General features: G+C 45.6%; 8 protein-coding genes and 1 pseudogene across 9 annotated transcripts in view; 5 read left to right on the top strand and 4 right to left on the bottom strand.

Moving 5' to 3' along the window:
* The window catches only part of LOC133919649 (nuclear matrix constituent protein 1a-like), a 6,528-nt gene extending 6,382 nt beyond the window's left edge, over positions 1-146 (top strand). The window contains exon 9 of the mRNA XM_062364104.1: positions 1-146. This exon is cut by the window's left edge and continues 373 nt beyond it. The gene's annotated coding sequence lies outside the window, so the exon portion shown is untranslated.
* Positions 147-5,684: 5,538 nt separating this feature from the next.
* LOC133919648 (uncharacterized) lies at positions 5,685-14,330 on the top strand. The gene is made up of 15 exons (XM_062364102.1): positions 5,685-5,890; positions 6,233-6,391; positions 6,902-6,968; positions 7,061-7,168; positions 7,372-7,456; positions 7,914-7,968; positions 8,323-8,718; positions 9,340-9,399; positions 10,159-10,257; positions 10,337-10,447; positions 11,047-11,118; positions 11,221-11,337; positions 12,061-12,210; positions 12,814-12,914; positions 13,789-14,330. Exons 1-15 carry the CDS (start codon positions 5,786-5,788, stop codon positions 14,114-14,116), a joined length of 2,013 nt encoding a protein of 670 aa, XP_062220086.1. The 5' UTR covers positions 5,685-5,785; the 3' UTR covers positions 14,117-14,330.
* Positions 14,331-20,065: 5,735 nt separating this feature from the next.
* Positions 20,066-22,412, bottom strand: LOC133917680 (protein MIZU-KUSSEI 1-like). The gene is made up of 2 exons (XM_062361554.1): positions 20,619-22,412; positions 20,066-20,538 (listed from the first exon to the last, which is right to left on the bottom strand). Exons 1-2 carry the CDS (start codon positions 21,121-21,123, stop codon positions 20,225-20,227), a joined length of 819 nt encoding a protein of 272 aa, XP_062217538.1. The 5' UTR covers positions 21,124-22,412; the 3' UTR covers positions 20,066-20,224.
* Positions 22,413-25,129: 2,717 nt separating this feature from the next.
* LOC133917679 (uncharacterized) lies at positions 25,130-25,728 on the bottom strand. The gene has a single exon (XM_062361553.1). It carries the CDS (start codon positions 25,548-25,550, stop codon positions 25,194-25,196), a length of 357 nt encoding a protein of 118 aa, XP_062217537.1. The 5' UTR covers positions 25,551-25,728; the 3' UTR covers positions 25,130-25,193.
* Positions 25,729-31,978: 6,250 nt separating this feature from the next.
* Positions 31,979-32,525, top strand: LOC133918057 (uncharacterized). Its single transcript, XM_062361823.1, has one exon. It carries the CDS (start codon positions 32,031-32,033, stop codon positions 32,523-32,525), a length of 495 nt encoding a protein of 164 aa, XP_062217807.1. The 5' UTR covers positions 31,979-32,030.
* Positions 32,526-35,583: 3,058 nt separating this feature from the next.
* LOC133919647 (histidinol-phosphate aminotransferase, chloroplastic-like) lies at positions 35,584-38,819 on the top strand. The gene is made up of 9 exons (XM_062364101.1): positions 35,584-35,933; positions 36,174-36,257; positions 36,547-36,701; positions 36,795-36,892; positions 37,050-37,158; positions 37,258-37,415; positions 37,804-37,946; positions 38,038-38,178; positions 38,425-38,819. Exons 1-9 carry the CDS (start codon positions 35,700-35,702, stop codon positions 38,557-38,559), a joined length of 1,257 nt encoding a protein of 418 aa, XP_062220085.1. The 5' UTR covers positions 35,584-35,699; the 3' UTR covers positions 38,560-38,819.
* Positions 38,820-39,099: 280 nt separating this feature from the next.
* LOC133918056 (formate dehydrogenase 2, mitochondrial-like) lies at positions 39,100-41,818 on the bottom strand (annotated as a pseudogene).
* A 4,002-nt stretch (positions 41,819-45,820) lies between these two features.
* LOC133919646 (uncharacterized) lies at positions 45,821-47,715 on the top strand. The gene is made up of 2 exons (XM_062364100.1): positions 45,821-46,632; positions 47,142-47,715. Exons 1-2 carry the CDS (start codon positions 46,026-46,028, stop codon positions 47,477-47,479), a joined length of 945 nt encoding a protein of 314 aa, XP_062220084.1. The 5' UTR covers positions 45,821-46,025; the 3' UTR covers positions 47,480-47,715.
* LOC133919644 (RNA exonuclease 4-like) lies at positions 47,668-50,064 on the bottom strand. 2 transcript variants are annotated; one of them, XM_062364098.1, is made up of 7 exons: positions 49,861-50,064; positions 49,333-49,484; positions 49,094-49,230; positions 48,766-48,935; positions 48,424-48,633; positions 48,204-48,284; positions 47,668-48,113 (listed from the first exon to the last, which is right to left on the bottom strand). In XM_062364098.1, exons 1-7 carry the CDS (start codon positions 49,893-49,895, stop codon positions 47,885-47,887), a joined length of 1,014 nt encoding a protein of 337 aa, XP_062220082.1. In that variant the 5' UTR covers positions 49,896-50,064; the 3' UTR covers positions 47,668-47,884. The 2 variants fall into 2 exon arrangements, with proteins under 2 accessions (XP_062220082.1, XP_062220083.1); XM_062364099.1 differs by having other exon boundaries at positions 49,100-49,230; positions 49,861-50,061.
* Positions 50,065-69,576: the final 19,512 nt, after the last annotated feature.

Genomic DNA, 69,576 nt, shown 5'->3' with positions numbered 1-69,576 from the left:
TAGCTTGATGACGCTCACAGAAGTAGCTGATGAGATGTACGACGGCAATGATGCCTGTAACACCGGTAGCTTGGTTTGTAATTGTTGTTTCTTTTGCCAGGTTCGGATTACTTCGTTGACCTTACAAAGTGTTGTGGCTTTTGTCATCATGGGAAATATTTTCCCTGTTCTGATTGTCTTGCATATTTATGTGCCGTAAGAAGTCAATAAGAAAAATGTCAGAATGCAAGGAGCATCTGCTTCCTGCTGTGGCTTTCTGTTGAAAGGTACCATCCTTTTGTGGAGGGGTTCGTTATGGGCTTGAAGCCTTTGGTCCACCGCTTTGAAATTTATGCTGGGGACTAGTACAGTTGCATAGAATTTTCTTCTATCCCTGAGTCCTGCCTAGTGTTTTTATCCGGAGGTAGTTTGATGTTTGAGTATGGGCGATGTCTGGCACTTCCGAACCGACTCCTCTGACTTAAAGAAAAGTAAAGTCTTTGGTAAATAGTGCCAACGACTTTGCTCCTCTTTTCTACGGTTGGATCGGAAATAGACTTTGCTCCCTTTTTCGACCGTTGGATAGGAATAGAATGTCCAGGTTAGCACTACATCGTTACTACAATATGAGTGTACATGAAGTTTAGTGCATTATTTTCATGAACAGTGTCGTGCTGCAGTAGTGTATTGCAACTTACTGTTTTCTCTCTCACAAAACACTATTCCTTCAGTGTTTATCCGTGACTTTTCTTCTAAAAGGCAGAGGAGGCGGTTCTATGAGCTAGTTTTAGAAAATCTGAAAAGCTAGTTTCTATGAAAATAGAATAAAATTGAGAAGCTGATTGAGATGATTTTTTTATTTTTTATATGCTACAAAACTAAAAATTTATTATAAAAATAAATAGAAAAAACTATGAAAAAAAACTTAAAAGCTAAAAGTATCCGTCTAACAAACAGATCCGTACTAGCGACTCAGGACCAAACCACCTTTTCGTTTCTATTTGTTTCTGGTGGATGCGCATATGTACTTTTAGTTGTCACCTGTATCACTACCAGGACATCAACAACATATGTAATCACTTGGAAGTAATTTTAACACGTGTAATATAAGTGACCCTAAATCTTCCCACTTATTACTATTATTATTATGAGATCCAGTTCGTACTTCAAACGTGTTTGAAACTAGAAAAGCGCTTTTATAGGGGTGAAAACATCGCGTGATGTGGGATACAATACGGAACATGCAATATCAAGCCTATTCATTTCTAACAAGATGTCTAGGAGACATTAAATAAAAATGTCAAACTTAATATGAAAATTTCATGTCATGATACCGCGATCGGGATCCTCTGCAGTTGCAACTAGCAACTAGCAACTGCAGAGGGCTACAGTAAAATGTATTAGAATCCCTTCTCAGCCATCGAATAAAAAATCAACAGATCAGATACTACAGTAACTAATAAACAGTAGAAATCATCGTTACAGTATTTTACCTACTCACTGTTCATCTACTCGCAGTTTACTGTTTCAGCTGCTACAGTAAATACATTGTCTACTCCACCGCAGAGGATCCCTGTTCGTGATACCGATACAAACAAGTCAAAAGTGACCTTGAGATTCGGACCTAGAGTGTGAGAATCCTAAAGGCCAATATTAGATGTCTTGTACCTAAGAAGAATTTCCTATTATAAACAGAGATAAGAGTATTTATAGTCCATTCTTAATCATATGTAGACTTTTACCAATAAAACCCCTTATATGGAAGCATGTTATAGGGGTATAGTGGTTATTTGTTTACCTAACTCTAAATGTGACTGCAAGTTTGCCATGGTATATGACCCTTTGTTGGGTCCTATCGAGGAGAGATGAAAGGATCGAACGGTCTAAAAGGGGTAAATTGGACAATTAAAATTTCTACTGAAATCTAAAACAAATAGCAACCTTAGCCTAGAAGAAAAGAAATACGACTACACGATTAAGCTAAAAGAAGTTAACAAAACAAGCAAGTAAAGATACTAAGAAAATTCAGAATTGAAAGCTTACAAGAATGTAGATGTTTAAATTAAATTGTGGAATAGTAAAGAGATAGATAAGAGAACACCGAATTTTTTCTAAGGTACCAAAGAGTTGGTACTCCTCCTTAGTCCTTGTTAGAGCATCCACTAAGGATATCGCTCCCCCTTAAGTCACCAAGACTCAAGTGCTCTCTCATTATTGTCACTTCTCTATCTTCGGATTAGCGAAATCAAACCAAGTACATAGCTCGTCCCGGGGCTTCCACAAGAACTCCAAGAGCTCACCGAGACACCTCCAATCATCAAAGACCGGATAGGTGTTGTCAACCACCAAGAGTAATAAACTAATAGCTTCACTTGATCAAGATCGAGCCTAGACTATAGCTAGATGCACACTTGCTACTCTCCCAGTACTAATGAGTCCGTAATCTTCAATTAGGGACTTAGAAATCAACTCAAGTGCTCTCTCTTGTTTTTTAATGACACACAGTGTATGAACTGCTCTGGGTCGCAAAAGAGCCAAATAAAACCAAGTGGAGGGGTATTTATAGGTTAGAGATTCAAATTTTAACCGTTGCCTAATCACCCACTTTTTATGTTAACACTAGATGATTTGGTGAGTATCTCCTTACTTACACGGACAATCCGGTGAGTACAAATTTCAATCCCCACTGTGCCAACTGTCATTAGCCGTTACTGCTGAGAAATAGTCTGGTGTTATCGTTCGACGAGCACACACTTAGCATCAGATCATCCTATGAGTACAACATAGCAAAACTGCATTTTTGCAACATTCTCTAAAAAATATGCTCCGATGAGGATTTCATTGCCATCACCAAACTATCCGATGAGTTGAACTTCTTCTTCCCTCGAAAACTTCTCTACAGGAAATCCTCCAGTGTACATATTTGTTCATCATCAGACTATCTGGTGAGTAGAACTCATTCACACAATCTGAAACAACCCTCTTTGAAAATATTGCTCCAGTGATGAGAGTCTAGTATACACATCATGATCACCAGACCATCTGATGAACTGAAACTCATACTTCATCACTTGCAATCGCCTTTGGAATAAATAGTCTAATGATTTCATCATTGCATCACCGAATAATTTGGTGAGTTTAACTTAATTTGGACACGTGTCACCCAGAAAAGCACTCGATGATTCCACAACTTTAATCATCGAACCATCCTGTGTATGAAATGTGTTTTCTGACTTAATAACCAAACATGATTCAGCAAGAACAAGCTTCACAAGACCGGATCATCCGATGAACTAAAAAGACTCTGAGCTCGTCCAATTCCAACTTTCTTGAGCTCCAGCTTCTTGACATCTCAACCGTGGGCTTCTCTGAGCTACCTAGTGCTAGAATTTTATAAGTGTGCATCAAACTAAGTCTAGACTCACTAGGTCAAGCTACTACTCTTAGCTCCTCTTTATAGTACGGTCAAAAGACTAAGAAAATAAACTTATACTACTCTAAGTGTTTTTCATCTCCTTTGTGACACTTAAAACTAGAAAATCCTTAATGTTGACACATATGTCCTTTGATCGTCCATATAATCGCTTTAGGGACCAAACATACCCAATTATCATTGTGAACTAAATTTTTGATTCCCTTCAAAAGAAATTGTTAGTCACAATGATACGGTTGTCATTAATCACCAAAATACTTATCATTTATCTAGGGGTCTAGATGCTACAAGAGGCTTCAAAGTAATCTTTGTTGGTTTGATGCAGATATTTAGCCGTGTCCTTTGAAGAATCCAATTTCTTTTTGCAGAAATATGCGATGTCGGGTAGGATCTTCACACCAGATTCGAGGGCTTCATGCCTCTCCTTCGAGTCTTGTCCTCAGCTTTAACGAAGTATTAGGGATGTCAGTTGGTACCATTGGGTTAGGTCCCTGTGGGTTTTAGACCCGACGGACGACGGTGTTGGATTTAGGTGAAAAAATGGCCTCGCGGGCCGTCGGGTTAGGGCCCCGACTCGAACCGGGTCCGAGTCCGGGTTCAGTTTTCCACTCGCAGGGCACCCGAAGCCTGAAAATCCCGACCACCCTTATCCACTCATCTGGCCCTCTTGCCTTATCCACTCACATGGCGCCTTATTCTCCACACCCAACTCATCTGGCTGAAGCATTGAGCAGATCTCGTCGCCGTGTCGCCATCCATGCTGTCGTGCTCGCATCACTGCCTCCATCTCGTCCTCATCCTCGTGGCGCTAGTTAGACGCATGACAATGCTCCTCTGTGCCATCGCGGGCGCGTATGTCGCACACTTGCTGGTCCTCGTCGTGGTCGTGCTCTGGTGCAACCCCTACATCCCCGACCGCCTCCTCCTCAGCGGCGGGTTCTTGCTCGCGTCAAGCTCCACCGCGCCGCCTCCGTGTCCCTCAACTCCCGCTTCCTCCTCGACCCCTCCATCCACACCACCGCCATCACCATCGCAGACGCTGACATCCTCCCTGATTGGCTTCTTTTCGCATTCGCTGCCTGGCAAGCGGCTCGCTCGGGCTCCCTCTTTGGTTTCTTCCCGAGGTCGCACCACCTCGACCTCACTCGCGGGCGGTGGGCGTACACGGCGGCACAACCAGGAGCCGCGAGCGGTGCATGTGGGCGTGAGAGGGTGCAATCATGGGTGGCGACGGGAGTGGCGACGGCGGGGGCTTCCATCCTAGTTTCTTCCTTCCTGGCTCCAGTGCCCTCCCCAACACTCGTGCTGCCCTCCCTAGCAAGCCCCGCCGCATGGCCACGCTGCCCTCCCCAGCACCCTCCGCTGCACGTGCCTTCTGCGCTGTCGGGTTTTGGGTCCCCATCGACACTAGGGGCGGGGATATTTTTGTGCCTGGTATTGATTTCGGGGCCAGATCGAGTTTGAATAATCGAGTTTCAGGTCAGATGTGGGCAACCAAAACCCGATAGAAACAGACCCGTTGCCACCCTAATAAAATATAGTCCCCCAGCGGTTCATATTCTTGTAAAATGTTCGATAACTCATTAAAATATGAGTTTATAAAGTAGATGCGTGTTTGATCGTTATTGTTAAATACAACATATGATTATATAGCACAGACTAGATGGTTGACAATGTGCTATGCGTCAGATTATTGGTGTTCGCCTTTGGTTCCCATGTGTCCGTACGGAATCTGTTTCTCTAATAATCAGTATTCACATTGACAGATATTCCTATCTGATTTTGTATCCGAAGGAAAATACAGTTTAAGATAGTATAACAACAGATATAATATCAGCAAGTTAATTTTTAAATATTTACCCTCACTTATTATCCGCAACAGGTAAGAATTAGCACACACAGGTGGGATGGACAGGGCGTCTGTGGCCGGCGTGGTGGGTGGGAGGTGATGGCAAGTGCAGTGATACCATTAAATAATTTAGATTCACATGTCGCATGTTTGAAGTAAGTATACGAGAGAAACAGACATTGGTATAACTATTTTATACATATTTCTCTCTACCTATTAAGTTTAATGTTATGCCTGCATTTAGATCCAATGGTAAAAAATATATTTTAAATATGCACCAATTAAGATTTTTACCTACGGATATGCGGATAAATTGTGCCATTGCCATCCTTAGTTTAAGATATAGTTTCACCTTGCAACTTGATGGGAAAGAAATTACCGTCTCATTAAAACACTCCCGCACATCAAAACAATCACGCCATTACGTCTTCTTCACCCTCAAAATATTCCATCAGCGTGCCCTTGCTTCCACCAGAGTTTGTTGGGATTGAGCAAAACCCGAGACCGCACCTCTCCGCGTGGCGATGCGTGGAGCAGCAGCTGCCGAGGCAGGCTCCCCGCGCTCGCCGGAGCTCTACGATCTCTCGGACGACTCCGACTACGCTGCCGCCGCCGCCTCCAACCACACGGTACTTGCCTGCCCATCCGACCGCTCCGCTCCCGATCAATTCGATGCATCCATCGTTCCTTTCGTTTGCTTCCGAGCGCGATTTGGGGACGGTGCCAGCGAACTCTTAGGTTACGCCGCTGGGATTGCTTTGCTCTTATTTTTTTGGGGAAGTGCTTTTGTTCCACGCCAATCGTTGCAGCAGTTGCCCCGTTCTCTGTCTGTCTCTACACAATTGGATTGGAGTGGTTAGTAGTTAGAAAATTTCTGGAAATTTGTTGATTCTGTTGGGGGTGCATGTTGTGGCGATGGCCAGCCTATGTTTCCCCTTTGGATCGAGCTGATACTTGTTTGGTGATCAAAGGCGATGCAGAGCGATTCGGTGGACAGAGGCTCGGACGAGACGCCGAGGGTGGACGTTGTTTACGAGAAGGAGCGTGTGACCATCCACCCGACGCAGTATGGCTCCGGCCGGATCAGTGGGAAGCTGCGCCTCTTTCTGCAGCGGGGATCCTTGTTCCTGGTGAGGGAATCCAACATATCTCCCTAAGTGGCTGGCGTTTATAGCATAAATGGTTCATTCGTATTTCTACATATGTATTTAGAGAATTGGAGTAATTTGCTGGAACATAGCGAATAACAACACTAGCAAATACTCTAGTAGAGTTCATATGATAGCTAGCATGTATTCCCTACACAACCTTCTATGAGGACTCAACCTGGGGCCTTCACGATTTTGCTAGGATGGCGAATAGTGTTACTAAATGGACTGCATGCTGTTTGGCTTATATTATATTTTGGTTAACATTACCTGTGCTAATGATTAGTAGCATGCTACTATTTCTGTTTAGTGTTTTCGTTTATATTTTCAGCAGTATATGTGATATTGGACTGGGAGAATCAAAATTTTGTGAACCTAGAGGATTGGTACTACGGTGCTACCTGGATGTGAATTTGGCGATGATTCCTGTCATTATCTAGTTGCTCATTTCCCCCTTTCTTTTGTTGATGTTTTGGTCAATATTTATGACAGAGTTGGGAGCCGAATGAAGGAGTCGATTCTTTGTCAAGCAGTTCAGTCAGTATGGAAATAGAAAAATGTATGGAAATCTAGTTTGTTTTGTAACTTTTGTTAATCATACTGGTATTTGGCAGTTGAAGCACAACAGTGATAATGCCTGATCCTATGCAGATAGAAATCTGTACACTATTAAGGCCTTGTCTTTAAGTGATGTACGCTTCATCCGTAGGCACACCCCAACATTTGGATCGGATTACATAATTATTGTTCTCTCATCAGGTGAGATGCTTTTCTATTTGTTTGTTCTTTCATACTGTTAGCTTGAAACTCCACATTATTTGCCTATTGGTGATGGTCTGATTAGCTACCCATAATAGCATTTCTGCATCTTCCATCTAGATAAAACTACTAACTACGTGGTGACGAAAAATTGGAAGAAAAGGGTATCACGTTCATTTCTCTTATCTGTTTACCTTTTGCAGGTCTGGCTTTTCCTCCATTCTATTTCTACAATGGTGGAATTCGTGAATTGTTTGCAACACTAAAGCAACACGTCTTCATTATCAGGTTTGCTTTTTTGGTTCAATGGTTCTAAACACTTGATCATGGTGGTTCAGTGTTTCATTTATTAATGCTTAAAATTTTGGTTCTAGCAAATGGAAAATGACATTATTTGGACTAAAATAACTGAGATTTTCTTTACGAGCGAATCATCAAGTATATAAATGACTACAAGTTGTCAATGGGGGTTTTGGATAGGATAACATCGTGATACCGTGTGAACCTATACTCTAGGAGATAACTACAACTGTTGACTTTGCAGCCCATGTAGGAGAGTTTATTTAATTTTGAATCTCTAGCATCAACTCTGCCCATTGAAAGGTAATTAAGTAGTGAAACATCGAAGCTTTCAGCCATAATGACCAATAGTCCTGAATGCAAATACTCTTTAACTTGTTCGTGCAATGTTTGTGGAAGACTTTTTCCTTGCATATTTGTTTCAAATGTTCTCTTCTATTTGAAGGTCGGATGATGATCCTAATGTATTTCTTGTCAACGACTTTCAAGATCCTCTTCAGGTGTGTTATCATATTCTAGGTTTTTTTTGGTAGCCACTAGCCAATAAACCATTCTCAACTGATATTGGAGTTTTAATATTCTACTGGTAGTTTACGCATAGTACCCAAAAAGTTCATTGTGGGCCTACCTGCCAAATAGTTGTATGGTGCCTTCAATAGGAAATTTTATAAAGGTCTTTCTTTCTCTGGCGGCAGCAGCAGCTGCTGATCTTTTGAGCCTGTTAAGTTTAAATTTCAGTCTTTCTGTATCATATGTGAAGAAATCTAGTCAGTCTTCTAACCTTTTTCCTTTTCTGACACAAATGTTGCCCAAATTGAGACCCACCTTACACCATTTCTGTCATTACCTTGTAGAAAAGCTTGTCATCGCTGGAGCTTCCAGGAGTAGCCTCAGGGGCAAATGCCATGTCATGGCAAAATTCACTCAGTTTCACTGGTTCAGTTGATGAGGCCAGACATGCTGGTGACGGCAAACATGGGGCATCTTCTAGCATGTCTCAGTATGGCTCAAAGCAAAAGAACAAATCAAACGATCCAGGTCGTGATCTTTCAATTCAAGTTTTGGAGAAATTCTCACTGGTTACGAAGTTCGCACGAGATACCACATCAAGCCTCTTTCGGGACAATAGTGGTGCTCATCCTTATGACCGGCAACAACAAGACTTTGTTTTGGACAATAAAGCAAGTGATAAGCACAAAAATCAGCAATCAACACCAGAAAAGGCTTTGACACCCTTAGATTCATTGGAGGTAATACATCTTGCATATTTGTTTCTGTATTCATTTAGGCACTACAAATTGTGCCATTATTTTACTACTTTTTGAAGTAGTTGCATACAAAATCGAGACCAAATCATTGAATCTATTGTGATATTAAAGTATGACTGAAGTAGATTCAACGATTTGGTCTCGAATCAATAACTTATCATTTGGTCTCGATTCAACGATTGTGATATTAAAGTATAGATTCTTTTTTCAGAGCTTATCATTGGATTCAAATAGTGCCACTAATTTCACATTAGCAATTAGGAACAAAGCCACTTCTACTGAGCTGAAAACTTAAGCTGCATGATCATCTTACATTCTCTCTAGTTCAAGACCACAATGGCTTAATCTCGAAACTAACCTCCAATCATCTGACTCATTTGTAGGCTTGTAGCCTCTGTAAATTATTTAACCAACATTTGCTATCAGTTTAGTTGAAAAACAAAAACATGAGTTAACAAAAACTTTTAAGCGAAAACGATTTGTCACTTAGTTTTGTCTCCTGACCTTTGATGCTGTTGAACGCTTTAGCTAGTTAGCCATCCATGATTGCAAATTGCACATACTTCAATTTATGTGACATCAGTTTCCCCGCTCTTTTGGCAGTCTGATCATTTACCTCTAGTGTGGGGAAAACAAAGAGATCGTCCGTTAAGTGTTGAAGAGGTAACGCCTCTTCGATTTCTTATATATCTTTTTGAGTACTTAATTTAAACATCTTTGTGTTTTTCTAAGTTCAATTGATTCACTACGTTAAAAGTCTTTGCTGTAGTTATTCTGTGAACATAGCAGCATGAATTATTACTGGATCCATAACTGAGTGTACTTGATACATCACTTGACTGTACAATGAGACAACTCCAACTTTAGGTTTCTGGTATATGTATTAGCATGAAGTACTATGACCCTCAGGACAACCAAGTTTCTGTTCACTCTTGTTTCATGTGATACTTAAGTTGGAAATATACACGTTCCCAGAATCACTTTTGGCTCAGACTCTAGGTAGGGACCCTGAGGCACAATTTTATTTTTAAATTATGTCTTGGCCTGAGGTACAATTTTATTTTTAACTTATGTCTTCCATTCCAAGTAAACCTTTAGGATGGTGGTATTCTAATGGAACTGTTGCCCAGAAATTTTCAAATCATGCTTTTCCTGGCCGAAGTAATAAACCTTTGGATCAAGTACTTAAATCTCTTATATGAATAACACATTTTTTCAATGTATAGATAGATGATTACATGGATCAGCTTATGTGAAATTTCAGCCTGTAAGAACTGTCCTACTTTAAACTATATATCATGATCCTGGTTTCTTGGAACTTCTCCGCCAACCATCTAGCAATATTCCTGTATTAATCATGCCGTCAGCACCTGTTTTCCTCTCTGAAATCTTCTGTTGTTTGTTTGAAAATTCTTTGGGCAGTGGAGAGCTTTCTTAGATCCTGAAGGTAGAGTTATGGATTCAAAGGCACTGAGGAAAAAGGTTTTCTATGGGGGAGTTGATCATGCTTTGAGAAAAGAGGTTTTATACTTAACCCCTGATTTTTTATAACTAACGTTCAAGGCCTTCTTGTACATATATTCTGATATTGGACATATAGGTCTGGAAATTCTTGTTGGGGTGCCATGAATATGATTCAACATATGCTGAGAGGGAATACCTTGCTGCCATGAAACGAGCAGAATATGAAGCCATAAAATCTCAGTGGAAGGTCAGTCAAGGTTCATAAGTGCCATGCTGCATTTCAGTCTGCCTGAGCCTTTGTTTACTACATAAATTATTGATGCTGGATGATACATATTATCTTCCACTATATTTAGGTATTATATGATTTAGTATTTATCATAGAGTTTTGTTTTAACTCTGGATGAGTGTTTGTAAGAAGGTGGAAACTAAATCATGTGCCATTATTTTGGGGGCCTGGGCATCAATGACCGCCTTTTTCTTTTGGACTTTTCGATCACCGACTAGGGGTTTGTGGACATATGCGCTGTGGTAGATATAGATATACCACATGTCCTGTTATTGAGGACCTCGTTTAAAAAAAAATGCCATCTAGAAGTTACAGAGTTTGAAGTTTTGAGACCTGTGAACTCTGAGGAAGACTAAGCACATAATTCTCCATTGACTAGTCCTTTTTCTGAAACTGTATTGCTTGTTTTAATACTAGCACTCTCGTTACTCCAATAAACGTATTGTTAGTCACTTTCAGATCCTCTGTTTTCATCGGAACATTGCTTTCACATGTTAAGACATACATTACTCTTCATTTAAACAAGTATGCATGATTCTGCTTCATACCATTTGCAGAGTATCTCAGTCATTCAAGCTAAAAGATTCACCAAGTTTAGGGAACGAAAGGGCCTTATTGACAAAGATGTGGTATGAATAAATGTCCTCTTGTCGTCTCTACTGACATCCTATTTGCAATTCTGCATTATACCATTCTACCTTACATTGATGCTGTAATATTTTTCTATCAAGGTGAGAACAGATAGATCCATTCCCTATTATGAAGGAGATGACAATCGGAATGTTGTAGTTCTACGTGACATCCTGTTGACATATTCCTTCTACAATTTTGACCTTGGTTATTGCCAAGTAAGTTTTCATCTTACAATGATCCATGTAAAATTATTAAAGCTGTCTTTCATTTAAGTGAGAAACACAATGTTCGCTAGCTTTCTTCTGTTACTTACGTCAATTCACCCTTTTGAGGGGTTGATGTTTGAGACAATGACATCACACATATATAAAAAAAAAACTATTTTGATTGGTCATATGAAAATAGTATAACTGGATTTGTTGTGAAAAATATTACCATAATATATCAAGTTCACCGTTTTTATTATCAATTTTATAAAAAGTAGCAGTCAAAGTTCCATATTTCAGAGCTTGAGTACGAAATGTCTAAGGCCCTGACAGATTTTCATTGTTTAGGTACTTCTACTTTTGGATCTGCCACTGTAACTGTTAAGTTATTAACCGGCTTAGGTGTCCTATCCTAGTAGATATTTGTACGTACAAGGCTACAAACATGGAATTTTCTCGTACATTTACCTATATTTCTGCTGTACTGACTCCTGCAGCAGCATTCTGTTGTTAGATTGGCTGTTTGGTTGTTGATCCTAACCCAGTAAATCTTGCTGTTATTTTCTCGTTATTGATAATGATATTCTGAACTGATCATTTGGGATACAAAAGTTGAACTTAAATATTATAAAAAAATATTTTCTTGTTTCTCTTTTGAAATGGAGTTCACGTTTTTTTTTAATCTATTTTCTTCCTCCAACTATATTACAATATTAGTGTTCTGTATTCCAGGGAATGAGTGACTTTTTGGCACCTATACTTTATGCCATGGAAGATGAGTCCGAATCATTTTGGTGCTTTGCTACCTTAATGGAACGGCTAGGAGCCAATTTTAATCGTGACCAGAATGGCATGCATGCTCAACTACTTGCATTATCCAAGGTATGTCTGGACTCTACATTCATCATGCCAAGTGCTGAGTGAGTAGCTAAGTAGCCTCATGTTGCTCCTTTTCCATTTTCCAGTGTTATGTGACAGATTCCAGTAAGGGGTCGATATCATCTCAATATAATTCTACTAACTGACTTACCTAGTACAAATATGCAAAGCCATTTTTTTCCATTCATATCTTTTGATTATGCTTATACCATTCTTATATGGATTCCTCAGTTCCTTTTCCTATGATTTTGAGCCTTCATATTATGGGGGAAAAAATGTACAGCTTGGTACAAAACTTACTGTTAGAATGCCAAGGCGCTCTATATCCTTTGAAGGCTTTAAGCTCTTAAAACTTTTTCACATGTCGTTGCATTCATAACTTCTCAATGGTACGATGCTATCAGTACTGATGAATGCCTTTCAGTTTCAGCATAGGGCTCACAGCAATTACTTTTGTCCATACAGTAATCTATGGATATACAATGCTACTTTTATACTTTTTTTGCTATTTTTTTTCTTCGGCTGCGTACATCCCTGGATGTAGAGGCTGGAATATTTTCATTATCTCGATGACATAAAACTCCTTTCATCTTCTATGTGCCTCAGCTTGTGGAGCTTCTTGATCCTCCATTGCATAACTATTTTAGGCAGAATGACTGCTTGAACTACTTTTTCTGTTTTCGCTGGGTTCTTATACAATTCAAAAGGTAATTATTTTCTTCTCTTTTTATGTTTTACGTGCTTTCCATCTCGCACACTTGAATTTCTTTGAAGTGTCATTTGTTATACATGTGTGACGAATCAGTTTGGCTTTTATCTTTGAATTTTAGAACTATGCTGTAGGTCCCTTTAGTGGCTTATATAAATCTTGATATAATAAATTAAGAAAATATTTTCCATAACTTAAATGTTATAAAATTGAAGTCTTCAAAAGGCCCTCCATAACATGAAGCTATACTTTGCTTCTGAGAAGCAAAAAGGTGTAATTTCACCAAACTGCTCAGCAGCATGGGTCTTTGTAATTCATACTTGCTGGGATGACTGTTACAGAACCTCACTGTCGCTTGCTAGTTTGCTACAGCCTATTTATATATGGTAAATCTATATTGGTTGGTAGTACCAGTACCTTGCAGCTACTCTCTATCAGTCCTACCTGGTAAAGCATTGATCAATGGCCATTAATGATCATGTTAGTAATAATGGAAGTTCTGTGGCCAACTTTATTTACGAACTGCCTTTGTTTTGCTGGTGGTCAATTGAAACCAGTCTGAGTTCAGACCTGGTCTAACCTCTTGGCAGTTTGTAAAAAGGATACGATTTTTTCTTTTATGGCTAGCACTGGTTGCTAGTAAAGTTGTTTCCTGGTCTACCAGTGGTAACTGGAGGAAAGCTGAAGTGCTTCATACTTTCGTTTTCCTATCCTTTTCATAGTATGTTTTGCTGACAAAGATGAATTGTGTGAGAAATCAACTTATTCAGTGAATTCCAAGCAATTGGCCAATTACCTAGAATGAAGAAAATGTGGTTAAGCAGTTATCAGGTATATATTCTAAATTCTAAGACATTTCTTATGGATTGCAGGGAGTTTAGTTTTGACCAGATCATGCTCTTGTGGGAAGTTTTGTGGACCCATTATTTGTCAGAACACTTCCATTTGTACTTGTGCGTGGCAATCTTGAAAAGATACCGTCGGCAAATTATTGGGGAGCAGATGGATTTTGATACCCTCCTCAAGTTCATCAATGAGCTCAGTGGTCAGATCAATCTTGACAAGGCTATTCAGGACGCGGAGGCATTATGTACTGTTGCAGGAGATAACGGGGCTGCTTGCATTCCGCATGGAACCCCACCTTCCATGCCCATTGAGACCGATGGCGGCCTGTATGTGCAACAAGATGAGGTCCTGTGATACCACGGGTCACCTTCCCGAAAATGTTTACACAAAAGCATTGCATTGGTTTCTGCTATGTGCCGGTTTCATCGTTGATACCATAAATGATAAATTTGATCAATTGCAAGCTTACATCTGTGGAAGAATTGTGGCATCTATATATTTAACTTTACTCTGGATGAAACCACAGTTGACACTACACTTCCTTTTCTTAATGGAAATGGATTCTCTACGAGACGCCTTGTTTTGTCCCACCTCCTATTTCTGCCACTCGATCTACTGGTAATCAACTCCCAGGTCTGGTAGGTCTATTCCTGCGCTCCCTGCTTATGGAGCCCTTATGCTCTTTCAAATGAAGTGAAGATGAGACTGGTCCGGGTGAATCCTGTAGAAACTATTGTTGCGGTGGCTGTTATTTTTTCCCTCCAGGAAAAGGTACGTATCGTTTAGGCCAATTCTAAACTCTTGGCGGTATCTTGGGAGTTCAAATCCAGCCAATCTGCAAAATGAGGAACACTAAGAATAGAACTTTTAGTTTTGTATGAAAAGCCAACCGGTGTTGACAAGGGTCGTGAGCTTGCGCTAGTTTTAGGCGGTGGTTCAGCCTGGCAACGACGTGATGACATGAGCTTCCACCGTCGCCGGGCAAAATAATTTGGTCGCGAAATGTGGCTTGAAAAGAACATTGCAATGATGATGCAGGGAAACTATTCACGGTTTCACGCATATTTCAAGCTTGGAAATGGCACATATCTGGCGTAAACCCGTAAAAGTAGATGCCACCGCTATGCAAAAATCTGCTTCAAACCTGGCGCTTTTGCCCCAGTATCCGGAAAGATCACACACGTGTCGCGCAACCGAAATTAATACCATCGAAAATTCGTGGACAACACCAGCCCCACGGCCTTGACCAAAGCGCTGCGCGTGCCCTTGGGAGCAAAGTGGACCCTTGGGCTAGATCTCCTGGTCTGTCCAAGCGACTACACTGTAACTATCCATCAGTCCATCCAACATCAACTCCAACAACAAGAAGCAACCAGGCACAAAGCCAAGACAAGATTAGATGCCTCGGGCCCGCGAAACATTCGCGCCGCTCCTGTCATGGTAAATGAGGAGGGTAAGCAAACAAACAGCCCTCTCGTGCAAGTTTCCCTTTCCCTGTCTTCGAAAAATGGTGGAGCTTGTGAAGGTGGTCGCCATAGAAATGATCAGAAAAGCGATGCGAGTGCAACGAATCACAACAAAAGATAATACCACTAATCTACTATCTATCATGAATTAGTGGTTTTGCTCGTCAGCTTCCAGCACGAAAGACAATTGAGCCTTATTTGTTATTTGTTTTTTATTTTGATTATGAACTCTAACCCTAAAAATAAAAAAAAAACAAATTGTCCCAATATAAGTTTATTCTCACAATTCACAAGTCAAGTTATACGATAAAATCTCATAATTAATAATCTGATCAGAAAAAACTTACACAAATAATACATACAGGATTAGATTACAATCTAAAACTAAAACAAATAGACTCTGAGTGCTTTAGTTAACTATTGGTATTATTGAAATATTGTGGATAAGAGAGGAAGCTGCACACTCCAAGGATGTCCTTAATCCAAGGATAAGGTGCGCACTCGTGCACAATTCTACTTTCTGAAATACCGGCAATGCCATACTTGCACGAAAAGGCACTAGTACAGTAGTACCAATCATGCATGCTTCTTCTCCTGGCCTACGTATTCTGAATTGCCGCAACAGCTTTTTGCCTGAAGAACAAGGATTGCCTAACTGCTCACTTTATAAACCAAATTAGGGCACTAATATCCTTGCAAGCAGATGAAGAGTCGATGATTAGATACAGTTAGCTAGACATTCCAAGTGAGTTATTAACGACATAATGGCAGGTCCTAACACTTTACGGAAGAGATTAGAGCACAAAGTGCACGGTGATGACAGAGGTCATGAAACTGGGCGGGAATAATGGAATTAATACTACCTTCTTTTCGTGTGGAATCTGAAGTCAAGATTGGACGTCGAGGTATAATGTTGTTGCATGTGCAGAATTCCACTTCTCAAAAAGAGCTGCAAGCCGTGTGATTACTTAGCGGCTACTGGTAGCACTCGTCTCTGAGCTTCGAGTAGGCCGCGACGCGAGGCCTACCCTGATGTACGCTGATTTGAAGCTAGAACAGTGAATCTATCGGCCATGACATTATGCTGCGATCTCTGAAGCACCTTCTGGTCATCTCTAATACTAGCCGCTTCATACTTCAATTTGCGCACCTTTTCTCCCTAAATTTTTTTGTAAAAAACTACATGCACGCTTACATTCAGCACAGGCCGCTTGCACACATGCTGCAGGTGGACTGTCCAAATTCAGTCGGAACACTGTTACTTTTGATCACGGCACATCGCATCCTAATTAAGAGTCTGTTTGGTAAAAAAAAACTGTATTTTTTATTTGAAAAGCTGTTTTTAGAAATAGACTGTTAGTTTTTTAATAAATTTTTAACTTCTCAGCATATAGTTTTTTAAAAAATTGCCTCTCAACGAGCTTTTCTTTAAAAAAAAACTTCTTTAAAACCTTATTTATTCTAATTTCTAGCTTGTGACAGCAGCCAAAACAGAACTAGAAACAACAAACAAACAGAGCATAACTTAACCGAGTCCTAAGGGGAGCGTCATGATCCAAATCCGGTCGAAACACCACCTTGGGTTCATATAAAAAACTTCAATGACGAATGCCAAGAAAAACAAGTCTAGGCTTCGTAAAAATAAATCACAGGATTTTCCTAGAATTTGACGAGAAGCCGTTCAATTCCCGTTGGAATCTATAAACACACGCCACTCGGTCCCGACAGCCCCGCATGGATGCGGTCGCTCATCCATCGGCTCACCTCACCTCACCTCACCATCCCCAGCTCGTCAGCGCCCCACTCCGTTTCCATGTCAATGATAGCGAAGCGCAGAATATCTCGGCAGTTGGCGCACGATTCAAGTAGCAACCAGCTGGGCTTTTGGTTAAAGATCCAACTGGTCTCTCCGTGGCCCAACAACCTGGGTGCCCCTCGTGACAACCCTTAGGCCATGCCTCTTTGCCTAGTGTGGCCCACCCGGTCCGTGCTTTTTGCCCAGCCGGCGAGAGAATAAAGTCGCCGTGGATGAAAGAAAAGGGGTAGAAGTGGATGAAAGAAAAGGGGTAGAAAAGACGAAAAGGAAGAGGAGAAATGGTAGTTCCATTTCTTTAAAACTCCAGTACAACCTGTAGACTTATATGTATATATACACACACATATACACCATCATACATACATACATACATATATATATATATATATATATATATATATATATATATATATATATATATATATATATACAGCCATCTATTGAAGAGGAGATACGCAAAGCTTGTAGATTGACGAAAAGATGTGTCGCTTATCACTAAAAGAAAATTCTATCTTGGTGAGACACACAAGTAGCAAATATGAGGTTTGATTTCTAGTGGATAGAGGTATAACCATCTTCATTAACTATCTAAGCCGATGCTTGGTTCTAAGTAGTTTCATTGTTAAGCCCTAATGATGAGGAATAAGTGGTAGTATTACTTGGGATTTGTAAATTGTGAAGGACACTCTAAGTTGTGCTTAGCTTTAGGATTAAAAGAATAATTCGGTCCCATGGTCTAGATTAGTTGTTATTTAAGATAAAGGGAGGGAGAAGACCATGGTCTTCAATATTTGTAAAATATTGGACGTCATAAAAGATGCTTCAAGTAGTACAGGGCTATGCAATCTGCCATATTATTTTTAGATATCACTATCTAATTTCGCACAGAACCGTGCCTGATTAAGCCGTGTGGATAATCATTTGGTACTACTTAGTGAAGTCTGATGATGATAGATGAGTGTAATATAAATTAACAATGACAAAATAATGTAATCTACTTTCATATCAATCATGATTCAGGAATGGGAATATACTAATTAAAGGTTCCATGCATTAGATTTGGTACATCAAAATCTCGATAATTTATTGTGGGTTATTCTTTTATGAATAAATTCACTTCTGCTGGATGCACCCACATAAGGGAGGAGAGGAATGGATATATTCGCAATCTGATTTGCTTTAGTATTATACAATTTAGGAGCAACACTAACGAGTAATTATTAGCTTTAGTTGCAAAGAAAATAAAGGGAGAGAAGAAAAAGATCGGCAAAGTTCATTTAACTAACACAATGATGAGCATAAAGAATCGAGCGTAACTCAGTTGGCACGAGCTGTAGACATAGAACAGTGCTAAGCTATTAGACTCAACAAAATTCAAGCTACCAAAGATGGATGCACTAATCTTACGGGCATAGTCACTGTATCATCACAGCCGATCACTAGTTTTAAAATTCAGCACGATCAACACTGACACAATCGTCTCTTTCTCTCCCCTCCCCCCCCCCCCCTCCCCGAATACTTTGCGTTATGTATTTGCTATATAGTTTCTGTACTAATGGATTAATGCATCGTGGGCACTACACCATCACAGTTTCCATCGAATTTTGTCATACAGCAAAACCACACTCGTATTTTTCAGTTTTCCAAACCATTTGTTCACATAACCAAATGTAAAGAACTCCAAGTAGCTAGAAGACAGGGCTGACCCGGAAGGGGGCAAGCGGGCCAGCCGCCCCGAGCTCCCTCCTAGTTATACATGTATAATACTCATATAGTTCTAATCTGTCATTCTGCCTTCTACGCCGTCTCCCTGGAGCAACTACTCGAATTCCTCAATAGTTGGCGTGTCCTCGGTCGCCACCCTCACCTCCTTGACTCCTTCAGGCCTTGGCCGCCGCGTGGAGCTATCATTTCTAGTAAGTCATCATGTCCTTAGGAAGAAACAATTTGATAAAACTGATTACAATGCATAAATTTTACAAGTTGAGAAGACTTTAAAGTTAATTACCTTTTTTGTTACGGTTGATATGGCAAATACTTCATTGAAAAATAGATTTGAAGAGCTCCAAGCATTCAAAAGTATATTTTGATTTTTACTAAGGGCCTGTTTGGTAGAGTTCTGATTCTGTGGTGAGAGTAATTCTGTGGTGAAAGTAGAGTGTGAGTGATTCTGTGGTGGAAGTGATTATGTTTGTAAAATCGTTTGGTATGCTAGTGGTGGAAGTGATTCCTGAGAGAATATTGTGTTGAAATCGAGGGGAATTAGGTGGAAGCTAGTTTTTTCAACTCCCACCTCGCTATACAAAACGAGAAGTGATTTTCGCGTAGAATCACTCCCCAACCAGCCCGTTTGGCAGCGCTGGGAGCGATTCCAGCGCGGAATCAACTCCCAGAGCTCTACCAAACGAGGCCTAAACTTGACAACCTTGAAGTCATTCGATGATAGTGAACTGAAATATTACTGTGTTAAATTTGCAAATACTTTCTCTCTAGATGATTCATATATTATTTAGTTAAATGATATAATGCCTGAGTTAATGGTTATACAATTGATTTTGCCCGGTAGACTATTGTCTTCTATTAGAATTTTTTTAGTATGTCAGAGAAGCAGATTGTTATCCTAATGTTTCTATTGCTTATCAATTTTTATTTATTGTGCTTGTGATTGTGACGTTTGCTGAATGAAGCTTTTTAAAGTTAAAATTATTGAAGGACTTTATGCATTGAGGAGAAATCTCTATGTGAGATTGATGTTGCAACATCAATGACTTCGCATTTGAAAATATTAGAATAAATTGTTTAAGATGATATCTAACAAGTATTTGAGGTCAGTGTTATTTCTTATATACTTTAAGTCTTTATTAGAATTTTTTTTAATACACTAAAAATTATCTTTACAGTTTATACATTAATTAATTTTGTATATCTCAATTCAATGAGTCCGTTTTTAGTTTTAGTCTTAACCACCAAAATCTCAAATCCCACTGCTAGAAGTCTAGAACCACCTCACAACAAAGCTAATTACTAATTAAGCATGTAAGTGATCAGTAATATTGTACATACACCATTGCCAAGCCCTCCAAATTACAAGAAACAAAAGCCCAAATTATGCAAAATGCATTCATGCATGCATGCATTACATACAAAGCTGAAGCGCAAAGTGATTTTTTTGCTAGCTCGTCAGACTCGTAGCAGGTAGATGCTGAGCTCGGGGCCGCCGCTGCCGTCCGGGTTCATCATGTAGAACGCCTCCGAGTCCCTGGAGCCCACCACCCGCTCGAACCTGGCCCGCATGTACATCAGGTCGCCCTCCCCGGCGCCGACTCCAGCGACGTCGTCGGGGAGCACGCCGGCGCCAGCGGACACCGGCTCGACCGCGCCGAGCACCTTCCACTCGTCGGCACCGCACTCCCGCCGCACTGCGAACCCGCACTTGCGGCCGTTGCAGTACGCGCGCCACGTCGGTTCCTCCAGCAGCGCTCGCCGCTTCTTCCCTGCATAGTATGTTGCCGTGTTAATGTTTCCGGTGTGGAAATGAAGTTGTTGGTTTGGCGCTATGTGTCGTTGTACGTACCGGCGGCGAACGGCGGCTTCTCGCACTCGAGCGCTAGGCGCACGAGGCCCGAGGACATCTCCCTGACGAGCGCGCCCGTGGAGTAGGCGGCCATCTCGACCAGCAGCACGGGCGCGGAGCGCGGGTCCGTCTGCAGCGCCACGTGCACGCGTCCGCGGCGCCGCCCGAACATGGTGCCCGTCACGCACGACCCCAGCTGCCGCCGCCGCCGCCGGTGCGTGATCGCCGCCAGGAACGCCGACCGCAGCAGCGCCAGCGGGTCCGCGCACTTCCTCGACGACGACTGCTCCGTGGGCTCATCGGCGGCGGGCGCCCCCTCGGCCTTCTCACCCTTGCTCTCTTGGCCGCCGCTCGGCCCGCCGTGCTGCTGCGGCGCCTTGCTCGAAAGCCTCTTGGTCAGCCACGGGAAGTTGCCGCCGCCGCCTCCACCGTTCGAAACGCTGGTGACACTCCTCGATCTGGGGAGGGGCAGAGGGGAGGCTGCGCGGAAGGCCCTCGCCATCATGGGATGGCTAAGCTAGCTGCGCAGCCTGCGCTCAGCTCAGCTCTTCTGCGTGGCGGGCGGGCGGGCGGGCGTGAGTGAGCGCGCGCGGCGCGTGACGCTAATAATGGGCGTGCGCGCACGGTGCGAGTGTTTGATGCGTTTCTTCCAGTGGTGACGCCGAACGCTTTAAGAGGTTGGCAGCTGGGTGTTGCATGCGCGGCGCGGCGCGGCTCAAGCACTTTGGCAAAGCGGTCGGGCAGTGGCGAGCGCGCTGGGGACGCCCGTGTGGCCGGCGGCCGCGTAAATACACTGGCACGGTCGAGAGGGACACACGTACGCGAGGGGAGGGAGTGGTGGCCTCACCGACCGACCGACCGGGTGGGCAGGGCCGCAGGGTGCGTACGTGTGTGCACGGGCGTCTGTGCGCTTGTGTGGGTGCAATGGGCGGCAGATGGGAGAGCGCACGGGGCGTGTCGCCGTGTGCGAGAGCCTCATGGTTGACGCTGACACAAGTGACATTTGTACTGCTCCACTTCGCTTGTACCAGTACTAGTAGTATCATCGTACTCAATGCTACTATTGGTTTCGTACGCCTGGGGTTCTGTCACTTAGGTGTAATGCGCGGATATGAAATATATAGGCCTCGGAACACATGTACCCGATACCAGCGGGTTCAGAATGTTCCGTGTGTTCTCGAGATCTGGAGCAGGTTAGTGAGGAAAAGTAAATACAGATTAGAAAATAAAATTACGCTGGCTCTCACCTATGTGTACGCAAATTACGCTGGATCTTACCTATGTGTACACCACATGTATCATATAAATAGATATCATTCTCTCTTCTTTTGTTTCTCCCCCGACCCTCACTCTCATCCCACGGTCTCTCTCTTTCCTCCCACCGATAAGGCCTCGTCGGAATAGTGGTTTCCTTCACCAACAAGCGTAGCTTCAGCGAGATCTGACCTTACCTCGTAGGGTGTGCTAGGGTTTTCGGAGAGATGACCTCATGGATGCTAGATTCAGCGACGACGATGGCAACCAAAAAGGTATGATGGCTGGCACGACCCCTAAGACAACGAGAGGGAGCGATGGGGCAGTAGATCTAGCCCTCTTCTTCTTCAGGTGGCAAGATCTTAACAGAGGTTTCGGGCTTGCTCCAACGAAGGGTGCTTGGGGATGAGCTCAGGGACAACATGGGGGACTCATGGGTGATCTCCTACTTCGGTCTTTGGCCTCCATTGAGCCCAGGTGGGGACCTCCTCTTCTCTTCCTCCTTCTCTCCTCTCTCTCTTTTCTCTCTCTCTCTCTCTCTCTCTCTCTCTCTCTCTTTCACTCGGTGGGGAAAAATGAAACTGTGGGTGGATGGATATGTACTAGTCAAGGGCTTAAGTGACGGTTATGTGTACTGGCGGTCGGACCGTGAGGTAGCTCGGTCAGACCGCCCGGGAGCAGAGACTCTGCGAGTTCTGCACGCCACTGGCGATCAGACTAGTGGCTGCTCGGTTGGATCTCCAGGGGGGGGGGGGGGGTTCTTGCAGACTTCTTTCTAAAAGGTTTGGGGGTTTTGGGTAGGGTTTTGGAGATGATTATGGAGGCCCAACATACGTGGTGGAAACGTGTATACGCCAAAAGCATATATTTTCAAAACATTTTAAATACTTAAAACATAATTTTAAAACACTATAATATTTATGCATGCTCCAAGACCGAATTAAGATTTTTGGACCGTGACACCGATTCCTCCTCCTCCTCAAACTCTCCAGTCTCTAAAATGAGGTGACACAAAGAACACAAACGCACAAATAAATACAAATAAATTTGAAATAAATATGAAATTGATACAAATAGATAGGATTTGAATTTAGATGAATATCAGTGAAAAAATCGTCGAAATAAGAATTGAAACGGAGGAGATATGAGCTTCGGAAGTTGTGTGGCAATTAAATTCGAAAAAAGAAAAGGAAAGAATATTCCCTGAAATATTCTCTAGAGAACGAATTTTCAGAAAAAAGAGAAGTTACTGTGCTAAGGTACTGTTTATTTGAGCCATTTATTGAGCAACTGGGTTTTTACTGTGTGAATGGGCTGTTGGGTTTTTCTGGGCTGGGCTATTATTCTTTTGGGCCGTGCGGGTCGCTCGGGTCTACAGGCCACTGGGCCATGGCGGCCCAGTCCAGCCCAGGGACAACGACGCCCGACCGAACGGGTGAGGCGCCGCTGGGTCGCTGGCTCACGGTGGCAGACTCGTCGGCGCATCGCCGGAACAGCCTTACCGGCCGCCGTTCTCGACGTAGAAAGTACTAGGAGCAGGAGGGTATCACGGAGATTCCGTTTTTAGTGGAATTTAGCCGAGGGAAGGGACGGGGAGAGCTGACAGCATGCCGCCATTGGTGCGGGTTGCCGAGCTCGTGGAGAGCTTGGTAAAGGGCGAGGGAAAGGGAGGGAGCGGAGGGAGAAGGTGGTGGGGCTTGGGGCGGTGCTTGAGGTGGCTCATCGACGGCAGGGCTCGAGTCGACGAATGGGGAAAAGGAGAGAGAATGGGGAGTGTGTCTACCTTGCTCGGGGAAACTGACGAGCTAGGGGTGGCGGTGTCTTGCCTGGGCCTTATATAGGCGGAGGAGGGAGGATGATGGCGGCAATCGGGTGACAAACGCGGCGGACATGCCAGCCATGGCATGCGGCTTTTGGCGAGTGGCGGGACCGGCGTTAACGAGCACCAATGACCAAGCGCGCGTGCAGGTACAGAGAGAGAGAGAGAGAGAGAGATGGAAACAACCGGACCGGCATAGAATTGCTGTGCACCCGTACGCAGCTCGGTCCGCGCGGGTGTTGTGCGGTCGTCGCCGGCTCTGTGCGCGACAACCTCACGGAGAGGGGAGGGAAGACAGGGTGGCGGAGGCGGCACGACGCGGTATAGGCAGGCAGGGTCCACGGCCGGTGAGCTCGGGCACGCGTGCGAACGACGGGCGCGGGAGGGAGCTGTTGTTGCTGCTGGTCGCGAGGAGGAAGAAAGGGGCGGTCGGTCGGGCTGGGCTGGTCGGCGAGTTGGACTGGCTGGACTGAGCCGTCGCGCAGGAAGGAGAGAAAAGAAAGGGAGGGAGGGAGAGCCCGGGGATGGGCTAGGCCGAGAGAGGGGTCTATGCCGCGGGAAGGAAGGAAAAAGAAAAAGGGGGAGAGGGTTGGACGGAATTGAGCCCAAGAGGAGGAGAAAAAGATAAAGGTTTTGGAATTTGATTTGAAATAGATTTCTTTTGAAATTTTTTTGGATTTTGGATTTTTTTTTAAAAAAACTGTGATATTACATAGAATCATGATTATACGGTTCGATCCCATTAAGAAAAAAACAATGCTACCTAGGATACCGATCCTGACAACCTTGCTTGTGATGTTCTTTTCAGCCACCTGCCGAGTCAGGACATGATCTGTAACCCAGGGATGGAATTGGAATAATTACCTGGTTGTGCTCATGCTCTAGTTGTTGTCCAGTCATTGCCAATTATCCATCCGCCTAACCTTGTACCAATTCTATATCTACTCTCGGTCCCATTTCCGAAGGCCGCAGGAAGCACCGGTGAAAGAGCACAACAGCACCACATGGTGGTGGTAGTAGTGCTCGGACAATTCAGCCAGCCATGTGGGGGGTAGCCGGGTAGGAGTGCGTTCTTTATTGCCATCACCAAACCATGCAATGCGTACCTTACTTCGCGGCACTATTGGTCTGCGATCTAATACTGTAAGCGAGGCTCACTCACTGGTCAGCACTCGAATCGATCGTCACCTCAGTTATATGATTTCGGAGTCGTCAATTGGAAAGTGTCGATGCAACAGTTGCTATATCTCTCTTCATTTCAACAAATGTGAGGATCGCCAGAAATATCATTATATTTGATCAGAGTATAGAACTACTGAGATCTGAAAAAAAGACATTGTATTCCGGCTCAAAATAATGTAAAACAATCCTCATCATGAGCACTAAACTGACTTACACGTAAGCCTTTTATTGATTCATTCTCTCCTATCAGGCTAATCAACTAATCGGAGTTCTGGAGAGAAGAGAGAAAACGGTCCTGAACCTCGGCGGCAGCGGCTTCTTCACGGCTCCTCAGGCAGTGGCAATGCAGCGGGCACCTCCCCCACGGGCGGCGGCTTCGCCTCCCGCCTGTCCGTCCGGCGAGGAGCGCGCCACCGGCGGGCCAGCCTCGCGCAGTCGTACCGCTCTTCGGGCCCCTCGGCCTGGCCCGCGCACACCCGGCCGAAGACGCAGGACAGTAAGGTGAGCACCAGGACCGCCGTGAGCACGGCGAAGAACGTGCCGATGGACCCCGAGCTGTGTGCTGCAGGCACGGTCGCCACGCCCGCGCCTGCACCCGCGGCGGAGCCCTGGTAGCCGTAGCCAGGCAGCGGCGTGACCGTCGCCGGCATCGTCGGCGTGGTGGTGCTCGCCGCCATTCTTGCATCCAGAGCAAGACGATGGAACAGTAGTGACGCGCGAGCTAGAGGAGGTTACGCTATGCACGTAGGATGAGCAATGAGCGAGGCGGAGGCAGCAAGAGGCTTCGGCAAAGGCGTCTCAGCTGCTTTGCGACCCGGCGATGTGTCAAAGGATTAGAGGAAAGTAAAGTTCAAGAAAAAATGAGTAGAAAGTCTGCGAGGCTGGCTTTTTGTGTGGATCGCGAGTGGAGATCAACATGGAAAGGGTGCTCAGTGGGATGGTTGGTACTTGGAGTAGGAGTGGAAACAAGCAGAGCCAAGCCAGTCAGGCTCGGCTCGGTTTGAAGAGCTTGGCTATTAGCGAATCGACTCGGGCTCGGCTCAATCAATTTTTCAAGTTAAAAATCAGACTTAGCTTGAGCTCGACAAAGACTCGAGCCGGCTCAGCTGGCTCGCGAATATGAGAGTTCGATGCTCTGGTCTTCACGCCTAAGGGCCAAATGATGGTTAACATGCGTTGGATAATTTCAGCTGCAATACCAGATTGTATCATTTATCCAGAAGATTAAAAATAAGGTCTACCAGTGTTGCATGCACACATTATTTCGCATCATGCCTCCATAGAATCAACTCAGTACTCAATAAATGCTGAAATTAACTAACTCAAATCTATCTGTACAGACAGGGCAAGATTACCTTGTTGCTAGTATTCACATGCGCAGCAGCGTCCGCCTCGCCGTCGTCCGTTACCGTGGTCACCAGTCACGGAAGATGGACGCGGCGCCTTGTACGGACGTTTCCCTCGCCGTGCAGCAGGGGAGCCATCCGCGGCGGCCGGGGCGCCCGGTGCTCCAAGCGAAAAACTGACGACTGCGCCTTGATGAACAGCCGAGTCACGCCTCACACGTCGTAGCAATGCCGGGGAAACCTCCCCTGAGTCCACGGGCGCTGGGGCTGCAGCGCCAGGCACAACCCCCGCCGGGATTCCACCCGCGCCGAAGGAACCTGCAGCGCCGAGCAAAGACGAGCCACACTGCGTCGCCGGCATAGTGTCTTTGGCCAAAGCATCCCGGTAGGTGAGGGCTAGGGTGAGGGTCTCCTCTGCATCTTCAACGTCGATTGGCTCCATCCTCCCTTGACCACCGGCTAACTCGTCGAAATTGGGGAGAGAAGGAGGGGGGGGGGACCAGATTGGCTGACCTTGAATTTCTCGAGGGCGAACGGGGAGGCCGAACGGGAGGCGGCTTCTGGAGAGTTGCGACGCAGGGGTGACCGAACCGAGAGGCACCTTCGGGAGAGGCGCCACCGGGGAGGCCAAAAGGGAGGTGCCGCCGGGGAGGCCGAACGAGAAGCGCCACCTAGGAGGCCTATCGGGAGGCGCCGCCAGGATTGAAGAAAAATACGAGGTCGCTGCGAACAGAATGAGGAAGAAGCGGTCGGTTCGGTGTTATGAATGGCAATTGTGGGTAATAAAGAGTAAAACGATGGATACTCTAATAAAGGATGAAACTATAAGCTGAAATAAGCATCTTTTCTACAGCTTATAGGATTATTATAATCTATACTACAACTTATAATAATCTATTGTTTTCACTTTACATAAGTAAGTTGGTTTATTATAATCTTAAGTACAAATAAATAGGGCCTAAGTGCTTGACGCTGTTGAGTTTGAATGTTGCAAGAGTGCAAGTTGCCGATGAAACAATACTAATTACATTATCCATGAAACAATGAGCATACTAGTTGACTCACAAATATCAGAACCACATTCTCACACAATAACACACATTATTATCTCATAGGATTACGGTAGCAATACACACATTGACACATATTAATTGACTCACAGTCTCGCACAATAACACTTAACATTAACTATCAGTAACAAGTCACATGAACAAAATAAGTAAATAACAAGTCGAGCAACCTAGAGCCTTCCTCCAGCAAGGACCAAGCAGCAGGACCGCCGTACACCTAGTCATATCTGCGATTGAATTAAAGCATTGATCAGTGCACATAAAACCATAATCTATTATGCACCAGAGTTGTAGTTCTTGAACCCCCAATCTAGCATTTTAAGAAAAGAGACAAACAAAAACAATGCACAGAGAAAATCCAAACTCTACGTCATCACCATGATTAATGTCGTGGGAAAAAGGAAAGGGATGAAAGAGATGAGGGGCCTTAGACTGTCTCTAATCATATTTCTTTTATTTCGTTCACTTCTCGATTCATTTCCCCATTTTCATTCTCTTTATTTCTTCTCATCTCCAACAGCTTCCCTTCGAGGGAAATCGCGAAGGGAAATGAGAGAGAATCCCGGCCTGGAGGGAATGACCTTGGGAATCCCTTCGCGACGGGAACCGTGAAGGGAATTCGTTGGAGCGCTGAAGGGAACGAAAATTCTGTCGTGAAGGGATTTTGGCCTCTGAAGGGAAACCGTTGGACATAGTCTTACTCACCTTGAGGAGTGTTGCAACGGCACTGCGTACGTCACGCGTGGCGTAGCCCATGGCTTGAAAGTGGCCGATCGTTGCGTCGATCCGGAGGTCGCCCTCGCTGCGGCGACATTGCTCCCTCCTTTTCCCGCTCCGCTCCCCTTCTTTTGTGATGCTTGTGCACGCGTGGACTCCGTCGAGGCGTGCGAATGGAAGCGAGGGTGGAGTGGAGCGGTGGGCGGAGACTGAAGTGGAGGCGACACGACAGGACTCTACGAGACCTGACGGGTTAGGGCGGCGGCGCGTATTGCGAGATGAGATTGGGAATTGGGACCGAGCCTTCGAGGGTTGGAGGCTTGAAGTTGGATAACGCTGGGGCGGCTGGGCTTGCTTAGGCTGTGAGCGAGCCGTCGAGCCGCTCAAGAGCCAGCTCGGGTTTAGCTTGATTTGCAGCTAAGTTGAAGAGGCGGTTCGGACTCAACTCGTTTTGCCCTCAAGCTGAGCTGAGCCGAGTTGAGTCGTTTCGAGCTCGAACTGGCTCACGAGCCTTGAGCTATATTTTCAATCCTATTTGGGAGCACGCCCCTGCTACATTTTGTTCAAAAGAGAAGATACAAGAACACATCAGAATACACAGTTTTCATACAGAAGAAAAGGGAGGGAGCATGTGAGAAAATATTGGGCCTCATGTGGATACCGATCATATTTAGCGATGTCTTGTTGGCTTAACATCCAAGGTTATCTATGAAATATTTTCCACACTTCCTAAATTCCGGTCGTCTGAAATCGACGAGAGCACTTAGGCGATAGTTAGGGAAGGGGTTTTTGGGTTTGAGAGAATTTCATGGCTTTCAGGCTTAGAAAAAGCTCTAGGGGAGGCCGGCCCAGTGAAGGAGGTGGGCGTGAGGCGGCGAAGGATGGCCGATGGGCTAGGATAGGGTGGGGAAGTGTGAAAATGGAGATATTAGTGCAGAGGGGGTGACGACCGTGAATCTGACGATGGGATAGCCGCCAAAGATGGCTGAAGGCAGACGGGAGACGGGGGAGTGAGCGTAGCAAGACGGCGAGACGGGTGGGGGTGTCACTAGGCAGGAGTGGGGTAGGGGCTGGAGGTGAACAGGATCCGATTGAAAAAAGGTTGTGAGTTGTTAGTACTCATCTAATGGCTCACATCTGTTGGCTGAAAACAAATAAAAAACCAAGCGCCTGGAAAGAAAAAAGAGCAGCGGCCAATATTTCCCACTTATATTCATATTTGTCTGTATAACTGTAGAAGTTCATCTTTGTCTCCGTAGTTGCAAACCATGTCTACACTATTTCATTCATTCTCGCTCTTTCTTTTACCTCAATCTTAGACTTATTTTTCTCATATTTGATTCTGCATCTTGAGCAAGGTTACTGCCTCGGATCATAAATATCTTTTGTTTTTTTACATGGACATGATGTCCATAACGAAACCTTGACATCTAATTCTATCGTGTTATACTTATGAAACATAATAATGTTCCAATACCATGGAAGTGATTTTGAGACAAATTATGTATGATTTTCCATGTTACTAATATGAATATTTAAAAGGATACAAATAATCAAAAATAAATTTTGACGAGTAGTGGATGAGTAGAAGAGTACTTTTGTCCTTCAAAAGGTGAAGGCCCACATGAAGTAACCTGTCGAGCCGAAAGAGGCTTAATATCTCGGCCGTAAGGACCCAAGATGGCCTAAAAATCCATGGACTAAAAGAGCCCGAAACGGCCTGACAAGTAGCCGTTTGTCGGGCCGTCCCCGAGTCTGGTGGTTGCCTGTCCCTTCGGGAAACAAATTTTATAAAGATGGATTTTTTTTTCTGTGATGACATGTATCTCTTTCTTTCTTCTTTTCAGTTTAATATTAAATAAAAAATATGTAATAAAATCAAAATCTCACAAAAAACTTTCGTAATAAAAAGATATCGAATAGTTCAGTCCCCTTCACATGTTAAAATAAATGTTTGATGATGCATGTATAGTTTTCTTTTGCTTGATTGGATGCCAATATAAAATGACTTGTTGATGGATACGTTTGCTTTTTTGTTAAATTCTTGAAGTCGTTTGTGTCTTGTAAAGTTTTCTTTTGATGAGTCTTCTGTTTTTTCCAAGCTGAAAATAGAAATCCATTAACCCTAAAAGAAGCTTTTTTTGTGGATATGTATGGTGTCTCCAGGTAATGTATGAAAAATTGGCAGACATTGTGTCAAATTTATGTCCTTGAAGCTGCAAACTGAAGAAAGTATATCTAACTACTCATGACTGGCAGTGGGACATGTTATAGTGCGATGATTTGGATGTTCTTGAGTACTCCATATCAGCATTTGAGTTGCTGATATGGATGTTCTTGAGTACTCCATATCAACTACTCATGATTTGGATGTTCTTGAGTACCATATGTATGTGTGTATCATAGTAAACCAATTCAAGAGGCATATCTTAAAATTCTGATACTGCGTTTTGTACCCAGGAAATATTGCATTGCTAATCACCCAGCAAAGTCTGATAACCTTCACTTGTACAAAATGTGGGGAAATCATTCCAGAATATTTTTTAAGCTTGTTTACCTTAGTCCGTCAATAGGTTAGAGGCGTACTTAGTGCAGTCTCGTTTATAGTTCATTGAGTATATGACAACTGTTGAATTTCTTGCTGACTCATTTTTTTCCTGCTGTTAGCCACTTACTCTAAAGTAGGAGAAATAACTCAAGGAGACCTTGCTAGATATCCTTGGAAAAAAAACAAAACTATTTCGGTTGAACAGAAGGTAACTACTTGATCCACGAGTTTCACGTATTGCCTCGAAAGTAATATTTGAAGGACTATTCCTCAATCGTGCTTGCTCTGCAGATTGACTACAGCATCATGGGAGGACTAGTGATTGAATTGGGGCAGAAGGTGTTTGATATGTCGATGAAGGCTAGGGCAAAGCAAATGGAGTAGTTCTTGAGGCAACCCCTTGAAATCTAACTGCCTTTTGGATAAAAACATCATCAGAATGCACTGCTGAATGTTTCCTCGTGTCTGCAACTTTGATCTGGCCTTCGAATAAAATGTTTCCTTTACAAGAGAAGGGCACTGTTTTTATTTTGTCTTGTGGCTAGAGGCCTGCTGAGCAATTTTTGTTCATTTCTTTGTTACTTGAAGAAGCATGCACCAAAAACATGGAAGTCATGGAAAGTTTTTTAATTCCAAGTCATTGGAATATATGAATTTATCACTAGAAATGCACCATTTCCCTTGCATTCATCGGCTTATGTGCAATTGGATCGATGCCAATGAATTTTTCCTGCCTTTTTCATGTGCCCGTAGCTTAATTTTGATGGGACTGAGTCGATGTTTTAGATACGGAACATATCTGGTGTCTGTCTCTAGCTCAGAATGTACACTCTAAATCAGAACTTCTGATCCCATCTTGCCATCCTGCTGTTGCTGCTCAACCATAATAACCGCATACGACTTCGGTGTGCTTGGATGCGGTCTTTCTTATTTGTCAATTCAGAAAGGCAAAGAAACTGCCTGTTCGCTACATATTTAGCTCCCTGGTGACTGAACTCTCTTGCTGTGAAGGGGAGCAATCCTTGTCCACGCAAAACTCACGCCTCTCCCACTTCCAATCATTTAGATGGTTATGTGCCATTGGCAGCTGTTGCAAGTCTTTCTGTTCCATGAATGTAGCTGTGTGTTCTAAAGGAGAAATCGGTTACCTAATCAGCACCAACACAAATGCACATCACAACATGTCAGCAAGTGATGTGTTCACGTAATATGTGTGCTTGCCCTGACGCGTGCCTTGCTTTCTTCAGAACAAGAAACACCTAGCCCCTTTTGACGGGTCCCGGGTGAGGTCGCTTCAAAGAATCAACCAACTCGTCTCCTCAAGCCACCATTCGAGCAGCTCAAGCAACGTTACCTCTACCTCACTCTTCCAAGCAACCAATGCAATTATGCTAAGCTTCCCACCAGCTTTCTCTCCTCCATGCCCTCACCACCTCGTTGCTTCTGCTTCCCTCCACAGTCCTGATCCGTCCGGCGATGTCGTCGTGCGCGGCAGAGACTGGCCTGGTGGCCATGGACTGCCTGGTGGTGTGCTGCTGCTGCCCGTGCCTGGTGCTGCAGGTCACTCACTGTCTTCCTCCTCGTCAGGTTGCCCAGGAAGGTGTGGTCGTGAAGACCAAGAGGATCATCCTGAATAGATGGCACGGGAGAAGCCTGGAGGAGCTGCTGGACCTGGACGACGGTTTTGAAGGTGCATTTGGGATCGGAGAGGGGTGCACCGACGGCTGGAAAGAGAGCTGTTTCGCGGTCGACGACGACGGGGACAGCGTGTGGGAGGCGCTCGTGGAGCAAGAAGGGCTCTTCTGGTTCGGGAGCTTCTGGGGCCGGCCGGGGGTGGTGGACCCGGCGTCCGGAGATGATCAGATGGACGCAGGCTTCAGGTTACCTGTTGTGTTAGAGTGTGTGTTGACTAGCTACGATGATGTTCATATGAGGTTTTTAAGTTTTAATCAAGGATTCCATTCGGAGTAGCACTTACATACATCGTGTCTAGTTAACATAAACTCAATGTAAATATCAACATGTCATGAATATTGGTATGTTCACGGCAGAAAGAATCAACAAAATCACAGCGAATTGAGATATCAACGAAGCAGGATGTCCGTTTCTGCGGCCGGTGGCGGTCAGTCGGTCAATCGGCCGGCCGGCCAAGAGGATCCTGACCTGACAAGCGGCGCATGTAACTGTATTCCGGTGATTGGATCACGTCACGCAGTGGACCATCGACCGTGACTTGTCAGCTCCAACCACAAGACCAGGGAGCATAAACGGCTCCAAACTCCACAATAGAACGAACACGTCTGAGATCCCCGGCCCCGCGCTAAACCAGCCGCGATCTCTGGCTTAGGCCCAAGGAGACGATCGACCCTTAGGCCATAGGGTTTTAGCGGAAGCACACAAGTATCTTATTTACATTCTTGAGACATGACTAGGTTGCTACTCTCTATATAATCTATTTCTATCCACAATGTTACACGACGATGTCTAATATTTATAAGTTTGAAAATAAAAATCCAATCATAATTTTATTATTAATTTCACTCAATTACAAATAAAATCTATTTATAACCAACTCTTGTAAATATATTTGATATATATTCAACAGATGTGAATAGGCAGCTCAACCACATGACGGGCACATCGTGGTGGTTCTGTATTTCTGTGTGTAGCTTGTACATTATCTGAGGTCGACAAGTCGCGCGCGCATGCACCTAATCCCTGCTCACCGTCGGCCGTGCCACCCGCCAAACGGGCCCAAACCGCGTTAGCCCCTTTTACGTTGCACCGCTCGTCCCTATATGCATGTGTGCCGGCAATGCTGTGTCGGTGACGCCATGTCTACGTGGTGGATGGAACACAATGCAACCGCGAGCCCCACGCACAACCGGTGGCAAAATGCTGAAACGGCACGGAGCTTGAGTCCCAGACCGACATCAAGGTGTAATTGGTTGTCTATATAAACTGTATATACAAATTGAGTAAAATAGTATTTTTTTAAAATAAAAGTATTTAGCTGATTGTATTGTCTAGATAAGTTGAGTTGAATTTTTGTTTGTTTACCGAATCTTATGCTGTATTAGGGTTTGAAAGAATTGAGATTGTGATTGGTGCCTCGTATGGAAGTGATTTTATGACACTGATAAGTGGACTTATCTGTATAAGCAGATGAATAAGCCTGTATCCATTGGGTTAGCCTACGGACATATATTTGCATCTATCAGGCTAAACTGGAACAGTATATGCGGTCAACCAAACACGTTTCTATTGGGGGATGACTCGTGATAATGAACCCGTGGTATATCAGATGACGGCGTGTTGATCTACGTTTCTACTGGATATATCTCAAACTGGATCTGAGAACACAAGAATTTATCAAGGTTCAGATCTCTCGATAGATAATAGCCATATATCATATGTATTGTCTCGTGAGTTAAGTGAACTTGTTACAAAGTATGTTCTCTCTTGTCTTTACAAGTAGAGTCTTCACCCCTTTATATACTAAGAAAAAAGATACACAAATAAATGGTTGTGTCAAATCCTGGGACAGACCTACCTCTGATGGAGCCAACTACCCCTAGCTTATCTCTGATGGAGCCAACTACCCCTAGCTTATCATAACTCTTAGATCTCTCGGTAGATAATAGCCATATATCATATATATTGTCTCGTGAGTAAGTGAATTTGTTACAAAGTATGTTCTCTCTTGTCCTTATAAGTAGAATCTTCACCCCTTTATATACTAAGAAAAAAGATGCACAAATAAATGGTTGTGTCAAATCCTGTGACAGATCTATCTCTGATGGAGCCAACTACCCCTAGCTTATCATAACGTTGGGATATGCATGCTTGATCTTGTCATCCTGCACACTCTATACTATCACCAAACGCCGTTACGCTCACCCGTCAGATCATCTAGTGACATTAAATGATATGAGACAGGTCACTGCAACTCCACGTTGCACCACAACCATATCTCGCTGAAAGCAAATACTTGGGGAAGAAAAATACTCTAGTGAATAGTATTAAATGAGACTTAATTGGTTATGTGAGAACCTGCTTTGAGATCGGCAAGGGCTAATCGCATGATCTTACTTTGTGGCCAGAGGGCTAGTCACACGAGCCTCATCTTGGTCGCACGATACGGTTATGATCTTGACAATACCTACTACCAACTGACACTTAACGATGCAAGGCATGTCTCGTAAGACACCCTTTATACATTACACTGATGTTTCTTCATCCATATGGACAACCAGTATCCACGACCAATCAGATCGGCTTCAGTTTTGTAAATTTATGCTCTAATGACAGGGGAAAGATTTAATAAAGGTCGTCTGCCACATCTCCAACAGCTTACAGTATGCATGCCTCCATTCTTCAGACTTGTATATTCAGCACGGAGTTAAATATTAAAAATGGAATCAAGAAATTACCAAGGAGGGGGAGGTCGTCGCGGCGAAAGGAGAGGATCATGTGCTCATGCACTGTGCTGGAGGACGCGCCGACGACGCGGACGCCAGCACATGTAGATGGGGCCGCCGATGAGAGGTAGTCACAGAGGATATGTCGACGAGGGAGGATACATCGATGAGGGAGGTGGCGGTGGAGGGAGTATGGATGACGGGAACAGGAGCAGATACAACGACGATAGGTGGCAGATGCCTTGGCGGTGCAGCTGGAGGCCTCGGCGGCTTGCCATCGCCATCACCTTTGTCTGTTCGTGGGCTTGCAACGCCATCAGGTCCTACGGGATTGCTGCTTCAGCCCGTTTAAGCGAAAGCGGAGTCACGTGGCGTGTTATGTAGGCTCGTGGTGTGGGTTGATCCAGCGGTTTTGCGGTAAGACTCGCGCCACTTGCATCTGTAATCAGACCCCAGCTGCTGCAGTCCTCGCTCCGGAGACGGCGTTGGTGGCGAAACGATGAAACGGCTCCTGAAACGCACGGCACAGCAAGAAGCAACCCAGTGCTCTCGTCTTGTGTTAACGCGCCCGCACAAATCTTAAAGCGCAGCCAAAACGTGCCGCTTGTGGACCCCGCGGATCTCCTCACTGCTCACGTGGCCAAAACGCCCCCTCTCGTCTCACTTGGCACTCTGCGACACCAAAACTGGCCAAAGCTCCCGAGTCGGCGGCGTCGCTTCGTTGATGGATTGTTCCGCCCGATTCCGCATCCGAACCCCGTCGCCGGCCGCCTGCCACTTCGCCGGCGAGAGGAGGCGCCCGGCGGGCAGGATATCCATCCGTCCTATGGCGTCGGCTGCCCCGGTGGAGGAGCCCGCGGCGGCGGCGTCTGAGACGAAGCGGCGACCGACCGGCGACTCCTTCATCCGCCACCACCTCCGGAGCCTGTCCCCGTATCAGCCCATATTGCCCTTTGAGGTATCACTAGCTACGCGCCCCGCTGTTAGGCTCCCCTGTATTGTGGAAAGGCGGCGCCTTTGGATATGCTCGCGAGGTGCTCGTGGAAATGCCCCCTGGCGAGTTGCTTTTGCGTTGAGAACGGAACGCAAGTTACTGAGCTTCTATAGTGTATTAGTTTGCCAAGTCTACTTTTGATGTTCCTATGCCTTGATATCGTGTAGTGGTTTTACATTCGCTGAAAATGGGAGCTCTTACTAGGTGCTGTCTTCTCGGCTCGGGCGTAGACCAGAGGACATAATCAAGTTGGATGCAAATGAGAATCCATATGGTCCACCCCCCGAGGTGAGTTCTAGTAATTCTTTATAAGGATTAGTTCGGTATACTCTGTAGTCTAGCACTTGAAACAACAGATTCTTAACAATCAGCAGTTAGACAAGGACTACAGAAACCAATTCTAAGAAGAAATCCTAAAAATCTAATGCAAAAAGTAGTCCAGTCACTCGTATTAAACACCTTTGAGCTTGTAATGGAACTTAGCATTTCTATTTACGAGCAATAGAGGCTGATTCATGTACACTAATAGCGTCTTCTCTTCGATGTATGTAGCTAATGCATACCTTTCCTTGTACAGGTGGCTACAGCATTAGGTAATTTAAAGTTCCCCTATGTGTACCCTGATCCTGAAAGCCGCCACTTGCGTGCTGCTCTTGCAGAAGATTCTGGACTTGAATCTGAGTACATACTTGTTGGATGCGGTGCAGATGAGCTAATTGATTTAATTATGAGGTTAGACTCTAGCTCATTCGTGTCTCCTTTTTTTGTTGATATCTTCATCTCAAAGTTGAACTATCGTCTATTTCATAAATGGTGCAAATGCAGATGCGTACTCGAACCAGGTGACAAAATTGTAGATTGCCCTCCAACATTCACGATGTATGAGTTTGATGCTTCTGTCAATGGTGCACTTGTCATCAAGGGTAGCTAGTTCTTTCTTGTTTTTTCCTTCTATTGTTGAACGTTCCATGATTATGGTATTAATATTGGCTTCTGTCTTAAACTGATTTTGTCTACACTGTATGCATATTATGATCCTGATTTAATTTTTGGCATACCATTCACCGTTGCCTTATGTAGTTCCAAGACTTCCCGATTTTTCCCTAGATGTCGCACGTATTGTTAAAGTGGTTGAACAGGAAAACCCAAAATGCATATTTCTGACATCTCCAAACAATCCAGATGGCAGGTATATTTTTGTCATACATAAGTAGTGGAGCTACTCTGTTTGGTACTTTGGTTGTTGTCCAAATTATCTTACTGAATTACTTTAATTCTATTTATTCAGTGTAATCAACGATGAGGATCTTTTAAAGATACTTGATCTTCCAATACTTGTAGTGCTGGATGAGGCATATATTGAGTTTTCAAGCCTTCAGTCAAGGATGGCATGGGTTAAGAAGCATGATAATTTGATTGTTCTCCGAACATTTAGCAAACGAGCAGGTTTGTGGTTTTTGTTTTGTCCTTTTTAGCTAACATGCAAAGTTTAACGTTTTGTGAACAGACCAACAACTTCACTACTATGAGATTTTGAATTTAATGTGTTTATTATCACGACACTGCTTGGTAATCGCCTGATTGGTTTCTAGTTTTATTTCCATTTATTCCTGGGTATTTTAGTGCACATCATGTTGTGATGTCTAGACTTTGCAAAGGAAACTGTTAAGCCAATCATCGATTGTACTTTTGTTGTTACCTCATGTAAGCTGCAGTGTGCCAATAATGAGTTACTAAAATTACTTGCTTTGAACAAATAAATGGAAGACGCTTTTTGCTACACAGTTATGAATTAAAAGGGTAATGAATGCCTTACAAGTTACAAATCATGCAGGTTTAGCTGGTCTTCGTGTGGGTTATGGAGCATTTCCTCTAAGCATTATTGAGTATTTGTGGCGGGCCAAGCAGCCTTATAATGTTTCTGTGGCAGCAGAAGTTTCAGCATGTGCTGCATTGCAGAACCCAACCTATTTGGAGGTATCTCTTTTACAGAATCGCTATAATATTCTTTCCACAATTTGAGTTTGTCTAACTCAGTGTACTCCTTTTAAACCTTGTATAACGGAAGAACGTGAAAAATTTGCTGGTACAAGAGAGGGAGAGGCTGTATAATCTTCTCAATGGAATACCATTCCTGAAACCATTTCCCAGTCATTCTAACTTCATTCTCTGTGCGGTCACATCAGGAAAGGATGCAAAGAAAATAAAGGTTTGTTTTCCTTATTGTTGCATACTATGCATTTCCATCATATTCCTGCATAGTCACTTTTATTGTGATTTTGAGGTTAGAAAATGTCAGAGATTGGACCTGATGATTAACTGTGTCTTTGTTTCTTTGAAACTAAGATTGGTTGTCTGCATATGACTATCACTGTTTACATTTTTGCCCAACCGATTGGAAGAGTATAAAATTTGCAACATCATATTCACATACTTTATTAACAAAAAAATTCAGGAAGACCTTGCAAAGATGGGAGTGATGATCCGCCACTATGACAAGAAGGAATTGAAGGGATATATTCGTATTTCAGTTGGGAAACCCGAGCACACTGATGCACTAATGAAAGGCCTGAAAGCGCTTCAATTGTGAGCACTTGCACACCATTATATCAATGGAAGCATTGGAGTACTTAATGAGTACATGTATGCCTCAACAGATGGTCACTGGATGCAGTCTATAAGAGGAGATTGCATCATTCCAATATTTGTTAAGCCCAAACCACCAAGGGCCAATTAGTTTTCAATAGTACTTTTGTTTAACTAGTCTGATTTCGTTTTTTTATTCAGCAACTTACTTTTAACAAGATTATCGTTCAGAGGAAGGCTGTAGAAGCTGAATTACTGGTGCGTGTTTTCTGGGTTTGAGTTGCTTCTTTGGTTGTTAATGAGAGAACTGAAAATTCTGTGGGTATATAAAGGACCGCATAACCATGTTGTTGTCTTTTAGCAAGGTTATTCGACATAGCAAGCTCAACCAAATCCAGGAAGGAAGCTGTTGGAAGTTGCAACAGGTTTTCATCCATGTCTGCCATTGCCCTGACGAAAGCAGTATTATTTATTATGATAGCCAGTCTCAGAACGCCGATGCAGCAGCAGGCTTCTCACCATGCAGTTGCGTCTTCATAGGTGCTCACTGGTACTGGCCGGCGAGCTTGCCTTCCTCTACGATGTAGTTCTGCGTGGGAAAGTCCTGACACTTGAAGTACCTCTTCAGCATGTCCTTCACCCCGGCCGCGTACCTCAGATGCACTAGCCGTTTGCCATGAACAGGCTCAGTACATCTAGCTGCTACGTCAAACAAGTACTGACTCTTAAGGAGCAGAGCATATGTGCAGCTGAACTGGCCATCAATGGTGGTGCCGGCGATGTGAGTGATCATGGCGTTGTTCGGCATGTAGCGCCATGGATGGTCCTTGGGTGCCGACTGAGGGTACCACACGTCGCCGCCGTACGTATCCTGACCAGAAGTACAGCAATTTCAGACGAATTGGTCTCTTGAGCATGGGTGTATCTTGCCAGTGTTAGCCAGCTGAAAATGAGCAGCGCAGAGTACGTACCAGCGATGTGTCCGGTGGCGCAAGCGTCCGCCATTGCCTGCGTGTCCATGATCGCCCCTCGAGCGTTGTTCACGAGGGTCACGCCTTTCTTCATCCTCGCGATGCCTCTGATCAAAGCAACAAGCTATCCTCGAACTCGGCGCCGAGCTCCTTCTCCAGCGCAGGGTCGATCCGGAGCCTGTCGTGGTAGAGCAGGTTGCGGTTGAACGGCTTCAGGCGCTGGAGCAGCAGCCGCCCGATCCGGCCGGCGCCGACGGTGCCCACCGTCTTCCCCTCCAGGTCGTACGCCCGGTGCGCGACGCCAGCGACGTCCCACTCCCCGCTGACCGCCTGGCGGTGGCCCGGCAGGAAGTTACGCAGCGCATGAGGACGAGGACACGCATGAGCTGGTCCTCGGCCACCGAGACCGTGTTGCTGCCGGTGACCTCGGCGACGGTGAGCCTCGCGGTCGCGGCCGCCGGCATGTACGTACGTGGTCTGAGCCGATCCCCGCCGTGAGGAGAAGCTCCAGATTCTTTACGTACGCCGGGTGGAACAGCGCGGTGATGAGCATGTGCGCGTCCGCGATATGATGGGCTTCTGCACGTAAGTAAATTTTATAGCAATTTATTCTTAAAAAAATCATCACCTCTGCGATGACATATATCTATCTCCATTTTTTTAATTTAATTATTAAATCACGAGATGAATGATACAAATAAAATCTCGTAAAAATCATTTTAAATATGATTCTACAGTATTTGCTTTCTTTTTCCAAATCTGCGCACGCGCCAAGTGACACGACGATTAAATCAGTACTAGTACCATACGTAGTGGCGTTGACGTGGCTAGATTGGGTGTATACGCTCACCGCAGTTGGGCCCGTCCTTGTCGTCGGTGACACGATGTACTGGTGGCCCTGCGACTCGAGCCAGCGGATGTCGAGGGCGTGCTCGCCGCAGCCGACGAAGTTGGGGTTCCGGTCGGCGTACTTGCCGCCCTTGTAGAACACGCCGACGATCTTCATGCTGCCAGCGGACACCTAGAACACGAGATAGAGCAACGCACGAGTAAACCCATCGTCACGTACCGTGATCCAAGTGCTTTTCGCGACGTCCTATAGGGCTCACAAAATTAGTTTCTCTTATAAGAAATATGTTTCTTCTCTCATTTTAAATTATTTATCATATTATTATTAATTTATAACAGGACACCTAAAATCAGTCCCTTCATTGTAGGTTTATTTCACTTGATCTTGTACACATGAGAATATATTACTCATATGATATCGCTCATTACTATAAAAATTATTACTAGAGACGGCTAGTAATTCATTTATACATGTCTTTAGTCACCTAACTCTAATCGGATGTATGTGGGTATTTAATGCACAAAAGAGAACGTATGTGAAAACTTATTATTACATATGATTCATTAAATGGACCGTCTATGGTAATAGATTTTCATATATGACTTCTTAAGTGAACCATCTATGCTAATAGATTTTTACATGCAGCGCAAAGTGTGTTGCTTGTAGATAGATAGAATACCATAGACGGGTGACATAAGGATCCGTTCGAGATATGTATTTCATTTAAAATTTGTAATGGGTATATATTTTATTCCCTCTAGATTTTAACATATTTTCGAGGCAGATTTTTACATCACAGATTTCAATAAAATTTTAATATTTAACACAAGTTCAATATTTAACAAAAGTGCAACAATATTCACAATTCAAATATTCTTACATCACAAAATAATTTACATCGCAAGCAAATATTCAACACAAGTACAACAATAACTCAACTAACATTACTAAAAGTATTAATTTTTCTCCCACTCACAAAGCATCGGATAGCTAGCCAATTCACCTCCGTAGTCAAAGAATATGTCATTCTTGTGGATGACTTCGTGCATGATGAATCGACACATGTCACATTAGATGTTTTGAATATCTTCGTTGGTGAGCGTTGTGTCAGTACATTAGATCCACCGTGACTGCAATAAAAACACAACTAAAGGAGTTAAAACACTCGTGACAATAGAAACATAACCAAATAAGAATGTGCAAGTGTAATGATAACTTATATCCTCGGGGTTCGTTATGTACCACCTGTTTACCTAAAAAACTAACAAACATAGTATCCACAAAAAACGATACCAAAGCCTTGCTTGTGGCACTTCAAATAATAATGCAACGTATTCGTTAGTTCAATAGTATTATTCATCATAAATAGTGAGATACACATATTAGATATGTGTTATTACCGAAAAGTGTGTACGGACAAACATCTCATCCAGCTTGGTCATATTGTGTCTCCCACCTAGCCGCATGTACCACTTGTAAACGCTATTTAAATATCAAGGAGTAATTATCAATTCATAAATGAATTATAAGGATTGTTTGTATGAGGATTTTCTTTACATCTGTATAATGTCAATAAGATTTTGGTAGGATGATTGGGAGAGATCGGCTGAGTCAAGGACCACGAATCAGCTCCACTTCAGTATCAGCATTATACAAATAAAGTGGTCGCTACATGAATACTTAAGTTAGGTTCTTGCTCAACCAATTAAGTTAACTGCAAAATAAACTTTTAAGACTAATTGATGTATCAAATTTACTTAAAGTTGTAGGGGGTCATAATGTATTCATTGTCTTGTATTTCTAGCATAGCCCTTCCTATGTAGATCGACATATCAAGCTTATGTGATTTGGTCTTTTTTTTATAACTCTTGCTTTCTTCATGTTATTCTTTCCCTTTAGACCATCTTGGAGTTGAAACGAGGTAGAAATGGCTTGCCATTCTCATAAGTCTCAGAAACATCCGGTGTAGGCAAGAAATCCAACTGAGAGATACTCATTGTTTTGTCGGTCTCTTTTGCGACATCGCCCTTCGCTGGAGATTCCTGAGTAGATGATGTCTTTGATTTGGAGGACAAAAGCCACCTCTTCACTAGAGATATTAGAGTCTTTTTGCATGGGGTGAAAGTGCTAGAGGCGCAGAAACTAGAGGTAGAGGTGCTGAAGTCACAGATGGTAAAGCATGAGACGAAGATGCCTAAGAAAGCAAATGTGTTGGATGCTCAGGTAAAGGTGTCAGATGCGGAGATGATGCTAGGTGTGGGGGCGAAGGTGCAAGAGGCGGAGATGATGCTGGGCGTGGGGGCGAAGGTGCCAGAGATGAAGAGGCTCGGCGCCGGGGTGAAGGTGCTAGAGGCGGAGAGGCCCCGCACGAGGGTGAAGGTACCAGAGGCAGAGAGGTTGGATGTGGAGGCAGAGATGCTGGGTGTGGGGGAGACCGTGATGCTGGCGATTTTAATCGCTGAAAACTGAAGATGATATATCATCTAGACCATAGAATGAAGGTGTCAATAGCCTCATCGAGAATCTCAGTACCCTCAGGTGTGCTGATGTCTAGCTTTTACTTTATGAAAAATGGTTGTACTGAGTCTACTTGTACCTTAGCATAATCGGTCAGAATGTCCTGATTGTGAAACACATGGCCTGGAATGGCCTAGCCCATGGCAGCCTCGACAGTGAAGTCTCTCTTACCGATCAGAACATGTAGCATGCAAAGGGTAGCCTCTGTCATCATTAATGTCGCATTTTCCTCCTCCTTTTCATTCCATATTTTCATAAACTGGACCTTAACTTGTTCTTATAACTCTTCTGCTAGGGTCTTCTTGTATCTATTATGGGTTTGTACTGGCGCATGGCTTCTGGAACCCCATGCTTCCGGCACACTTTTGATTTAATGTCTCGAGTGCGATTTAAGTGTTTCTTATTCCTTATAGCCTTGGTAAGCATGTAATTCTCACTATCAGGCTCTAAAAACCCTTCGCTAGTGATCTGTGTAATGGTTTGGGTCACTTTCATGGTCTCAAGACTTTGGAAGGCTAAGTCCACATCCTCGGTTCGTTCTGACTGAGCATAGATCTAATTCCTACTTCGCTCATCACAATTTTCCAATATGTTAGGTTTCCTAGCCCGGGTAGCCTCTTCTTGCCTCCTCCATTCTGTAATTTTGAGGGCATACCTAGCCGTGCCTAGGTGATGATGACACATGTTCTTCTGCTGAACAATTTGATAGCTTCAGGTGTGGTCTTCTGCCAAACATTTTGATGGCTTCAGGTGTGGTCTTTTGTCGAACAATTTGATGGCTTCAGGTGTGGTCTTCTGCCGAACAAACTCTGGCCATTAGTCTGACGTAATTTTTTCGTATTTATTGAATGGTACCATGTTCTTCTTCATGAAGTTCTTATTAAGTTCACTCTTCCAGCCCCAGAAGCTCTTTCTCATAGTTTTCAACACATTCGTTTAGTGACTTTCTCTGTTCCTAAGGGGAATCGGATGGTTCTTTGCAATATTGCCCATATAAACTCATTCATCTCATCTAACACCAACCGACAAATCAGTTATTATGATTGAGACGTACTCCTTGATAAGAAATCCATAAGTGTTGTGAAATTTGGCACATGCCTCATGAGGTGTAACAGGCACAAACTTCCGTTATTGTATAAGTGATGGATGACAACTTGTTTCTATTTCACTCGCCCCGTCTTCGTTTCAGCGTACCCTTAGAGGGACTCAAAGTTTTGGGCACTGAGGGAGCGAAAGGTTGTGGTACAGATAATCAACGCGGAGATCTTTGCACCATCTATATAGAAAACAAGGAGAATTGACAAAAATTAAAAATATTCCTCCATTTAAGAAATATATAATGCATTGACTCATCTCAATATCTATTCGGCAGGATCATAGTCAGGGCTACTTTCCTGACATCGGCTCTCCCGCTCACACGGAACATGGCTCAGGCTGTGTCACGAGCGCTCGCTTTCACTGTTGTCCGAAGATGATGACATGTGCGGGCTTGGGCTCCTATTTGACCTCCTGCTTGCATTTGTATTATCTTGTACCGGGACGTCCTCTTATGTTGTGCTTGTGTTTTCCTAGGGTATATATCCTATTCTGCCTCATGTTACTTAATTGACTACTAGATTATTATTTACATAAAAAAACAATACAGTGGATGGGTCACTGAAACGTATCTCAGATGCTTACTAAAGCAAGTAAGATTAGTAACACCATCACCATCATTGCAATGCTCTTCTTCCATGTAGCTGTTAAGTGTGTAATTGGCAAATTTTTATGTTTATTTTTCTCTTCTAATATATCTCGGTATCTCTCCTTCCTTCAGTTCAAAAAAGTTCCTGATACTAACTCTAATATGCCTACGGGGATGACGGAGTGTGACGTAGGTGCTATATATGGATATCGACAAGGTTCGTCTAGAACTCGAGATGTGCATGAGAAGACATCCAGGAGCTGGAGCAAAGCATCCATGGAATCATACATGAAGAGTGAGGGATTGAAATTAAGGTGGTGGAGTGGAGCAAAGCATCCATGTGAAATTAAGCTAGGGATAGGATACTTTTATTTTAGATGGCTCCTTCAAGAACTTTAAAAATAAAACCTCCATTTTGTTTTCAAATCCGGTAGCCACCTTTGAGCTACACTGTTCAGATACTGCAAGCTCGATCTGAATGAACCTCATCTCAGACAGGTATTATTTATAGAGAAATTATTATAGTAGTTTATATAAAGAATTACTTCTAAAAATAACTCTATGATCACATACGATTTACATACGTAATCACTTCTAAAATGATCTTTTACAAACACGATTCTTTATGTGAATTGTTTTTAAAAATAACTATATTATCACATACGGTTCACATAATTAACTACATGTGAAAACACGTTATTTTTAGAGGTGATTCTTTATATGAACTGTCTATAATAATTGAGTTATTTTTATAGACGATTCATATAAGAAATCGTCTCTAAAAATTAATTTTTACAGACAGCTCGAAACCACGTGAGCCCTAACCTATTACTTAAATAGTTTGTTATATAAATCGTATGTAGACAGTAATTCTAGATGTTTTAAAAAATAACTTTGGTAGTAGTGGTTGTAGATTGCTCCACCCGTTTCCCAAATTTTCCATCACAAACTGATAACAAGAACCGTTCACGATGCGGAAGTAGGGTAAATTTTACGTTACATCTGGACGGTTGATCTCATGATCTAACGGTCCGTCGTCCGAGTTAATCGTGCAATCTCTCCCGTGCCATCAACGTTGGTGCGTCTAATTTTCTACGCCAAGCTAATCGAGAAATAATCTTACACTGGGCCCCTAGAAGCTTAGCCGTCGCCATTTTCGTTCGCAACCTAGTTAGCAGGCCGAAGGAGAAAGCATCAGTGCGCTCGATCCTTTTCGTGTCCTCGATCGTGAGGTCCTTGCATGCTCATATTCCATCCTTCCTCGCCATGGCGCTTCATCATCATGGCAATCTTTATTCTGCCTTCCAAATCTCCCCAAAAGCATATTTGCCTTTGCGCTGTATGCCAATAGTAATGGCAATGTCGATGCATGATTCATCGATTTCATCCCATATTGCCCCTCACAAACCTTTTTAGGCCCCTCCCCAGTCCCCAGCAGCTTCTTCCGGATGCACGTACCGCGGCTGCCCCTCCTCCTCAAGATCGCCGCCGCGGCCGCCGCCGGCGCTTTGGCGCTCATTTTCGCGAATCGCCTCCGCCGGGACTACTCCGTGGCATCCCTCCGCCTGGAGATCCGCAACGCCGTCAAGGCGCTCGGTTCCGACGACGGCGACGGCGAGGGCGGGGGCGGGGGCGGGGAGGGCGCCCCACCGACGCCGCCGTCTGTGCTAATCACGGGGTTCCGGTCCCACGGCAAGAGCTCGCTGGTGAACACAGCATGCCGCGCGCTGGCCGGCGAGGACGGTCCGCTGCTGCTGCGCGCGGAGACGTCGCCGCCCGGCGGCGGGACCGACGGGACGAGGCGGCGGCGGAGGGTGGAGGCGGTGGTGTCCGGTGCCGATGAGGACGTGGTGGAGAAGGAAGCCGTGGTGGAGCTGCTGGACGCGCCGCCGCTCCCCGAGGCGGCGAGGCTGACAAGGCCGGACATCGAGGCCGCGATCGGCGACGGGGACCCGGAGTGCGTGGTGTTCGTGCTGCGCTGCGACGCGCCTGCTAAGGAGAGAAACGCCGCCGTGAAGCGCCTGCCGGAGATATCTGCCGTCGTCAGGGCGAAAGGTCAGTCGCCTTCCAGAAGGTTCTAGAACTTCTCACGGGCCTGGTTTTCGTAATGCAATGGGCCGTCTCCGCATGCGGCCCAACCAACACAGATACAGTAGCAACATGCTTGGAAACAAAAGAAAAGGAAAAAAAAAAACAGAAACCATGGAGCTTGGAGCGATTATTATCGTTAATCCTTTTGCGCATCGAAAACAAACCCTTTTGCGTCGAAATCTCGGGTGCTATGTCATAAATGTATATTGCAAACACTGACTGAGATGCAAATCTGCACCGTGTTGGAAAAAGGCTGGTAAATTTGCCAGTCGAACTTTTGCTGTTTAAACTGGTGCCAAGCAACCTATTGTGGATTTTGCAAGTTGACCTTTTATTGCTATAATTTATTTCACAGGAACAGAAAATCTTGATCTGTTTTTGCCGAAAGAAAGTGAAAATCTTGCATTTAATCAGTTTTTACCTAACATCTGTTCACAATGCTGAATCTGATTGTTACTAACATCTGTTAACAGGGCTTAATTTGATCATTGTATTAACTTTTAAGAAGGCCATGAGATCAATAAGGCAAGCTGAAGAGCTTCTACGTGAGGTTTCATTCAGGGCCAGAACAGATTGTGTCTACTTCATCGACAACTACACCTGGAGCCACAATGGGCCCGACCTCCGCCATCCGCCTGTCATCAAGAACGACTTCGAGACGCATTTCACGGTGCTGACAATCATTCGGCAGTGTCTTGAGTTCATCAAGCTAAATAGGAGCCCGTCCAAGGGCAAGAAGACCGGCAAGGGGGCAAAACCGGCTGGATCCAACCTTAAGATCCCACCGGAAGAAGCTAAGACAGTGCCCTAGATTTTAGTGTAAGACGTTTGTTCAACAGTTGGGGAACCTGAAATCTTCACTAAACCGCGCAGGTATGATCTACTGCAGGGTAATGTATTTATACTTGTATAGTACTGAGATAGCCTGACTGCCTGACACGCTGCACAAAATGTACGTTCATTTATTCTTTATGTGAAGTTACATGTCTTTTTATCTGCTTGCTGCCTTTTTCGTTTTATACATTCATAAGACAAAGGGGGAAAACCTCTTGCCGTGTATCATTACAATATATAAGGCCCCTGCTATATAAATTATAGCTATCCCCACTATAGTCAACTCCCAAACTAATTGTACGTCTGAAGAGACTATTACCATGGACGGAATATGAATTAGCCAACAATATTGGCCCATCCTTATTCTCTTTAGCCGATCAGTTCAGGAGTCTAAGCACCAGCAATAGTAGTCTGATGCTGAAAGTGCCAGGAGTTCTTCTGGGCTCATCCTCTCCAGCTCCCTCTGCCTCCAGGCCGGGTAGTTGTTCTGCGCCTCACCTGAACCGGAGGCGTAATCCCTTGGGTGAGCTTGTGATCTCATCCTGATGTAGAGCCTCATTGCTGCTACACAGTCCTCGTAAGGATCCTGAATACCAGTATGGATATCATACCTACAATAGGATACAGAGACAATCTCCTCAGCACTATGCATATATTAAAGAGTAGTTTGCCTGGGTAGATCATTTAGCAAGTGAACATACCCAAGATATGCTTGTGTAAGGTACTTTAGAGAGTTACTCAGCTTGCTAGTCTTCATCAATGGTGGGTACTTTGCAGTATCCCTGCAGGTGCACAGACAATTTGTGTCAAGAAGGCAAAACAACAACTGTGACAGCTGAACCATAGCCCAGTCAGCAAGGTGCAGGTATGCTAGAGAGAAGAAAGATTATACTCCACTGGCTTTTGTCTTGTAACCCTCACCTGATCATGAATGCCGGGTACTCCAACCCTATGCGCTCAAGATCATGGTCCAGGCCATGGCCAACAAGGATCCTTGCCCTTCCAGAACTCCTTGGGCGTAACTTCCACAGAGGCTCCCCGTTGCACAGGATGTCTTGGATCCTCCTCTGCACAAGCTTCAGTGGCATTGCGTCCCTCAAGTACTCTGGCCTTATCCCTGTCACTTCGTACCTGAACACGTAAACCGTAAGCTCCTCCGTTCCATTTCAGAAAGAAAAAAACGTTCACATCTTCTCCTCTCTAGTTTCAGCTTTCAAACAATATGTAATGGGAAGTAATGGATTCCAAGGTTATGTTAATCACTTGTAGTTGGTGACAGGAGCTGTAGGTTTGACATAGGTCTGGAAGATGATGTTCTCGTCTTCTCCAATGAGGCAAACCCTTGCACAAAGGTCGGCTGAGCCGTCACTCCCTCCCCCAACCATTTTACAAGCCAGAGCAACCGCACGACCACTTATGGCACCCCTAGGCATCTGAGATCACACAAGACCACATAGAAGAAAAAAGACAGAAACATGAGGTTCTAATTTCACGTAGGATCACAACAATAGAAGAGCTATATATGCACATCTGAACTCTGAAAAAACCGTAGTGAATCTACTGTAGAGGAATGAATGGAGTAGATCAAAACCATCACCGGAGTGGCACGAGAGTATTGGCAGGCAGCACGGTGATATCTGACGGCAGTGTTGCTGTCGAAGATGTTGAGGCAGATGCTGCAGCCACGAACGCTGAAGACTTGCGCGCACTCCACCTTCGGCAGTGGCCCTTCAGATCAAAGGATAAGAACCGTCGGAAACCATGCTTGAAGAGGTCTCTGATCCTTCAGCTGTAAGTAGACGTCTTTTGTTCGATCAGTAAGGATCTTACCGATGAGGTGCTCCCTGAGCGACTCCAACGAGCGGCAGTGCTTCTGGCAGACGCCGCACTTGGGCTCGTGGACGGAGTGGTAGGAGACCTTCATGTGCTCTACCAGGTGCTCCATCCTGTTGTACTGCCTAAAGCAGGCCGCACATTTATTCCTGGTCGTGGAGACACGAGTGAAAACGCTTTAGTTTGATGTATAGCTTGTAGCCTTCCTGCATGATCGCAGGAAAACATCACATGCATGATACAGTTGTTGCATCATGCCTGTGATGTTCATGCACGCACATATATATGTAGTTTGCAACCGGAAGCAGGCGTGTTTCGATCAGGGTTGCAAGAAATGGACATGCTTATCGATAACCAAACTATATATAGGCGTCGGATACTGAGGTCATTTGATATGACGATTCATTAGATGGAAGAACAGTGATTAAGATGCTACATATATGAGATAGTGCAGTGTGACACCATATAGCATCGTTGCACGCACATAAATCAAGGCTAGAGGAATGGCATCTCTTATCATCTTACCTCAAGGTCTCTGAGGACTCTCTCCTGTTGTCCATCACTCCTCAGATTCCTACAGTTCGGTCAAGGTCCCTGAATTCTCGAGGTTGGAGATGATGGGCGATGCGGGGAGGCTATTTATAGACAATGCCGAAAGATAGAACCTTCACGAGGGGATACCCACAGCCTTGCCATTCTGAAGATAAAGTTGCAGTTATCGCAACCTAAGTACTAATCTCTTTTTTCTGAACATGATAACTGCCTAGTATCTCAAGTTATCACTTTTCAGAGTTTAGTTTTAGGAGAATGGTTTGAGAACAAATCCACAAGATAGTACCCAGGGTCCAGGGATCGGAGTAGCACACTTAAAAAGTCCTAGGCAAGAGGACGACATAAGTTTCTAGATACCTGCAAAATTTTTTCTCTCTGCATCAGTTGGAATTTACAAAAAATGCCTGCCGATAGCTACTCGTTAGCTTGCTCAACAGTGCGGCCTGACCTGACGACCTTGGTCCAGCGGTTGTTCAGACGTAAAAAAAATGCCATTAGATCGACGGTTTAACATCGCGGTCGCGTTCTTTTTGGTCAAGATTACACGGTATGCCAGTCTTGAAGGTCCAGGTTTACCGTAGTTTTCATCCTTTATCACAGTGCTCAAGTTGGCGGCGATGGTAGACGCCAGACGGTTCGGTCTGCTTGTAAGCAACGCTGGCTAAGATCCTGCATCCCTGGAGAGGGGAAATGCAACTCCTCATGCTCTTGCGTATGTACTGTCTATCTCGGTTATCCATCTCTTCCATCTGATACTTATCTATCCGTTGATTCTCTCGTATAACTTATGATTTTTTTTCAACTAACCCTTACTAGAATTTTAGTAGAATTTTCTTATCATCCATCGGGGCAGTGGCGGTGCTTGAGCGGTAGGTGTATGGGGAGAGAGGTAAATGGGCTGGTGGATATAATCAGGAGAAGCAAATGGCATGATGGAAGACTATTTTGGGTGAAGGATGAGTGATTTCAGACTAATTAGTTGTATACTGATATACATGTTTAATAAATACAACATATACTTAACATGCTGTGATTTTTTTGGATATGCGGTTGCATACTCTGCATAGATATTGTGTCCACCCCTGCTTGTGAGGGTGGAGCCCCAAGCACCGGGATGGCGACACGTCGTTAACTACTAGGTAGCTAGGGCAACAAGACAATTAGCCAGGTTCCTGGGCCCACCTGTCAGTCACTGTTTGCGATAGCATATGTTCGATCATCTTGCACTTAAAAGCAGTGATCATTCATGTATATCGGGCGAGGAGAAGACAAGAGGACGAAAGAAGAGGAGAAGAGGAGCCGTACGTGCATGCGAGAAAGCCCAGGGGGGCATGAAGACAGGTCCTCCTTTCGCCCGAGCTAGAGCGTTCGCTTCTCTGGGTCATGGGGAGAAAGAAAGATATTCCCGGTCAAAAAGACGGCCGTGGAAAGGCGGTGGACGACGGCGACCCGTGCATCTCCCGGCCGGGGAAGGGATGACTAAAGATACGGTGCTCCACATCCTAGTCGAGTGGAACGACGGCCAGACGATCATATCGGCGAGGGCAAACCGGCAGCGACCCAGAGCCTAGTCAAAGGAAGCCGGGTGATGGCGACCGCGCCGGATTCTCTGCACGCCCGGCGTCTGGTAGATCGGGCTCGAGCGGCACGGCGCTGGCCGTGGCGATCGCGACCGGCGCCGGCCGCGCGGCATCGTGATCTATCTCCAATTCGTTTGTCTCCTGCGCTCAGTCCATGGCCTGCTCCTAGTCCTAGTCCTCGCAGCTGCTGTTTGACGCTGCTCGAGTCCGTGGGTGTTTAACGGTTGCATCAATGCCCCTTTTCGGTAATTAAGGAACTTCGCAGTCTTAAGGGGTTAGTATCTTCCGTTTGTCTCCACGTGCCCCGTCAATGCTTTCGTCCTCTTGTTTCTCTTTAATCCCTTAGCCGTCTCCAACTATACAAGTTTGCTAGTCGGTTCACATAAGATTTTTGTGTATGTGAAGAGGAGAATAATAAGATAGATAAAAAAAAATAGACTACAAACTACTTTTTTTGTCTTTAAATAGATGACGTTTTAGCTTCTTCAACTATGCTCAAAATACACAAAGCTATATGATTTTGAGGTAACTTTAACCTAGATTTTTCAATCTTACCCATCCATTAAATCTCTTCTTCCCTATACAAATCTTATTTTTCAATCACGCTAGATCATTATTACTCATAGACCAATGTATATAGAAGATGGTAAAATAGTTATTTTACCTTTCACCTTAATACCTATACGTAAGTATAAAATGTCATGTTTTGTGAGATACAGGGAGTAATATATAGTGTACTCGTTTAATCCATTGATCTTGCAGTCTATTGTATGTTAACGTTCATTAATTATATAAACAGTTTTACATTTAAGCTATTGAAAATATTGTGTATAGTATTATTTATTGGTGACATATATAACTCTTATAGATAACAATTATCTATACCGTTGGAGATGTTATTAAAGAACTCTGTTTTAAAAAAAAAAACAGATTCATATTAATATAAGCTGGATATTGCATCACTCCTAAAAAGCATCCAAATTACATCTAAGTCCACGATAGATTAAGCACATATTTTATACTATTAGTTAGTGGTCAAAATAATATGTTAGTGACAGTGTATCAATTTACAAAATTACACTTTTTAGTGGCCGAAGAGAGTAGTTTAATAAGATAGGTGAATCCCCTTTCTTCTTGTCACAGCAAGGATGCCAGAGGCGGAGGAGGAGGGAGACAGAAGGGGTGGCGGCGGTGGAGAGTGGAGACCACGAGAGGCTAGGCAAGTCCCAAGTCCGACGTGTTGATTTTTTCACTTTAAAGAAATGCTCTATTGGTTTGTGATGGAGTTAAAGAACAAAATATATGATTTGTTCGAAGCGATGCATTTTGGCTGTAAATTGGTTGGTGCATAAAAGATAGAACTCTGGATGTATAGTACCAAATAATCAAATCTCTTTATTCTGAGGATGGCTGGCAGGAAGGATTATAGCAGGGGTACTTCAGTCCCATACATATATCTTAGGTCTGACATAAGGACTCCAAATGTGAAAGGCAGTGTTGAAAGAATGTTCACATTTCCTCAACAAACTCACGGCATGGTGTTGAAAGAGTGTTCACATTTTCCTCATCAGATAAGTTGTCAGGGGGTGTTCAACAAAGAAAAATTGTGGTGCATACCATCGGCTGCAATTCTAGTACTAGTTACTTTGGGCCTTTTTCGCATCTGGGGACTAGTTCGTGCATGTCCTTGCATATGTAGTCTTCAACAATTCAATGCATTATTATATAGGTCAATTTGGTGGTGAGTCCTTGTGAAACAGTAGATCCATGCTCTAGCAGATATGCAAAGCTGGGGTGAATGAGATTCCCCCGCCACGCCCTTCACCTTCAGAGCGATGCTTTGCTTATCCCGCTCTTTCATAAAAGGCTACTGCTGCCTTTATAGATTTTTTTTCTTTTGAACTGAAAATGTTATTTCACAGTTCATTTTCTTGGTCACTTTCTTAGTTATGTTGGAACTTTCTTTTATGAGCTGAAGCACCAATGGCCAATTGGTATCTAATTTTGTACCCTAGGCGAATCTGATCGTAAAATAATTCGTCGAGGTTTGCTAGGTGCAAGTTGTAAGCAATATACTAGCTATCTAGCGAGCCTACACTACTACAGAATAGATCATAAGTAGCGTACTATTAGTACCGGTTGTATAAAAACCGCGATTGAAGATGTATCTGTGTCAGTTCTTAATCTCTCGTGCGTTAAAAATGAGTAAACCGCTAAGAACCGACATTGAAAATGACTATCGGTGCCAATTTATGGCTGGAACTGGCACTAAAAAGGACACATCAGTGCCGGTTTGAGCCACCAACCAGCACTAATGTGTCCGGTCCCGAATTTGATCTCCAATATAATTTTGGTTCACGTCGATTCAGTCCTTGCGTCCATAGAGCGTCAAAGCTTTATCTCTTCCTCACCGAATTGATCCTCTCCTCTCTCCCCCCTCTCTCTCTCTCTCCATCGGTCGGTCAAGGCGGCGGAGGTCGAGCAAGCGCAGTGGCAGTGACGGACTGCATCGCCTCCTCCTGCCACGGGCTCATCGCGTCGTCGATCGACGGTCCTGGCCTGGGCGCGTGGGTAGCAGTCCGGAGAAGCGGGCGATGGAGGAGCAGGTGCAGAGGAGCAGGCTACCGTTCGCGTACTCAATGGCTACCATCTTCGGCTCTGCCCTCTCTCTCTCCCTCTCCACCTTATCTCTTCCTCTCTCTCTCCCTCCCTCACTCGTGCATCCGTTCATGCTTGCAGGATCCACGGAAAAGGCGGTCGGGTTCGCGCAGTGCTACTCCTCGAGGATGCATCATGCTCGTCCACCTCGGCGAGCTCGTCTACGGCGCGAATCTAGCCGCCGGTGCAGTAAGCTCACCCCCGGCAGCGCTGTCTCCCCCGTCGTCGCCTCCCCCCGCGCCTGACAGAAGCTGCTCCAACACGCTCGCCGCGGTAGGCCTCGTTGATGTGGTCCTGCTTCGTCACCGCACTGGAAGCGCATCGATCATGACCTCGCTGATGTGTCTCGGTCGGAATAACTGATGTGGTCCCAGCCAGAATATTAGATGATGTCGAGTACTATCGGAGGATGAACTCCTCAAGCGGGGATCCGGAGGGACCCCCTTTGAGATTCGACCGGGGGGATGATTCTGAATCTACCTTGTACGTGAATTAAATGCGAGTATGAGGGATGCAATTGGGACGGATGATCGGATTCTAGTGAGAGTAAATGCTCGAGGGATTTCGACAGGTTCGGGCCGCACGGAGCGTAATACCCTAATCCTGTGTGTGCGCTATTATTACTCTGGGAATGCCTCTCTGTGGATCTCTTGCGTTACAAGGATTTCTGTCTAAGTCTAGAGCTTCGGTCTTCAAGTGCCGATCTCCCTGAGCTTCTACTTGGCTTCGTTAGCTTGTCTGCTTGTTTGAGTCTTGCGAACTTCTGGACCTCTCCTTTTCTTGAACTTCTCTCGGTCTGGAAACTTGTAAACTTGTCTTCGTCGTCGGGGTGCACCCCCCCCCTTTTATATCGTCGGTGAGGCTTGGTGTGCCCAGAAAGGAGGGCACGAGTCCCAGGGGCCATAAATGGAAAGCAACCATTATGGGCTGCAGTTTGATGTTACAGGGGGTTGAAAAGTGCGCCCCCAGCCTGTCTTGTCGCCCATTACGCGCTGCTTTAGCCGTTTGCAGGAGGAGGGCTCACCGGGCAGCCACCGAACAACCCCACGTCCCCGCCTGGGCAGAGCCGGCCTGACACAGCAGGGAGGCAGGCGATAAGCCTCGTGCCCAGCGACGATATCTCCAAGCCACGCAGGATGACGTGCGATGGGACCCGTCTCATTAAATGTCCCCACGCCTCCCTGCCAGGCGGTGGCAGGGACTGACAGCAGGCGTGGGGGGAGTGGTTGGAAGTGACAGGCCACGCTCCATCTTAAATGCAGCATCGGGCATCTCACAAATTGACACCTCACCGTTGAGCTCTTGTTGGGTCCACCGGCAAGGGGCTTCTTAGGTTCCTAGGGGAACTATAGGTGCTCGGGGACCACTGTTCATGGTCCCGAGCGCCTTCTTCCGGATATGTCTTTGCTCGGATCCTCGGGGAATTGTGGGTGCTCGGGGACCACTGTTCATGGCCCCGAGCACCTTCTCCCGGAACTGTGTCTTCTCGGGTCCTTGGGGAACTCGAGTACTCGGGGACTACTGTTTATGGCCCCGAGCGCCCTCTCCCGGAACTGCTTTCTCAGGTCCTCGGGGAACTCAGGTACTCGGAGACCACTGTTCATGGCCCTGAGCGCCCTCTCCCGGAACTGCCTTCTCGGACCTCAGGGAGATAGTCCCCGAGGGATGGTGCCACGTGCCATTCTGCTGTCCTGGTCTCGGGACTCGGGGACCTCTGGTTCCCATGTCACCGACAGCAGCCCCCGGGCCCATCGGCAGGCGATGGCCCCGAGACTGCGGATGGGGCTCTACTTCTTCGAGGCTGAACACAGCATCGGTGCCACGTGGTTTTGTCGTCAGGCGCCAAAAACTTGCGGTCTTTTTTGCCCATGCCCTTGGTATGGCCCAGGACCTGCATCGGTCCGGACGGGGACCTCAACGAGGGGGCGCTGGCGACCCTGCTGAAGGTGATGACTGGCGTTGACGACCTCGCCCGGGCGGTCTTGCCACGCGAGGAGCTGACACGCTGCGCAGACCCGGGCCGGGGGCACTGCAGGCGTCCATGCCGGAGTTCGATGCCCAAGGGCTGGTGGATCGTCCGGGGCACCGGAACCCCGGGACCATACACATCCCCGGGGTGGATGACAACGGAGGGCGGGGCACTGCCGCCGAAGGCAGCAGGCCGGCAGCCCGAGGAGACAAGGGGAAGCATCCCCGGGTGTACATCCCTTAGCCATCTTCATCTTCATCGCCGTCCTGGTAGGCGGCGCGACGGAGGGTGGCTGAGGCAGCCAATCTTCGGGAGCGGACTCCGGGACGGAGGCTGGATCTAGGGCGCGGCAACCCGAGGGCTAGAGCCCAGCGGGCGACGCAACGGCTGGTGGCCAGACCGACCAACCACCGAAGACAGGCTCCGGGGCGGCCGCTGGGACCGGCCCACAACGGCCTGAGGGCCAGAGCCCTCCCCCGAAAAAGAGGAAGGCAGAGCCCGGACCGAAGCCGCAGAGCCCCGATTTCCTGATTCCGGAGTCTCGATGGAAGTATCGCGGGCCCAAAGCCATGTAAGCTCCCTTTCTGTCTCGAGCACGTTTGCTCGGATTTTAGCTAGTTACTAATCTGTTTTTGTTTCAGGCCACTCAAGGACTCCGCGGGAGGGCAGAAGACCCCGGAGCAGCTAAGGCCAGCTCCTGTCCCTGGGCCGAGCGCACCGGCGGACCCCGAGCCGAGTGCTCCGACCAGCTCTGAGTCGCGGGCCCCGACTAGACCTGAGCAGAGAGCTCCGGCCGAACCTGCCCCGAGTCCTCCGAGGAAGGAGTGAGTGGCCGCAAGGGAGGTGGTCGCAACGAGGGCGGTGCCGGCACAGCAGCCGTCGGGGTCCCCGAGCGCCTCTGCAGAGAGGGCCCGCAGGGGACCCAGCCCCCGACCACCATCTGGCTTGGCCCCGGAACCCCTCCCCGAGGTGCTGGGAAGCGCCCGGGTGGTCTTCGGGAGGCTCAAAGCGGCTGTGGCGGCGGAGCGGTCCAAGCTCGAACAAGAGCGCGCTGCCCTAGTTGATGAGAGGGGCCGGCTGGAGGAGGCCCGGAAGCTTTTGGAGACCCGCATCGCCTCGGCCAGCACATCTTACGAAAAATCCATACGCGAGGTGGCCGAGGAGCGGGAGGCGCTGGAGGAGACCCGCGACGAGGCCGTTGCCGCGCAGGAGAAGGCCAGCCGCATGGAGCGGCTCGCGACCGAGCGCGACCAGGCGTCCAGGAAGCGCGCTGCAGAGCTACTCGCTCGCGAGCGCCAGGTGGTCTCTCGGGAGGAGGCGGCCAGCAGAAGAGAGGAGGTCGTGCGGTCTGCCTAGGTGGACTTGGCCCGCCAGAATGATGAGCTCGAGCGCGGCCGCACCGACGTCCTCCGCCGGGAGGAACAGGTCGCGCTGCGCGAGACCGACGCCGAGATAACAGCGTTGGCACTTGACGCCCGGGAGGAGCATATCGTGTGGCGCGAGGCGGATGCGGACTCGGCATCGTCGGCACTCACCGCCCAGGAGGAGCTTTTCGCAAAGCGAGAGGCCGACCTGGCTGCCCGAGAGCAGGCCATCAAGGCCCGGGCCGAGCAGCTGGAGCGAGCTCAGACCGAGGCGGCTGCCCAACGTCGGGAGATCCCGACCGGGAGGGGCGTCCCTACCAGTACCGACGGCACCAGCCTCAAGGACCGGCTGAAGAATGCACAGGACGAGCTCAAGACCATCCTCGCCGAGCGGACTATCATGAAGCTGATGATGCGAGACATCCTTCAGTAGGCTCGGAACTCCGTGGAGGCGGCCGGGCTCGGGCGCGTGTCCGTGGGTGAGCAATCACTGGACAAGGAGACGACGGGCCACATCGCCCTCAGATTTGCGGAGATCGCCCGGCACCTCGAGACCCTTCCAGACGCCGTGCAGGAGCTGGTGACCCCGGAGGGGCGTGCTCTCGCCCAAGGAGTGGCCGAGCACGTTCTCGCCTGCTATCGCAGCCGAGACCCCACCTTCCCGCTGGAGCCAGCCCGGCAGGTAGTGGTTGAGGCGGAGGAAGCTGTCCGCGATGTCGCCGCTGAGGTGGCGGCGTGTTTTGTGCAGGAGCCGGAGCCAGAACCGAGCGGCGACGGCAGCAGCAACATGTCCTCTCCTCCACCTGAGCCTGTAGATATTTAGGTTTTTTTGTTTTTGGAATGTTGTAAATATAGGAGTGATCCCCTCCTGAACGGTTCCTTTTAATATAATAGAAGGCTTTCTTGGGATCGAAACTCCGCTCTGTGTTTGCTCCTTTATGTTGTTTGCTTTTTTTGCTTGTTGTCCCGAGAGGCACTGGCCGGACTGAGCCTGACCCTCTTCCCCCGAGAGTTAGGTTGCCCCGACCACTCAACGCACGAGTAGTGGGACCACCCGAGCGTCTAGCCCCCGAGCTCTCGTGAGTTCGCAGCTGCTAAGTCAAAAAGACACAGACACGAACTTCCTTGCTCGGGAGACAAATCCATCCAGCACGGTGCACGCCACGACCAGTGAACATTTTCCACTTTGCGACCTCTCAAACGAGCAGACCGGAGACACGTGCGGGAGGAAACGCGACCAGGAGTCCTCATGGTTTGGTGGTGTCCGGGGTAGGACTGACCAGATCGAGCACCGACAGCCCGCCCCTAGGGTCTAGGCGGTCCCGGCCACTCTTTGTTCAAGCGGTAGGATTACCCGAGAACCCCAGAGACTCGGTAGTGCTCGGGGTACTGCCGAGCGGGCCGGGCACCATGGCCACCATAAAGGACCTAGGTCAGCCATCGCCGCCTGTACGGTACACCGACTACTGTCTGTTTTTGTCGTTCCGGAAAAGCGAGCACGTGGGTGGGGTTTTGCGTGCGAGGAGACAGTCTCGCCGAACAGATTAGCATACGAGGGTCCCAAGGATAACTCGGGAACAATAGTTTATTGCGTACATATGAAAGGGAATTCATATAACTTTAGTGACTCACCGAGTAGCTGTCAGCCATCCGACCGACCGATCCAAGAGGGGGTAGATGCCCAGAGCTCGGGGCGCCCGGGAACCTGGGTTCCCTTGTGCAGAGCGCCTGAGCCCCCAGGGTATCCTTTCAGCACCCAAGTACTGGAAACCCGGTGATAGAACCAGGGGCTAGGCGGTCCCGACCACTCATGTTCGAGCGGTAGGATTACCCGAGGACCCCATAAGTTCGAGCACCGCCATGGGCACTGAGGCCCTGCGGTCATGCTGCTTTGTTCTTGATCATTGATCTGTAAGCTTAGAAAATAGGTAAAGGTTCTTTGCTTGGTGTGCTCTGTTAGTGCGGTACTTATTATAGACTGCTCTCATTTTTGACCCGAGACCTCTCGAATACCCGGGCCGACGAAGTGTACAGACAGAGGCATAACCAAGAGGTCCAATGGTTCGGTGATGCCCAGGTAGGACTAACTAGGTCGAGCACCGACAGCACGCCCCTGGGATCTAGGCGGTCCCGATCACTCTTTGCTCAAGCGGTAGGATTACCCAAGAACCCCAAAGGCTCGGTAGTGCTCGGGGTACTGCCATGCAGCCGGACACCACATCCTACCACAACAGACTTAGGTCAGCAGCTACTGCCTGCGCGCATACCGACTGGGATTCGTTTTTATCAGCGGGAAAAATGAGAGAGCGTGTTTTTCTCGCACAAATCGAGCATCTCACCAAGCAGATTAAACATATGGATTCCAGAGGTAAAAACTCGAAGTATGAACGTATATTAATGATTTATATTGATGTGATGAATTTAAATAGTAAGCGATAACTTAGAGGGGTGGTATCAGCCAACGACCCTCTGGCGCCCCCTGCTGCCTAGACAGGGGGTGCCTAAGGAGTGCTTGCGCCGCAAGCAAAGCACTTCCAGGGCTGACGTCACCGAAGTTGAGTTTACGCCGTGACGGCGCCTGGCGTTGTCCGAATGTCGATCTCGCGGCAGGGATGATTGCTGCTGGTGGTGGTTCGTCGGCCCGCCCGCGGCGATCGCGGCTCTAACGGGCCCGGCGCTGCGGCCCCCGATGCGAGGAGGCACCGTATGAGCCGACTGTTGATGCCGCTGAGGATGAGCCGAAGCTGGGGCCCTTGGGCCCCGTTCTCCATTTCTTCATTTAAGCCCGAAGCAGGGTGCTGAAGATGATGTTCACCCGTCATCTTTTCTTGAAAAGACAAGGCGGATTCAGGGATGCAACCCCCCTACCTAGCGCGCTAGCTGTCAGAGGATGAACTCCTCAAGCGGGGATCCGGAGGGACCCCCTTTGAGATTCGGCAAGGGGGATAATTCTGAGGCCCTGTTTGTTTCAGCTTCGGATTCTGGCTTTCAGCTTTTATAATCCGAAGCTGAAACAAACAGGCAGCTTTTGGTTATAGCTTTTTAAAATCTGCTGGTTGGATTGTGATAATCTGAGAAGCTGGTTTTTCTCAGCTTTTGATAGATTGTGAAAGTCCATTTTACTAAACTGTCCATTAAATTTTTTTAGAATCTACAGTCTAAAAGCTTTTCACAATCCAGCTTTTCACAATCCAGCTTTTCACAATCCAGCTTTTATAAACTGCTTTTCAGAATCTCTAGCTGAAACAAACAGGCCCTGAATCTAGCTCGTACGTGAATTAAATGCGAGAATGAGGGATGCAGGTGGGACGGATGATCGGATGCTAGTGAGAGTAAATGCTCGAGGGATTTCGACAGGTTCGGGCCGTATGGAGCGTAATACCCTACTCCTGTGTGTGTGCTATTATTGCTCTGGGAATGCCTCTCTGTGGATCTCTTGCGTTACAAGGATTTCTGTCTAAGTCTAGAGCTTCGGTCTTCAAGTGCCGATCTCCCTGAGCTTCTCCTTGGCTTCGTTAGCTTGTTTACTTGTTTGAGTCTTGCGAACTTCTGGACCTCTCCTTTTCTTGAACTTGTCTCGGTCTGGAAACTTGTAAACTTGTCTTTGTCGTCGGGGTGCACCCCCCCCCCCTTTATACCGTCGATGAGGCTTGGTGTGCCGAGAAAGGAGGGCACAAGTCCCCAGGGGCCATAAATGGAAAGCAACCATTATGGGCTGCAGTTTGATGTTACAGGGGGGTTGAAAAGTGTGCCCCCGGCATGTCTTGTCGCCCATTACGCGCTGCTTTAGCCGTTTGCAAGAGGGGGGCCCACCGGGCAGCCGCCGAACAACCCCGCGTGCTCGCCCGGGCAAAGCCGGCCTGACACAGCAGGGGGGCAGGCGATAAGCCTCGTGCCCGGCGACGATATCTCCAAGTCGCGCAGGATGACGTGCGATGGGACCCGTCTCATTAAATGTCCCCACGCCTCCCTGCCAGGCGGTGGCAGGGACTGACAGCAGGCGTGGGGGGGGGAGTGGTTGGAAGTGACAGGCCACGCTCCCTCTTAAATGCAGCATCAAGTATCTCACCAATTGACACCTCACCGTTGAGCCCTTGTGGGGTTCACCGGCAAGGGGCTTCTTAGGTTCCTCGGGGAACTGTGGGTGCTCGAAGACCATTGTTCATGTCCCCGAGCGCCCTCTCCCGGATATGTCTTTGCTCGGATCCCCGGGGAACTGTGGGTGCTCGGGGACCACTGTTCATAGCCCCGAGAGCTTTCTCCCGGAACTGTGTCTTCTCGGGTCCTCGGGGAACTCGAGTACTCAGGGACCACTTTTCATGGCCCCGAGCGCCCTCTCCCAGAACTGCCTTCTCGGGTCCTCGGAGGACTCGGGGACCCTTGGTTCTCATGTCACCGACAAGTACTTATGTACTTTAGCTCATAGTTTGCATAATATGTTTAATATGTACTTGTTCTTTGCATCAAGTGCATGTTCCCTCCTCTCCGCCTACATCGAGTGTATGTTCTTTGCGTTGTTGCATTGAATTTGATTGTGAGATGTGTTGTATAGACGAGATAAGTCAATTCTTGATTTCTTGCGTTGTTGTATTGAATTTGATTGTGAGATGTGTTGTATGGATCAGATGTATTCGATTTGAGTATGCGGCAGTGGGAGCACCACGACGACTGAAGCAACAACCGAGCCGGCTCGTTTATTTTTTTCTCTCAGAACCTTTTCATTGTCGGTTGAAGCCTGCAATCAGCAGTGAAAAGAATATTTAGTACCAATTTTAGATCCGATACTAATAATCTATAACTATTAGTGCCGAATAATCAAGATTAGTTTTAAAATTAATACTGATAAGATATTTTAGTATAGTGCTACTTACGCGTCTGTCATGCGTGTGTTGCTTAACAAAAAAGTGGTAATGGGCATCGGAGCCGGCCGCTTTCTTCCTTCTGTGATCCCATCGTATGCTCAGCTTTGCGCCGTCTCTGTCCAACGCTGAAAATCTGTCCGTGCAGCAGATGCATGGGTATCCAATAATAAGATTGACCGATCCTTTTCACATTGATAGTCCTGTGCTGTCGAGATAAGAGTAGCCTGCAGGTCCTTTGGATGGATAGGTCGATTAATGGTTGGGAGTTGGGACGGAGAGAAGTTGATGCAATCCTGGATAGAGCCCACGTCGTGTCAGAGATGATTAAAGGTACTACTCGGGTCGGCTCGACACGATTCGACTATAATACGACTTAAACACTTCGACTATTATAACAGTTTGTACTGTATTAGTCCGTGTGTCTCTTCTCAACCTACGGCACGGTCTATCGACCACTGTGTCGTATCGGGTTGGCTTAAGGAATTACAGCTCGATAGCATGACCGGCTCGGCGGGCATGACTGGCTCGGCAACCCAACGGCACATGAGTGGCCTGTCGGCATAGTCGGCCCGATTGAATAAAAAAATAGCTACAAAATTTAAAAAATATATAGAAAATAAGTAAAAATAAGATAAAAATATAAAAATAAGTAAAAAAAATAGCTACAAAACTAAAAATATATATATAAAATAGTCAGATCTATACGTATCAAGTCGAATCATGCCTACCGTGTCATTTTCGTGCCAGTCTAGGTTGAGCCGTGTCGTGCCACACGCCCGATCCAAACACAATATGTAACCTCATGTCGTGACTGGATCGTATCTATGTGTCTTCCACCGGTCCGATGGGCACTGTCCATTTAAACATCTTTACGTCGTGTGACAAGCAAAATTAAACCACGGTACCTGGAGTTGTCTTTCCCAAAAGCCGACGTGTGCCACATGCATGCATAGAAGCGCGACTCCGCGAGCCGGCGGTGGGAATGAGAACCGCGCTGTACCGACGCCCGCACCGCACGGCGCCTTGGGGATCGGGCCTCTCCGTGGCGTCTCGCGAAGGACCCGATTTGAGCCTCGTGCGTGCCGTACCGCCCAGCGGTTCTGCGGCTTCACGCGAGGCGCCTGCCGGCCACCCGCGTAGGCGCACGGCTCGAGCTGGACGCCCAAACCCCCCCCCCCCCCTCACCCACGCCGCGCGCAACGCGGCATCCGGAGGGCACACCCAAGCCATGCACTGCACCGCTCCGCACGACATGCGCACCGTATCGTACCGCACGACTGCGACATGCCGGCCGGCCGCTCGGAACAGTTCGTCCTACTCGAGTCGTGCCAAATACTGGTACAGCTTTGTTGACTTGTCAAGCTAGTAGACCACGTCCGGTCCGCTTTTGTTGTACGAGAGATGCATTCTGACATGTGCTGCGAACAGGCACGGTCCTGAGATTTAAACATAGGCCCTTAATATATATAAGTTGCTACCGATAAACATTTAAATTATATTAAAAACAATATTTATATGGAATACTTCATACATATTATTTAAAAAAAATCGGATATTTCTGGATGCAAAGTTATTAACGATGGTATCAATATTAATCGCATTTAATAATTTCTTCTCAATGCATAAAGTTGCCAGACCGTTTAATCTTTTTTGGACATTGTAGATCTCAAATGGTTCTTCAATAATTTTAACTTTGAAAAGCTTTTTTCGGCAGATGTCATAGTCACAAGCACAGTAAATAAGATTCGATAAGCAACAAAAATATTAGGATAACAATCTGCATTTCTGACAAACTAAAAAATCTTCATGACAGACATTGGTCTATCTGGTAAAGGTCAACTGTATAACACTTAACTCAGAAATTAAATCATTTAACTCAACATCAGATGAACCCTCTAGAGAGAAAGTTTCTGCAAATTTAGTGCAACGGTCTTTTAATTCAGTACCATTCAATGACTTCAAAATTGTTGAACTCATTAAAAACCCAAATATACTTTTGAATTCTTAGAGTTTTTCAAATCTAGTTTTTAATGAAGTGATTGTCATATCAACCATAACAAAAAGTAATCAACTTCAAAAGTCCTCTCAGCTTGCAAATTTGCTTCATCACAATCAGTTTCATCAAATTGTTTCTTCCTAATAGAACGACGCTTTACTGGAACTGATACCTCTACACCCATTTCAGATGCAATATCTTTGTCTATGATCAGACTAGAAGCAAATCCTTCATTTCTATAGATGTGAAAGTAATTCATTATGCCTTCAATTTGCTGTAAGATAGACTCAATGTACATGAACGGTGATTGCAACTTCTTACTCACAGTGTTAACAGCAAATAAAATGTCATGCCAAATAACCATACCAAGTATAAACTCAAAGCTGCCAAGCACTTCAAATAAATTTTTTACATCGCTCTTATCCTTGGGATCAGTATCATCAGCTTTCCTTAAATTTAACAAAGCTGACCTTAGCTCAGGAGCTTGATACCTAATTGCTTTAACACTTTTAATTCGACTCTCCCAACGAGTATTGCACAACGACTTTACAGTTAAACTTGGAACATGTTCAAGCAAAACTTTCCATCTTTTGGTAGAACCAGAAAACAATACATATATCTGTTGCACAATTCAAAAAAATAAAATAGCCCCAATGAACTCTTGCAATTTCTAGAATTAAAAATCTTACAACTAAAGCAAAACACTCTATCAACGTGCTTCGAATAGACTAACCATTTTATATCATGAACCTCCCCATTGCTCATTTTTCTACAGAAATGAGCATACGAAAATATCTTGAGTTGTCATCTAAAGGGAATACACTATTTTCTTCTCTTATAGGCCCCTTCTCCACTAATATATCCCTAGCTTTGTTATCAAGATTATCCCAATTTCTTGGATAATAAATATCCGTAGTAAAAACCGGCTGCTTATCAACACTAGCAGATTCTGTAGCAGATGAATTAAATATGTTCTCATGACCACTTACATTGTTATCATCCTCGTTGATGTCAACATTATCTTCCGTAAGGGTAGGGCCCTGGTCTTCATCATTCACATTAGTTTGTTCCTCCACAACAACTATCGTCCACTCATTTGGGTTTTTTAACTGTCCGTATTACTCCTTAAAAATTTATCCATTGCCCACTTCTGTGATTCTTTTAACTCATCCACCTGTTTTCTCTTTTTTTCTTTTTTCGTTACCCGATGCGTACTTTCTCAATGACATGATACCTAGGACGAACTGATAATTAAAAAGATTAACATGTTAGTGGTTGAACTCATATAAATTACAAAGTTACAAAACTAAAAAAACCGAATTAATTGAAATTAACCTGAAATTGTGATTCCTGAATTCTAAATCAGTAGACTGTAGACAGAGAAGCGGAGGCGGCCACCGGCCATGTGCTGGCGGCCTAGCACTCGGCGCTCCTGGAGTCTTGGCCGACGTCTCGCTGTCGCTGAGTGCCTCTGTGCCTGAGTTGCTCTGTCGCTGCTCCTGCTGTCTTGCAGTTCTGATCGGGAGTCGGGAGTGTCCTTCGGTGGTTCGGTTCGGCCCTTCGCGATCATGGCTTCCCCTAGCGCAGGTGCAGGCTGCAGCCGCAGGCGCGGCTCATGCAGACGGTAGACCGCAGTCCGTAGAGCAGTCTGAGCAAAGCGGAGGCTGCAGAAGCGGAGCGACCACGGGCGGCGGGCCACTGACGGACCGGCCAACTGGGATGCAATAGTGCAAGGTGCAGACGTCCAGTCGGGCAGCGGCCAGGCGCTGGCAGCTGGCGCTCCTGGAGGCTGGAGGTCTCGGGCCCTCGGCGGCGTCTCGCTGAGTCGCTGAGTCGGAGTCGCCTCGCGGCCTCGCGTGGGCCGCAGCCCACAGGCGTAGGCGCAGTCACGCACACGCAGACCGCAGACACCGACCAACTATGAATTGATGCATGAGGAAAGGTGGCAGGGGAACACTGAACAAAGAGATTGCGATGCACGCCACCGGCTGCAATTATAAATACTCACTCTGGTGAAAATAAATCTTGTTTGGAAAATTGACACGTACTCACTAAATATTACTTAGTGTCTCTGATCATAAATACTTATCCATCAAAATCCAATTGAATTTTCAAAATTTTAAGCACCAATAGTTTTTTAAATATTTAATTTAGTATAATATAAAAATCATATATAGTTTATCTTAAAAATAATTTCATCATATTATATTTTTATTAAATATTATAACTATATTCTAATATTAAAAAATAATAAAATTGCACATCAAAGATCGTGTAAAATAAAAAATAACAAGTATTTATAAAAAAATAGTATGAAACAATTATAAGTGATTAATTAAACAGGTACAACCTGTTGAGGAAGAATCTCTCTCCAAAGATATGATCTTATCCCTTGGTTCTATATAAATATATGATCAATGAGGATAGAATCATCCACAGAACAGTCTACGCAAGCACACCGGAGAACAGAGAGAACACGCCGCTAATCGGCTAATACTGCAAGGAAAGCGCGAAGCACTGCAAGGTCGCCATCCTTCGTCTTCTTCCTCCACGGCGTCACAACGCACCACAATGACGGCGGAGAAGAACACAAGAACATCACCTGCAAGACCGCGATCTACTCTGCAGTTTGCGTCCTCCGACCGACTGCGGGAGCACAAACAGAAGAGAGGAAGACAATCGGCAATCCAACCGAAGGTAACGCGATATACACACATCGCCAATCGGCCGACCACATCGTCGGTAAGCAAAATGGATCCCAAGTGGACATACCTCTATCATGTCTCTCGAAGATGCATTCCTCCGTTTTCTTCACTCTGCCTTCACCACATGCTGCAACACCGTCGGAGCGGCGGCCATCCTTATCGACATGTCGCAGCACTGGTAACCACGGCGGAGCATCACCTCGGCGGCTACCTTAGTCGTCACTCCGCATCCGAGGTCGGAGAGCTCGGATCCGGTGGATCCCTAACCGGCCAGCCCTCTATGACAGCGGTTGCACTCAGGCAACGGCGACCGGCGTCCAACCAGCGGCGGTCCAAAACAGACTGCTGACGGCCCTCTTTAATGGCGGGGCACGGCCCCGACAACGTACGCACTCATGGCGACGGCCACCCGCACGGCGCGACCTTAGGCGGCGGACGTTCGACGCACGAAGACGGCGGGCGAAGGTCTTCACGGCCGGCGGCCGGTAGCCGACGACACTGAGGACGTCGGACTTGGCTCGGCCGGCGCCCCTTGTAGCAACCGGCGGCGCCCTTGGAATATCTCGCGGCGGGGGAGGGGGGGGGGGGGGTGGGAAACCTTAACACCCCCAGCCCTTTTATCCGGCATCTATATGGGCCGAATGGGCTGAAAGGCCAATCGGGCCTCAGCCCATTCCGCCTAATAGCATTTATTGGGCTCTGGCAAAATTCCAGAAACCCCCCTGCAATTCCTCAAAATTACGTAAATATATATGGTGTGCTTGTACTTTTACATTTAAACCCTGAGATTTGTAATATATTTAACTACATTATATTTACCTTATGTAAATATATATTTGGGATAGTCATGTCGTTATGACTTGCATACTATTGTGCAATACTGTAATATATATGTATTACCTTTAGTAATACTGAAAGTATTTGATGTCATCTAGAGTGGGTGAATAGGTAAAATCTGAAAAATAAAACTTCGTAGCGGATTACAGCATTTGGATACTCAGGTGCTCGAGAACGCGGATCGACGGCTTAGTGATGAACTCCAGTGCTCAAGATTAGATTTAAGCTCACTAGCTCTTAGTCTCACTCTCCTAACCCTACTCTCCAAATCTTCAAACATTTAAGGTTTTAGAGGAGTTAGGAGGGCTATTGAATGTCCATGAATGAATTTGTTCACGAGTTATTCAGCAGCAAATGAAGGAGGAGTGAGGGGGTATTTATACCCTCACCTCAAAAACTAGTCGTTACTGTGCTTTTTGAACTCACCCGGAGTATTCGGGTCAACCCGGAGTATCCGGGTCAACCCGGAGACACCTGGTTAAAACATTAAACCCATCCCGAGAGCTCGGCTGGGAGCTCTACCCGGAGACTCCAGGCTGCTGTCTAGAATCCGGAGTATCCGGGCCAACCTAAAGACTTCGGATTCAGACAAAAAATAGTACTTTCCTAGTGTCCGCCGATTATTGTGACTCAATTTTTGGTTCTAAAAGTATACTTGAGCATTGTGACAGCATCAAAACTATCAATACGCGTCATTCTTGATATAACGGCATTCCTAAACTCAATTTTGAAAATAAAACGAATTAAAACCTACTGAGTGACTACATGCCGCTTCTCTTTTCTTTTGAGGTACGTCATCGTCGTTTAACTTCTCCATCGGAACTAAAATCTGTTTATAACCTCAATAAACACGTTAGTCTCTTAATCGTTTGTCATCAATTAGCCAAAACCCACATAGGGGCCTATATGCATTTTGAAATACTTGTTTATTTAAATATTTTGCAGTATCTTACATTCTTTAATTGCTTTATTACAATTTTTTATTTATTTATTTTCCTCTATAATTCATTTTTTATTTAATCATTCACTTAAATAATTTGCAAAAAAATTAATGCAGAATTTCGGTGATTACCTTTTTCATAGAATATTGGAAAAACATAAGGTAGTATAGTCTATAATATTAGCTACAACTGTAGTATCATCCACCTTAATTAGATGACATCCATGTTATAGCAGCGAGTTGCTCACCTACTAATGCGAGGTTTACATCTTATGCAAAATTAATTTCAACTGCAAGGTTTATTTAATCATTCACTAAATGCAAAAAAAATTTCAACGTGTTTTCTAATATTTTACATGTACAGAGTTTATATACTTGGCAGTGACTACAAGTCACCTACTTCTTTATAAGCGGAATCCAATACATTAGTAGCGAATATTTTACCTGTCATGAAGGTCTACACTAATAATTATTCAATACTCATATTAACCTTTAATTTTGCATTTTTATAGCATTTCAATGATATTTAATTTACTCTCATATTAAATTAATTAAATTCATAGTATTTCATGTGAGACATGGCTGACATTCCACGAAGAAATTCACATAACTTGCATCGAATGACAACAATTACGTAACATGGGCCATGGGTGTCAAACTAAATTTGACTCCCCGGATATATATATTGCTATCATAACTCCACCACCAGATAATAGCGATCCTATTCCCAAGCATTCTAAATATGCAATTTTGTATTTTTATGACATCACCTCTATCC

This window comes from Phragmites australis, chromosome 5, assembly GCF_958298935.1.
Source record: "Phragmites australis chromosome 5, lpPhrAust1.1, whole genome shotgun sequence".
In the NCBI taxonomy this organism is placed as follows: domain Eukaryota; kingdom Viridiplantae; phylum Streptophyta; class Magnoliopsida; order Poales; family Poaceae; genus Phragmites; species Phragmites australis.
This window is presented reverse-complemented; position numbering and strand designations above follow the sequence as displayed.

Bases quoted from the DNA above. Each gene is read 5' to 3' on its own strand.
- LOC133917679 (XM_062361553.1), bottom strand. From the start codon at position 25,550: ATGGCGGCGAGCACCACCACGCCGACGATGCCGGCGACGGTCACGCCG.
- LOC133919647 (XM_062364101.1), top strand. From the start codon at position 35,700: ATGGATTGTTCCGCCCGATTCCGCATCCGAACCCCGTCGCCGGCCGCC. The intron at 36,702-36,794 runs GTTAGACTCTAG...GTGCAAATGCAG, and splicing joins CTAATTGATTTAATTATGAG to ATGCGTACTCGAACCAGGTG. The intron at 37,416-37,803 runs GTTTGTGGTTTT...CAAATCATGCAG, and splicing joins AACATTTAGCAAACGAGCAG to GTTTAGCTGGTCTTCGTGTG.
- LOC133919646 (XM_062364100.1), top strand. From the start codon at position 46,026: ATGCACGTACCGCGGCTGCCCCTCCTCCTCAAGATCGCCGCCGCGGCC. The intron at 46,633-47,141 runs GTCAGTCGCCTT...ATCTGTTAACAG, and splicing joins TGCCGTCGTCAGGGCGAAAG to GGCTTAATTTGATCATTGTA.
- LOC133918057 (XM_062361823.1), top strand. From the start codon at position 32,031: ATGTCGTCGTGCGCGGCAGAGACTGGCCTGGTGGCCATGGACTGCCTG.
- LOC133919644 (XM_062364098.1), bottom strand. From the start codon at position 49,895: ATGGACAACAGGAGAGAGTCCTCAGAGACCTTGAG. The intron at 49,485-49,860 runs GTAAGATGATAA...CTCCACGACCAG, and splicing joins GAGTCCTCAGAGACCTTGAG to GAATAAATGTGCGGCCTGCT. The intron at 49,231-49,332 runs GTAAGATCCTTA...TTTGATCTGAAG, and splicing joins GCTCAGGGAGCACCTCATCG to GGCCACTGCCGAAGGTGGAG.
- LOC133919648 (XM_062364102.1), top strand. From the start codon at position 5,786: ATGCGTGGAGCAGCAGCTGCCGAGGCAGGCTCCCCGCGCTCGCCGGAG. The intron at 6,969-7,060 runs GTATGGAAATCT...GATCCTATGCAG, and splicing joins CAGTATGGAAATAGAAAAAT to ATAGAAATCTGTACACTATT. The intron at 11,338-12,060 runs GTAAGTTTTCAT...TCTGTATTCCAG, and splicing joins TTGACCTTGGTTATTGCCAA to GGAATGAGTGACTTTTTGGC.
- LOC133917680 (XM_062361554.1), bottom strand. From the start codon at position 21,123: ATGATGGCGAGGGCCTTCCGCGCAGCCTCCCCTCTGCCCCTCCCCAGA. The intron at 20,539-20,618 runs GTACGTACAACG...CATACTATGCAG, and splicing joins GAAGCCGCCGTTCGCCGCCG to GGAAGAAGCGGCGAGCGCTG.